The following is a 65,839-nucleotide window of genomic DNA, read 5'->3' as shown; positions in this document are numbered from 1 at the left end:
TACAGGTTGGCTTAAGTGTCTGCAGAACTGTGCTGTTAAGCACCAAAGAAGACTTAGATCGCTCCCCACCTTCCCCCTTCCTGGGAGAGGTGACAGAGGCAGCCAGGTTACTGCGGAAGAGGACTGCAAGCCACTGAACAGAATGAAAAACGTTTATGGAACGTTATTAGCGGAACCTGGGAATGGCAACTGCACAGAAACTCTCGTTCCTCTCCACAACCGCCCCTTTCTTATTGCAGAGCATGCAAAAAGCCAGCGCTCTCATCCTTTCAACTTGGGACCGGGGGTGGGTAGGTGGGGGATAAGTTAACTTCTGAACTCCCGCTGCCCATTTAGACTGGACTGTGACAAGATTAAAGCTAGACAAAGCTGTTCGAAGGCACAGAATGCGACAGAAGAGCCACTGAAGGCTGATGGCACTGGCTTGGCTATATAGAACCCTTGTATATAAAGGAAAAGGCACGTCTGATTCCAGAAAGAACATTGTAAGTTATTTTTAAGAAAATATAAAATAATAATAATAATAATATACAGTCTCCCCGCCCCCCTCCTTTTGCTTTGCACGTTTCGGATTTAGGGCCACTTTACACAAATCAGAGGAATCACAATAGTAAAGCTTTTTCCTAGATCCACTTTGCAGTTGCATCTCTGAATGATTCTCCACGGATAAAGCCACCCGAAATTAAAATTTATTTAAAGTAACAAATGCCCCTAAACCCCAGCATGTCAGGTGTGGATTCCTCTCCTGGACATGCTAATTTCCTAAAGACATGAATCTTCCTCCGCCCTCAATTGGGGGAGCAATCAATAAGGCAATTCTCCAACACACACACCCCAAACTCCATCGGCAGCCTGAAGAGGTAGCCCAGAAGGGGAAAAAACCCACTTGTGACTTGTTTTGAGTCTTTTGTTTTCAGTGTATGTACGGCAAAGGATGCTTCTATCTCAAGTATTCCACCAGGCAGTGTGTGTGTGGGATTAAGCAGTGACCAGCCATGAGAGACCCTCACAACCAGCAAGTCACGGTGCCATTCTGGCATAGGTCATAATCCTGCAGTAGCCATGAAGCAGACACATGTGGCAATTTGGACTGGCATTCTTCAGCCTTAAGGTCCCTAGATGATGTGGGGACTGCAACTTCCATCATCCCTGAGCGCTGGGCTGCGCTTGGCTGAGGATGGTGGGGAGTTAAAGTCCAATATCGTACTGGGGACCCCAAGGTTGAAGAACACTGGTGCAGAAGAATCCCTTTTTGAAACCCCACAGGAAGTTAAAGATGCTTCCGCTCTCTCTCTCTCTCTCTCTCTCCCCCCCCCCGTTGTGCCACATAAGCAGGCAGTGTGAGCAGGCATGGCTAGGAATGAAGACTTCCAGAAACAAGAGCCCTGACCAGGGGTTGGCAAAGTTTTTGTGGCTTGGGCCGATTCACGGTCCCACAGACGCCGTGGTGGGCTGGGGTGCGCGCGTGCACAAATGCTATTTCCGGCGCTCCTTCTGGCACGGAGGAGGCGTTGCACAGCTTCCCAGTGGCTGTAGGAGCTTCCTGCAGCCAATGGGAAGCTGGCCAGCGTTGCGGAAGGCGGTTCCCGCTCTGCTCCGCTCCGGTTTAGCGCGGCGCACAGGAGCCAACTGAGCAGGCAACTGGAGTCCCCGAGTGGGCGGCGGGGGTCCATGGGCCAGTTAAACGACCCCCATAGGCCGCTTGTGGCCCATGGGCCTTAGGTTGCCAAACCCTGGAGTAGACGCTAGGTAAGTAACATCAACTCCAGCTCGGCAACAGGAGAAGCAGGAGAGATGCAGAAGACACAGGTGGAAGTCCATGTACCCCCTGGGCACCACTGGCACAATGCAACCACAGCATGATGCTACTAAAATAGTGGCACTCTTTCCTTTACCAGGCAGTCTCAACTTAACGGCTACTTCCATGAGAAAACTATAAACCTTTAAAAAGCAAGCGTCGTTTTAAAACTCCCCACAAAAGGCACTCATAGTATGTCTTTTTCCTTACAGTGAAACTTTTGCTGCTGCTGCTTTGCTTAAAGATGGGGCACGACAACACATTTCAGATAACTTGCTATAATATTGAGAGGTCAGGTAGGTGGGGTACTGCCTGAGTGGAGGGCGTTTTCTAGGGAATGGGGATGGTTGGATGGATGGATGAAGGGTATTACTTGGGAAAAGCAATGCAAGTCTGGTAAGAGAGCAACCCTGGGGGCTCTGCTAAATATTTGGCATACTGCCGCAGATAAAGCCACTTTGCCTGGAACACCTTGGCTTGTTTTGGACTTCCGTTCTTGCAAACAGATGCACAGAGAGAACCAGTGGCATTCTGCAAGCAGATGCAACGGATGATGCCCCTGGGGCATCTCAAGTTAAGGCACCATTTGCAAAACTTGGGGAGAAAATTAATACTGCATTCTACCAAGGGATCTAGAATTTCCACTATTTCCAAAACATGACCATTGCAATGCATCTAGTTTCTAAAGATCGTTAAGATTGTTGTTGTTTTTTTAAAAAAATACAAATACTTTCACTCTCGAGATAAAAATATATAACCTCCCCCGCCCCCACCAAAAGTGGAAAGAAATAAAGTAGAGGGATTTATAGCAAGAACTACTTCCCTTCCTTAGGGTTATAGCCAATGCCAATCATACTCAAGAGTAGAGCCACTGAAATTCATAAACATGACTAACTTACTTTGAGCAGGACTAGCATTGAACACAACAACCCTTAGTGTTCAAGTTTCACAGTTTTCCTATACTTCTATCACAGGCTGAAAACACCTGGTTTCTGCTTTGTGACCCCTGTGGTAGTAATAAGCTGTACAATATTGCTCTTTAAAAAGAAAAAAGAAAAACACTGCGAAGATTCAGCAAGTAAGACAAATATATCCTTTGGGATGAGCAATTTGCTACACAACACTCCTGATATAATTGAAAACATGACAAAATTCTAGCTATTGGCTACCAATGGATTCTTTTCCTATGCCACACTGAGCCTGAGATTGAACAAACCACACTCAGAATAAAGAAGAAAATGTCCTACGGATTTTAAAAGAAACCAAGTTTCCTTAGCTGCATAAAATCTGTACAAGAAGATGAATAGGCAAATACTTTTGTGCAGACTGACAAGGCAGCAGACCTATAATGATGTCTGCAGTCCACAAGGATGACTGGGACAGACCGCAGAAATGTTCACTGTTTTCTAAACAGTGAACATCTGAAGTTCCATTAATTCCTTAAGGAAAAGCAGTTTGAAAGTGGGTGCTGAAGACAACTGATTGGAAATAAACACCTTCTGGGCATTCTAGAAGACACAACATAGCTCTCTGGCAAAAGGGGAAGCATTAAACAGCGTATTAAAAAGAGATCCTTACTTACCATCTCCGTCAATATAAATTTGAAGCACTGGGACTAAAATAGCAGACCCAGAGAAAAACTAAAATTAAGGGCCAGAGGTTTCTGTATTATTGCTTATCACGTGGTATTTTACTTATCTAGGACATATCCTGCCTCCACCTTCCCAAAGACTGTGTTCAGTCATTTCAGTAACAACATGGTTAACCTGACTTTCATGGAACTCTAAGATCCATCACTGTAAAAGCAGACTTGCTCGGAGTAAACAGCCACTCATACTTTTAAAATCCTTACTTCCTTGGGGCAATCTATCTCTGACCTGACTGTACCCCCAGTCCTTTTGGCACCGGAAAAAAAACTTCTTGCTTTTGAAGCAACACTGGTTTGGAAAAGGTGCCATATAAGCTGATCTTGCAGCAAGATCAATCTGTTTGCCAGATCAAATCCAGCAGAGATACTAGAACGTTTTCAAGAGACAAGTTTTCATTCACTCATGCTGAAATAAAACCCTTTTAAGCCATAACATTTACTACTCACAATTTCACTGGTCTTTCTACAAGTGAGTGAATGCATAGTGTGTACAAAGTGATAATCATACTTGCTTTCACACTGGGGTGCCAGTTTTACAGGTGCAATTCCAAATCTTATAAAACTGACAGAAGGATGTTTCTAGCAGAGGCTCATCAATTTATGTCGATGTGCATCTCTGAGGGTTTGGTCCATACAGACTGAAGCGAAAATCTAATCAAAAGTTTTTCACTGGTATGGAGGAAGAAGCCAAGGTATCGGCATGCCAATGCCTCGCTTTCTATGCTGGCACAGGAAGTTCCTTTTTAATAATGCTCAAAACACGCACACAAAATTTTGGCATGAACTGATTCCTATGGTACAGCTCTGCTCTTTGCAACCCAATATCTGCATGACAAGATATAGTGGCTGAACTAAGAGCGAACTGATAAAAGGGGGTGGGCACCAAGCTTCACAGAACCATAAGCAAGATGGGGAAGTCCTTAATACTTCTGTCTCAATGAAAAGAAAGCTATACCGAACAGCCAAGCTCATAGGGCAAAAAAACCGGATAATTCATCTGTGCTGCAGAACTCACAACATAATCTCATACCGGTTCCTTTTTCCCCTAATACCTTTGATCTAAAGACGGGCTTCCATTCTCCCTCAGCTCAACAAATACTGTAGGCCACACAGGAGATGTCCTTATGTTCTGAAACTGCAGTAGATCATGAAAGCATGACTCCATGCACCAGGGGCGCCTTGCAGACACAGCCACCCGGTCAGCAGCAGCAACAACCACAAGCTTGATTCTGGCAAACTCCTGAGGAAGTGAGATGGCAGTGTCATTTCCTCCACCTCTGCCCAACAGAAACACAGCTCTATCCCAGTCTTGCTAAAACACTGCATGCTAGCATCAAGATCTGATGGCTGGATTAGGGACAGAAGAGACACTGGCTGGTAATTTAGAGCACAGTGTGTATTTTCTGGTGCTACTGGTGTGCAGGGGGAGGTGGCAAAGTGAAACAAAGCTGGAAGACTGAGGTAGAACAAGGCAGAGAAAGGAAGGCAGCTGAGTGGGAAAGCAGGTAGAAATGATGTCACCTGGCCACTGCTCTTGAAAAGCAGTTTAATCAGGACTTGGGGCCATGGCAGTGGCAGCCAAACATAATGGCTGGCTACCAAGTCACGGACCCCTGTGAGCACTCTAAGGCAAAGATGGGTGGCCTAGGCACTGTAGTAAGCATCATTCTCCTGCTGAAGGATGTTAAAGAGACAGGATGCTCGCAAAAGCTGTCACCTTCTTGAAATTCAGTATTTGCTATTTCTCCTTCACTACTTGAAGCAAAAGCAGTTTGCTTCAATAGCCCAAGGGGAGAAAAGATGACTTTGAATTAACAGCTGGGTAAGACGAAGAGGAAAAAGAAAGGGTAAGGCAACTGTGGTACTGCATAGAATGTCAGGCTGGTTCACACTGAAGCCCAGGGATCTGGGGAAATGTTCAAATACTGCTAAGTACAGAAGATCAAAAGGCCCTGTTGCTCCTCAAGAAGCAGCTCCCCAAGCCACCCTCTTTCTTCTTCATTTATCTTGGCCCTCACACATCTTCTGCAGCTTGATGAAACCCAACAACACCCAGTTCCATCTGCTGCATTTCCTATTGATAATGCACCCACATGGGAATGCACAATATTGCAAGGGAGCACTGTGGCCAGAGCACTGAAAAGCAAATGCAAATCTCGGGTGCATGCACAGGACAAGTGATGATTCCCTCTTGAGGGAAGGGCAGCAAAAGCCAAGAGTTGGGCGACTGGCCCCGCAGCTTAACTGAATGCTACCAAAGGCAGTTTAAATAGAACTGGAGAAGTGCAATGCATTAGCTTGAGGTTTTTAAAAATAAACACAAATCCAAGATACCCATCTTCCTTTCCTATTTGGGTATAGTATTCACCTACCAAACAGACAAAAACACAACGGGATACAAAGCTCTAGATCTATCTTGTCCCACAGTACACACTTCCTTGGCTGAGTAAAGACCTCAACCCTTCAAAACACACACCACCATATATGTAACATGCTTGGCACATCATCTGCATGTGTACCAGGTTACTTGGGCCTCGGTTCCATTGCAGGTTTTATTATATGAGATTTTGACTGATTCAAATCAGAAAGTGAGTAGAGCTTGTGCCAAATGTACAGGCCTAGAAGTGACAGCAGCAGGATACATCTTAATTGCTTAACTCCCGCAACAAAATCAGAATAGAACACGTTTCGGGTCATGGACCCTACCACTTGGCGGCGTGGTGGTGGTGGGGAAATAGCTGATGTGCACAGATGCACTTCTCTCCAAAAGGAGAAAAATAAGAATTAAAACCAAACAAAAAAAAAACCAAGGAAAGAAAGTTAAGCAAACAAACAAAAAAAGTACCCAAATTATTGTTTTTTTTAAATGGGGGTTGGAGAGAAGAAAGACAAACCTAAAAGCCAAGCATACAAAAAGCTAAATTTATGTTTTTTTATACTTACAATGTAAAATGCGATATAGCATCTGAACATAGGCTTGAGCACCACCTAACAGCTCAAGGAGTTCCAAGTTAAGGCATCTGAACAAGGACCAAAGACTTTGGTCACAGCAATTTTAACCTCTCATCAAAATGAACATATTTTATAGCTTTATATAATTACAATAATAACAATAATAATAATAATATAGATTTTTTTTCTGCTAAAAAGTATTTCAGTGATCATATACATTTAGAACCAAGGCATGATGGCATCTGGGGCACCTAACAAGGGGGTGGACTTTTATGGGGGTGGGGGGAGAGCAAAACAAAACGAGTCAAACAGCTCAGGGCCATCTCCATCATTTTCCCCAGGTAATCACATCAGGCATCTGAGGGTTGACCTGGACAGCAAGCAGGCCTTATTTTGCAAGCAGTATTCCTGGGAGACCACAATGGGGGTTGGAGGCTGGGTGGTGCAGCTGAGTCCCTAATCTTTCACCTTTCGTGTAATGAAAGATCTCATCCCTTGGACCCATTGCTACCTTGAGTATCCCACGTTTGCACAACACCTCCACCACGCAGTCCGCGGTGCCTCAAAATCCATTGCCGCTGATGTTGATTGACTGGAGGTCTGCCACTTGCATGACGTTGATGCCGCTGCTGGCAAGGCGCGCAATGCTTTCGGAGCAGATTGCCTCCATGGCCACCATGTTGGTCGCAATTAGGGTCGAGGGTGTTGCCCCACTAGTGCCCTCTGCTGAAGCACCAGTGTCCATGGAGACGGCAGAGACGTCCATGGCCACGTTGTTGGGCCCCTTCTTGTTTTGGTGGGTCTTGATGTGCTTGGAGAGGTGGTCGCTCCTCATGAAGCGCTTGGGGCACTCGGGACAGGCAAACTTCTTCTCTCCTGCAGAAAGGAAATGAGGATGAGACTGCGTAGACCCCCCTCCACACTCAAAAGGCCTTTCACCAGCCCCTTCACCAGCAAGCACTTTCACCAGCAAGCACTTGCTTATAGAAAGTGAGCAAGTGCTACTCCAAACCAGTTGGAATCTGGCCCCTACCACCATCCATGCTCTTGTTTACTGTAAGAGACTCACAAAGTGGCCTTTGAAGATGGCTCTAAAGCAGGGGCCAGCAAACTTTTTCAGCAGGGGGCCGGTCCACTGTCCCTCAGACCTTGTGGGGGGGCCGGACTATATTTTGAAAAAATAATAATGAACAAATTCCTATGCCCCACAAATAAACCAGACATGCACTTTAAATAAAAGCTCACATTCTACTCATGTAAAAACATGCTGATTCCCGGACCGCCCTTGGGCTGGATTTAGATGGCGATTGGGCCAGATCCAGCCCCCGGGCCTTAATTTGCCTACCCATGCTCTAAAGCTTCAACTAATGTGGAATGCAAGTGCTTGTGTGTTGACAATGTCTAGCTATACACAGCACCTATTTTAGCAGATGAAATGGTTGCCCATTCCATTCTGTGTCCGTCCAAGTCAAAGTGCTGGTTATTACTTTTATAACCCTAAGATCTGCAGAGAGAGCTTCACTTTTGGGGAACACCCATGTGCAAAGTGAGATGAGCTAGCACACAAGGCCTTCTCTGAAACAGCATCCATTCTGTCTTTCTCAGTGATATCTGCCTTATGCCATCTGCATATGCCTGTTGCTGGGTGTGGGTTTTTTTTCAAAAAATATTTTTCCATAAGTACTTCTAATTACGTTTCCATTATTGCTCAAGTTTATTTGCTGATTTATAGTAACTTTCATCTACCATTATAGGAAACATGTTTTTAGTAGCGTTTATTTTAGCTTTAGCAAATTTTGGAAAGCAACTGTGTTTTTTTCAAACGATATGCAAAGCAGCATCTGAAAAAAAGAAGCTTCTAAACAAATGTGCGTAGTGTAACATTTAAAATGCAATGTTCTGGCATACAGTTACTCCACTAGCTGTAGTTCTTAATGTGTTATATTTCTGCTCTAATTGGACACAGCTGAAATGCGGAGTGAGCAAGGGTACAGATGCTATAAAAATAACATCTCCCCATTTCTTAAACCTGGGCAATATCCAACCAATGTGTTCTGTCAGCACAATGATTTCTGTTTGTGCAACAGAACTTCCCCCAAATCTGCTGTAGGGGATCCCCCAAATCTTCCACAGCAGATTTAGGGAGGGTGCAGTGTATGGGGGGGGAGTAGGAAAGTGGGGGGACTCCCCACTGCACAAGCAGCAATCCTTGTGCTGGCAGGACACACTTGCTAGATACTGTTCCTGTGTTTGTGAGAACATAGCCTGAAGACTCACTATATTTTAGTAAGATCCAATTTATATATTTTAACTGCTGCTGTATCTGTACTGTCCCTGTTATATGTTGTTGTTGTTCAGTCGTTCAGTCGTGTCCGACTCTTCGTGACCCCATGGACCAGAGCACGCCAGGCACGCCTATCCTTCACTGCCTCTCGCAGTTTGGCCAAACTCATGTTAGTAGCTTCGAGAACACTGTCCAACCATCTCATCCTCTGTCATCCCCTTCTCCTTGTGCCCTCCATCTTTCCCAACATCAGGGTCTTTTCTAGGGAATATACCCTGTTATATACCAAACTGTCCCTGTTATATACCAAACTGCAAATTTAAATGTATCCCTGTTGTGTTTCATGACTTCCCTGATTTTGTATGTGAGCTGGAACTGGTCTGTAACCAAAATAATAAATTCATTCATTCATTCATTCATAGCCTGAAGAAGGGTCTTCAATCCACAGCAGAGAGGATGACTATCTGCCCTTTAGCAAGGACTCTGTAGCAGCTGGAGTCCGGAGTTTATAAGAAACACATCACTAGGGAATTCTGGGGTTCCGCTGGATGAGATCAGCCTTGCATTCACAAAGGGTTCCAACATTCCTACAGCACTTGTTCCAATCCTTCCTTTGCCCTGAGCTGATGGGCGCTGCTTGTTCAAACCACACCAGATCCTTGCACTTACCTGTATGTGTCCGTTTGTGTCGCTGCAGTTCATCGCTGCGTGTGAAGCGCTTGCCACAAAACATCCAGGAGCACACAAACGGCCGCTCTCCAGTATGCCACCGAAGGTGGGCACGCAGATGAGATGTCTTCCCATACACTTTCCCGCAGCCTGGGATGTGGCAGATATGCTGCTTCTTTTTCCCTGGATCCCCAGTGCCCCTAAAAATAGTTCCATACATAGCATCCTTTTAATATTTTTGGAAATATTCAGTGTATTTTCACTAGACTTATTTTTAAGTGAATAAATCCCAGTTATATTAATGTGCCTTCTCAGTCTCTTACGTCTTCTGAATCCCTTCCCAATTCTCAGTCTTTACCTTGAGACCAGCATCTTATTACATCCTGCACGTCTCTAAAATGTGTATATGTGTGTGTGTGTGTTTTGTGTATTTCTAACCCTCTTTAAACCAGTAAAATAATATAACAGGGATCCCTCTTTAAAATTAGAGGCTCTACAGCCACACAAATAATAAGGCCAATGAGACCACTTACTATCAGCCTTGCATTCAGATTCTCACATTAGTGGACAGTTATTTTTCAATTCTCTTGAGCAGATTTATAGACCAACCTGTCCTAAGAGATCAGGAAGAGAGTCAATAGCTCCTGTAACTAAGAGGAGACAATTCCCTATCTCAAATACGTGTGCTTTAAATTTTTCTTTGCTGGTTTAAGTGATGGTTATTTCAGCTGCAAGCCACCTTGAGAGGCCTCTAGTGGACTGAAAGGCAAAATGCTGAACAAACATATCTAAGCAGGTGCGCTCTGCTAATATTTTAAACAATGGCCATAAATTATCTCATTCCCACCCCTACCTTTACTTTCCACTAATTGCTTGTGCAAGTTTCATGTCCTGAATACAGGCAGTTTATGTTTAATTTCTACAACAAGGAAGTTGAGTTTCTGTAGCACAGTTAATTATGTTCATTCATTGGATCGGTATAGGCAGATGCTACATTATTTGGCTTTGGAAATGTGATTTATTTATTTTAAGCCCAGATCCATAATTGGGCTGGGAAATGTAGGAAAGAAATGGGACAGCAAAATAAATGCAGGTGGTAATGGAGGAATCATGCTGGATAAGAGGCGAGGAAAGAATCCACGGGTACTGTTGGAAGGCTCACCATTGGTTCCTAGCACCCAGAAAATGAACACCTCATTTCCCATGAGCACCAGTAGAAGCATTATTTGGTTAGTATTGCAATCTGAAGCAAAGGCAACATAAGCCTGATTGTAGCTCCCTGTCACGTAACCCTGGCAAAACTATGGACTACATGGAGCTACAAGATGCACAACTGCACCTGAAGCCACCGACATCCCACCCAGACAGCTCTAAGCACTGAAATCTTGCAGAAGGGTGAATGCGGCTAAGGCTCTCATCACAGAAAATGAACTGGTTGAACAAATCATTCTCTCCCACCCAACCCAGATGGAATCCGGAAACTGTAATTTTGGGAGGGAACAAGGAGGGCTGGCTACCCTCCTGCAGATATTTCTCCACCTCCTCAAAACAATTCCCAGTATTCTTTGAGGATGTATACTTGCTGCTATGAAAGTCCTGGATGCAAAAGGTGACCAAAGAACTCCAAACCAACTCCATCCCTCACTTGCACCACAGCGCACAACACAATAATGGCACATGCTATGCCTGCACAACCTTACCTTCCTTCGTTGTCTTTGCAGTAGGGGCAAGTGCATGCTTCTCTGCGCATTCTTCGCCCTTGCTGTGGCTGAGCGTCTGGGCTGGCCTCTCCTTCTTCAACGGCTGCCCCATCATCAGCTAGCCCGTCGCCACCGGTGCCGTGAAGGCTGAGGTGGGTGTTATGATCACCTGTGGGAAAACATTTTTGCTTTGCATTTCACTATCAAAATGGCAACGGTACACATAACCTACAGAAAAAGGACAATCCAGTTAAAACAGACACCACATTTGGCTTTTCAGTTAGGCTGTCTGGGTAGTTTCTCTCCCTATCCCTCCCCAAAGGAAATGAGAAAATTACTCTTTGGAGTAGTGAGCAAATGGAGAGCTTTCACATTTCCCAATGAGGAACAGTACTTGCATCTCCCACAGGCAACTTCCAAAAAAAATCCCATCCGCATGTTGCCCTAGCCCAGAAGAGAGAGCACACTTCACTTTTCTGGTAACATGGAAAGCTGCCCTTTGTCCAGACTCAGTTTCTTCATCTTAGGACGGAAGCTATACCAACGTGGTCACAGTTAGAGAAAACACCCTGGCTCTAAAGCCTCTATGATTTGGTTTCCTGTACATTCAGACCAAGAATTATTTTATCATTTGAAAACTTGCGTCCAGAAACTTTAATGCAAGTCAATCAGACTAAAATGTATTCTCATCTCTTCTGCTCTACCCATGAGATACTGGATACCCAAGAATTTCTAAATATAGGCTGAATTAAAATGTCATGATCAACAGGCTTATTCCCATAGACCAGGGTGGCTTCACTGTGGCTCTCCATATGTTGTTGGACCACAACTCCCATCATCCATGACCACTGATTATGCTGACTGGATTTGATGAGAGCTGTAGTCCAGTGGCATATGGAGGGCCACAGGTTATCAACCCCTGCTCTATGGGAATGCATCAATGTGAGCCTCAGGGTCATGTGCTCATCCCTCCTAGTCGGGCATAGCTGCAAGGCAGCGATGTGGAAACTTTATGGGTCGTATCCAACACTTCTGTTCCACTGGCAAAATTTGGTTGCACAATGCTGCTTTCCCCTCCTCTCCCCTGCAGCCCCCTATCATAGCTGTCAACTTTCCCCTTTTTTAAGGGAAATTCCCTTATTCCGAATAGGATTCCTCGCAAGAAAAGGGAAAGGTTGACAGCTATGCCCCCTACACACTCTCAAAATCTGCTATAGGGGCTTGGAGGTCCCTCCAGAGCAGATTCTGAGGGCATGTGCAGGGAGGAAGGCAAAGTCCTGCTGTGCCCACAGTGCTTCTCTGTTTTGACTAACTGCAGTTCATAATTAAGCCCAAAACTGTGGTTCATCTTAACTATGGTTTGTTGAAAGCTAGCTACCTTCATTTAAACCACAGCTGAGATTACCCACAGCTTGTTGGGTTCAGAAGACACAAACTGCTGCTGATCCAAAACGAAGTGAACACTTCCTAACTCCTTGTAGCCACCCTGGAGGACAAAGCAGTACTTACTCAGTACTGTTGTCTATGAAAAATATCTGAAGCTACTAAATCCCCACCACTACAGTAGGTTGCACTGGGGCCCAGATTCCAGATTCTTTTGAAGTGTAAAGTTTTTACCTCATGTATTACACATTATAGCTTTGTTCCAAGTTTCTTTGTTTGGGAACTTACAAAGTGCTGGGCTTAACAGAAAGATTTTTTAAAGTATCCGTTTAACGGGAAATGATTGTAGTAGCACCCGGGGAGCTAATCTGCAAAACAGATGCGAACCATCCCAATAATAGAGAGAGAAAAGGCAATAAATACAGCAGGCTGGGAGAGAGAATAGTTTAAGTAGTGCTTCTCCTAAGGAAGATATCAGGGTGTTTTTTTTTTCCTGGGAGCCTGCTAGCTGGCTAATTACTATGATCACAGAAAGCATACATAAAGTTGAAAAATCATCTGTTAACAGCCCATGCACCATATTCTCTCCTCCTCTCTCTCAAAAGCCAATATCCAATTACAAAAACCATAGGAATTATAGCACAACACTGATGAGTTTTCAAATGCAGGCAAGGATATAAAACATTTTGTAAAGGGAGGGGAACCCTGAATGAGTGGGACACTTTCAAGCCTATCAATTTTAGTTTCCATTTTATTGGGCCATTCTTATGCTGTCATCTAATTGCTTCTTCCATAACTCCTCGCTACACTTCCCAAATAGTTTATTTTCCTACAAGCTTCGCTGCTTGATTATTTTCACGCATTGGGGGGAGTGGGGGGGGGAGAGGAATATCACGCAAATCGTAACAGATGCAAAACGCAGCAGGCTGAGCAATCTGTTTTCAGAGGCAATTAGCATATGCCAGTAGTATGGTCCAGCTCACTCATTTCCATCGGACCAAGGCATACATAAAGCCGTTAGGAGTCTGCAATACAAATTGCGCCATTTAAAAGAAGATACACAATCGCTCCTTAAAGCCATTGCTGTCAATCAACCTCAAGAGTGTGGGACAAAAATGCAGCGTTGTCTAAGGTGGGTGTGATTCTCAGGTAATGCTGGGGGGGGGGGCGCACGACTATGCCATAGGGGTTTATCTAGTAAAATGTGCGCACACTCTGGTCCCAGGTTAGACACTCAGCATTTTATACAGTGCTTTGAAGTTTTCAAAGTATTTCACATGAATTATCTTGATAATCTTGAAACAGCACAGGCCAAGGCTACTATATTATTCTACACTGAAAAGGGGTGGAGGGCTGGACACCCTTACAAACAACTGGTGCATTATACGATTGTGAACTAGGCGTTAAGACACACATCGCCACTGCCAGGTATCAACAGCTACCTCTGACAACCCTTTGACAACAGAAAGAGAAGGCTGCTGCCCTCATGTCTGGCATCTGAGCTTACTAGAGGCATCTGGTTGGCCACTGTGAGGAACAGGATGCTGGCCTGCATAGATCTTTGATGTGACCAAGCAAGGAATATTTTTTTATGCCTGGGGGTCTTTTTTTAACTGAACACAAGGCAGTGTTGGAAACATAGAATTGTAGAATTGGAAAGAATCTCCCGAGGGTCATCTAGTCCAACCACCTGCACAAAGCAGGAATCCTGTGCACAGCCATCCCTGGGTGGGCTCAAACCACCAACTTTATGCTTAGTAGCCAGACACACTGACCTATTGCACCAATGGAATTATTTTATCTCTTCACTGCATTTTGGTTGGTCTAAGTAATATGTTCTCGCCTCCCTATTAACAAGCTTATGTGTTGCCCTGAGTAGTCACATGCGGTACAAGGAAGTTCTGACATCGATAACAACGGATAGTTGCGCAAACATGAGACCTGCTAAACCAGTATGTCTGAATTGTAAACTTGACTAAATTACAACTCTCAAGTTTTTGTTTATTAGCTCACCACACTAAAGAAAAATCTGGTTCCAGGTGGAAATTTTAAAATGGTACGATACCAGGACTGTAAGCAAAGAGACATGGAAGAAATGTGAGGAAATGACATATTAAAATAAACGAAGTACTGGTGATGAGGCACAAGATTTACATTAATACACTATTTTAAGAAGAGGCAAGCATATGAAAGCAACACTTATTGCTGTGTAAAACTTTATTCTGTTTACTTTGTGCTTCAAGTTAATGAATAGTAATAATGAGCTTCAAATCTAGTTTGATTCATGTGCCAAGCAAATTGCACTATTAGGTGCTGGGATCCTACAGGAGTTAAAATGTGCCCATTCTTTTTTATTTGCTGTTTCTTGTAGCCATAGAAACATCTGACAAAACTAGTGGAGCTGGTTCTGAGTAAGATTACTTCAGTTTAGTTAATGAACCCTTTTCTGAGGACTACACTGAGATTTGAGTCCTACTGAAGACAGTGACGTTGGCATACACCAGTCTTCAAAATTTGTGCTGGGGTTCTAGCCATTCTAAGTAGGGTTTTCTCGCTCTCAAGAAAACTTATTTGTGTCCAGATGCCTGATTTAATTTGCTTGCAGTTAGGACTATAAAGTTATTCTGCCCTCCAGCGTCTGTTGCTGTACACTTATAAACAAGTTGCAATTTAAGGCTTGTTTGCCTTGCCTTTTGTCCCCACATTACCTTACATTAGAGGCAGGAACCTTTTTCAACTTGAGGGCTGTATTTCCTTGTGGGTACCTTGGGGGGAGTGCATGCCAGTGGTGGGCGGGCAGGGCCAGAATAAAGGATGCATTCCAGCCACAGATGTTTCTACACACCTCTCCATCCAGGCAAGCAAGAGGCATAATCCAGGCAAGCAAAGCACTTAAGGAGGGCTGGTGGCAGATGTGGATTGGAGAGAATCCCAAGTGCCACATACAGAATTGTGGAGGGCCATGCCTGTCAACTTCTCTTGCACCTAATGTTCTCAATCCATGCCTTTGGTGCAGCTGGTAGTTGTTTCTTGGCAAATCTTCACTTATCTCTGGGCAAACTGCTCCTGGATTGTCTCTTTCTTTAATTCTTATTTTGTTGAGAGTTTATCCTGAAGTCAAAACCGGCAATGCCCTCTACCAGCCAAGGGATAAAGTGCAGTCTCTGCACAAGCCCTGGCATGCCCCAACTCCTGTTTCAATTTCCAATCCTCAAAATAAGATACACAAAGAGGGGTAAGGAAAATTCTAGATCCCAATTACGCGACTACCTTCCAGCACTAAAGTAGAAGTCACAGGTGTTCTCTTATCGGGCATTTGCTCTTCTGCTTTTCACTCGGAATGCCTGTGTACATCTGGACAATAATGCACCTCACTTCCTTAAGGTTCCCTATACCAGCTCACAATCCGGGTCCAATTCATCGCAAGCAGCAGAGATGATGGCTGAAGAAAAAATATTACCAAGGCAAGCTTTAAACCGCAGATTAATCAAAGCTTTGGCTGATTCATCTGCAGGAGCAAATCTAAACAAAGTGAGGCTGAAAGTTAAGGGCACACACATTTTTATTTCTAAAGGCTATTTCCCATTACACTGCATCATCATTAAATAGAATGAAGGTGACAATATTATGCCCCCCCCACCCCAACACTATGTGATATTCTTTGCTTATAAAGTTCCCAGTTCCCTTCCTTTTTAACACAGTGGTACCTCAGGTTACATACGCTTCAGGTTACAGACTCTGCTAACCCAGAAATAACACTTCAAGTTAAGAACTTTGCTTCAGGATAAGAACAGAAATCGTGCTTCAGGATAAGAACAGAAACCACTGCATTTCAAAAGGAACCTATATTGAAGTGTTCATAATATGGAAGGCTGTCTTTTAAGAGGTAGATGATAGATCAGTTAATTTTTTTTCCCCCAGGTGACATCGCTACAGAAAAACTCAATTTATAATCAATGAGAATGAGAGAAGCTACCAAATGAAATTACCTTGGGTTACAGTCACTTCATGTTACAGACGCTTCATGGTACAGACTCCGTTAACGCAGAAATAGTACCTTGGGTTAAGAACTTTGCTTCAGGATGAGAACAGAAATTGCACAGCGGTGGCAGCGGGAGGCCCCATTAGCTAAAGTGGTACCTCAGGTTAAGAACAGTTTCAGGTTAAGAATGGCCCTTCAGAACAAATTAAGTTCTTAACCCGAGGTTTTGTTCAGGTCAGTTCATGGACTTTTCAAAACCCTCTGTAGAATTCTGTGACAGCCAGAATACTCTGATGGCAGCAGATTTTCTACACCCATCCACCTTGTATTACCTGCACCATCAAGACAAAATGAGAGTGGATACCACTATTTGCCACCCAGAAACATTTAAAGAATAAAGAAGCTAGGAAGTGCCCACATGGCTATCAATTACAGGCCAACCCTTCCAACAATGTCATAGATAGTTTTTGGCTAGCTAGACCAAAGTAGTAAAAAAGTAAAGGTACCCCTGACCGTTGGGTCCAGTTGCAGATGACTCTGGGGTTGCGTGCAGTAAGGTAAAGGTAAAGAGACCCCTGACCGTTAGGTGCAGTCGTGTCCGACTCTGGGGTTTCGGAGCTCATCTCGCTCTATAGGCCGAGGGAGCTGGCGTACAGCTTCCGGGTCATGTGGCCAGCATGACTAAGCCGCTTCTGGCGAACCAGAGCAGCGCACGGAAACGCCTTTTACCTTCCCACTGGAGTGGTACCTATTTATCTACTGATCAGCAAGCCGTAGGCTCTGTGGTTTAACCCACAGCGATAGAAATCAGATTCAATGCAACTGGAAATGGAGATGGAAGAGAAGTAGGATGCCCTAGGAAAGTCTGAACTCTAACCTCTTAGGGTGAGGTGGGGCTACCGTCAAATCCAAAAAGGGTGTCTCTAGGGCTGCAACTCAAGGCCTTCAAAGGCTACAGCTGCAACTTGGGGAGGTCAGGAACAAGCAACTTCCCTGTCACTGAGGCCACTTCTCTTGTTGGGCAAGCTGAAACCAGCTAATCCTCAAAACCAAGAAGCCTAATTCAGCTCTCCTCTCTCTCTCACGCTATCTTTCCTGCTTATCATCCACTGAGTAGAGAACTGAAAGGAGAAAATGTGGGCACGCTGCAGAGGGCAGTTCTTGCCCAACAATCCTCTGGTCAAAGTTCACAAAGTTGCTAAACACTGATCTCTCTGCTTTATTGCATGCACACACAAAATTAACACTTTCTTCATTCTGCATGAAGTGCTAGACTCGAAGCCTAAAAGTTTGCAGAGTCATCAATAATAAAAATTTGGTAACTTGGGACTAAAAGCCAAAAACCTGTCAACGCTGTATCAAATGACTATGTTCTGAGAACCTCTCCTCCAAATAAAGTGAGTTTTGCTCAACTGCTTTATTTTAGGGTTGGTGCCAGCACACATATTCACAAAGCAGACTGGAGTGTTACAACAAAAGAGGCCAGCATTGCCCCATACTTCAAGTATGAGTTAAGGAAGAATACAAGAGGAAGGATTAAAAAGTGTCAGGTTGTTGTTGTTTTTACCATGTGTTACCAGGATTCCTTTAACTTTTCGTTTAATGCTGTGATCATGCCCAGCCGTTTTGGAAAGTTTGCCATGAGCAAGATTCGGTGCTTGCTGTGTTATATATGAACTCCCCCCCCCCCCCGCCAACTGCCATCCAAGACATCAGGAGAGAAGGTGGGGGGGCAATTCTGTGTCACTGCATAGCTCATGGGTCTCTCTCCTGCACTCCAATCCAAGGGAACCATGTGGCTTCCCATTGATGAACTCCCCCAAAGCACATCCCTTACAGAAAGCATAGAATCACAGCGTTGGAATTGACCCTGAGGATCATCTAGTCCAACCCCCTGCGATGCAGGAATATGCAGCTGTTTCATATGGCGATCGAACCTGCGACCTTGGTGTTATCAGCACTATGCTCTAACCCAGAGGTTTTTAACCTTTTTGAGTCCACAGCTCCCTTAACCAACTGCATTCTTTCTGTGACACCCCTATGGGGCTCAGGAGCCAAGTTATGCCACCCCTTGCCTGCAGAGCTGGCAGCCTCTCACCCTTTTTCGAACACCCTCCCTTGTGGTGTGTTCCCTCAGCCTCCTCTCCCCTCTCCTTGGGAGTCCTCTGGGCAGCTGCTGCTGCCGCCCCTGGTCTCTGAACTGCACCCCCACCCCCCAGAGAGGTGCCTCCCAGAGACACCATTCGTCTGTGGAGCTTATAGTCAGGGCTGCTGCAATAAACAGCTGTGCAAGCCTTTGGGAGGCAGAGATGTGAGAAGGCATCAGAGGAGGGAGGGAAGGAAAGAGGGACAGAGGCCAGTGTTGCCTGCGGCACCCCTGACTATCATTCAAGGCACCCCAGGGTGCCACGGCACACTGGTTAAAAACCACTGGTCTAACCAACTTAGCTATCCAGCTGTGAAGAAATATCTATGCCGAGACAACTTTTTAAAGTCCCGCCCCTTACACAGCAGTTTCACAAATAAATGTCTTCCACTGGACTATCAACATGATCAAATCCCAACACACCCAAATACCACCTATAGTTAAAATGCAGGCGTGGCCCTTCAGCTGTTGTTGGAATGCTTCTGACCACGGGCCATGCTGGCTATAGCTGATGGGAGTTGCAGTCCAACAACATATGGAGGGTCACAGATTCCTAGTCACTTTTGGGTTGAAAGGAAGCAAGCACCCAAACTGGAACACAGTCATGTAATTTGCCTTAGTGTCTTGTTCATGGCCTAACAGCACAATGAATGTTTGTGCAGAGCCACTGAAAGAACAGAGCTGTCTTCGGGCCTAGACATTCTGTGTACTCAAACACTCTTTCCTTATTTAAAAAAACACTTCACTTATTAAATATCTTGTGCACTAAAAGAGGCAAGAGCCCCACATCTCGCCACAGAGACAAAGTAAAGCAAGCAAGTTGAAAGCTGCACTGTTAGCTCCTGAGCAAACAACTTGATTTCAGAAGCTTAACTTTCTAGTTTGCTTTGTCTGACGAACCATGCTAGAAAGCGTTAGGACACAACACGTATGTGTTGTGATCTGCAAAACTTATTTATTTTTTCACAAGCAGCTCATATATATGCTCCCTTTGATATATATTTTTAGTTTTTAAATAAAACATAATAATTGTTCTAAGTCTCACACATGACTACCATGAATTATCCTTTAGAATACATTTGCTCTCTAGCTGAGCAGAATGAATTAAAGATAATTTTCACCTTTTGGCCCACTGTTCTTTAACCGACATCCTTGTCTCTCTTCAAACTTGCCTTTCAGAGAGTTTAATTTCGCAAACTAGCTCAGTGTTGGCTAATCACCATGCTGAATATTAGTAAGCCATACTCAAGGTGGCGTTCTATCACCGGAAGTGGCCTGGATTACACTAAAACAGTAGTTTGACTAGTCTCACCTACATGATGAATCACACCTTAAAATGGCCAAAAGTGACAGGTGGATGGGAGCACAGCTTAGATGTCAGACTTCACAACTAATGTGCTTTCTAGCCATTCTTCTGTGCTGCTCTTAAGCAACTTTACGTTAATGGCCTCTTACTATCTTAAGGTTTCTAGTCTCAGTTCTAATTGATGCAAGCTTGTCCTAATATATCTACTGAACATGTGTTATATAAAAGCCTGAACAGACACCCAGAACACAAACACATGTAGTGCCACCTTTCTTCGTACAAATTCTTCCAACTTTTCCTTTGTCACCAATCACCATGAAGTGTCAGGCCAACATCGAAACATTATGGCAGGGTTTCCCCAAATTTGGGTCTCCAGCTGTTATTGGACTACACAATTCCAATCATCCCTGCTAACTACGGATGATGGGAGTTGTAGTCCAAAAACAACTAGAGACCCAAGTTAAGAAACCCTGCATTAGGGCAATAGGATGCTGGCAACTCCAATGGAAGTCAGAGAAGAGGAAAGCAAATGAACAGCTAAAAGCAGCTATAACATGAAAGACTGGGTCAAAACAAGCATTCAAAGAAACTAAAATAAGGCATGTACTGGAGGCATGACAGCCATGCCCTGTTCCCAACTACCCCATACTCTACCATCAGATTCAGTAGGCTCAAAACGGGCTGTGCACATGCAGGAATGCAGAAAAGTGGCAATGTGGCACTGGGCATTGAATTCAGCTTTGTAGGGAGCTGAGCTTCCCCCCCTTTTTATAAAGAAGGTGTTTTAATATACCCCTTGGGGCTGTGAAGATATGTTTGAAGTGTGTGGGCAATGCCTGCTGAAATCTCAGCAGCCAGAGGAACTGCTCAATAAGGCTTCCTGTGGTCCGAAGGCAGAACTTTACTGCCCTGGAAACATCCTTGCCCACAATTTGCAAAATGAGAAACTGTTAATCAAAAATAAATTAAGTAAATATGCCATTTTTGTGGGCTACAGAACTTCACTTTTCTTGGTGCGGAGTTCAGACTGCCTCAACGTATTTTTGAGGGCACAATATTCTTATAACAATCTGAATATGATGTAGTCTTCTCAGCATGAAAATCTGATACACCACAATGTGAGAGAAACAGGATGTTACACTAAACCATGACTACTAATGAGGGACACATTTGCAAACAAGCAGCTATGTGGAAAGATGCCAAGAACAAAAACCTCACCTGCAGTTCTGCACGTTACAAAAACAGTTTTCCCCAAACCAGCTTAATTACCCTTTGTGAAAGAAAGAGAAGCTAAACTAGGCAACACTTAAAAATCATTCTCTGGTTCTCCAACTCACTGGAGAAACTTCTTTTCAAGTGCACTACTTAATGTTTAAACATGCACCATTCCCAGAAACCAATGCAAAATAGGAGCAAGAACAAACAAGACAGGCTTTCCAAACAGAATTACTTTTTCCGAGCAGTATTAGATCTCTTTCAAAACAAGGCTGCACATTTTGAGTGCCAACAGCTAGTTTTAGAGTACCTTTACACAAATCTATGGTATTGTTTTTAATCTACTGTCTTAAAAGTACAGGCTGTTTGCAACAGAATCATGCTTCTTGCTCACCAGTGGCCCTTTGTAACAAATGGCAGCCTTTGTGCCATTCTGAATGTTACACATTTCAACAGTGATATCATAGCCATACTAAATCCTTCCTTTGTCTTTCTAAATATACATTCAAACTAACCCCACACTGTATAGCTGTGTAAAAATCTCCTTTATCTTATCTATTTACTTACAGCATTTGTACCGGATGCCCTGCCCACAGGCTTACAATAAAAAGTGACACTAAAGGGAAGGGGGACATGGAGGGAAGAGGAAAATCTAAACCTGAACTAAAGCACCAATTATTAAACGGTTGTTCCTATGATGACCAGTTGTCATAGTTCAGAGGCAGGAGGTGCCTGATGGAGCTTGTCTCTCACCCCAGAACTGATGGAGTGAGCAGGGAGGCCTGATGGAGTTGGCCTGTCCAATATGGTTCTAGGGCTGATGGGAACTGTAGTTTTAAATATCCAGAGGGCACCCAGTTGGCAAAGGCTGCTGTATGCAATGCCCTGTCTGTGCTGGACTGGTTGTGAATCTGAATGGTTAATGTCACCACGTAGTGGGGTCAGCAATGAGCCAGCTGTTCCTAGTTCAAATCTCAGCTCACACAACTATCCTTTGCCCAATTGCCTAAGAGACTTGTAGGAGAAAGAGATGGAAACTGCACGGCTCAAGACCAACACTTAGCAGTGGTATCCCAACTTTTTTTCAAAGAGGGCCAGATTTGATAAAGTGAAGGGCTGTGAGGGCCAACCAAAGTTGTTGACCTTTTTTTAGGATTTTAGTTGTTGAGTTTTTTTTAGGATTTTACCCCAGGAAATAAACTGCCACAGGAGCCGGATTAAACCGACTGGTGGCCAGGCCCTCCAGCTGTTTTTGGACTACAACTCCCATAATCTCTAGCTAACAGGACCAGTGGCCAGGGATTATGGGAATTGTAGTCCCAAAACTGCTGAAGGGCCAAGTTTGGCCATCACTAGGGTTTCTTTTGTCTACAACCAAAAGGGCTAAAACACTTTCTTTTCCTTTTTAATGAATGCAAATAAAATCTAAGGGTTGTATTTGCAGATAATGTGACACAAAAACCCAGAGTTATTACCCACAACCTGACACCTATCATATGTAACAGGTAGGCTGAGACTGGGCTGCACTGCAACCAAGTGTTATACCCACATCTGCAATCATGAGAGCAATGCAAACTACCAGCTACATCTTAGCAAAAGCAACCTCCCTTGACTTCTGTGCATGTTTCAGAGCAAGGGTATGGAACCTTTGGCCCTCCAGATGTTACTGGGCTCCAGCTCCAATCAGCACTAGCCAGAATGGCTAACAGTCAGTGGCGATGTAAGTTGGGAGTCCAGAAACATCTGCAGATGCAATGATTCCGCATCCCTGTTTAAGCATTACAGATCCTGGGAGTAGCCATGGCCAAGAACAATGAGCTGCTGGTTCACACATTATTTTACTTCTATGATTGCAGACATAGGTCAGACATCTACAACAACAAAGAGCGTCACAGTGACATGTAGCCTATCCTTGGAATATCTGATTATCAAGGTATGGTGAAGAACAATCTTTTTTCGGTAAAAGCAGCACTCACCTCCAACCGTCCCCCTCGAGCTCCTCCTCACAAAGAGGATAACTTTTTGGATTAAGCTACTTTAAGTCCACAAGTTTTTCCACTTATAATCAATAGCAACCGAGGTGTGTGAATAACAGCTGAGTAGCACTAAGGCAGACACCCCCAAACTCTGCCCTCCAGCTGTTTTGGGACTACAACTCCCATCATCCCTAGCTAACAAGACTAGTGGTCAGGGATGATGGGAATTGTAGTCCCAAAACAGCTGGAGGGCCGCATTTGGGGGTGCCTGCACTAAAGGATACAGGAGATTATATCCCCCTCTCAGCAGCCCATACCTCAGATTTTAGAAAAGGTAAATTATGTTAGGAACTCTAAATACTAAGCTTCACTGTAACATGCGGTTTAGCCGTGTCAACAGCACACAATTTATTCATTTTAAAAGATACAATTCTTCTGTTTCCAAGTCCCAGAGATCTCATCCTAAAGTTAATGTAATAAATACCTATTATCTTATGCTTTCTGATTTTCTGAATTTATTTAGGTTCCAATTCCACATCACAAGAGTGAATGTAACACAACTAGGCTACTACCCTGGACCACTTATTTGGGAGTTTGTTGTGGTTCAGTCGTGTCCGACTCTTCGTTATTTGGGAGTTACTCTGAGCTTATTTGCATTTGTGACTCAACGCAGCATGTTTATTCTTTTCCCTCACCCCTCCTCTTCAGCTTCTGGAATTTCTCTTATTCCTCTTCTATATGTGCAATCCTGAATTCCCAAGCCACAAGGGTTTTACTTGCACATTCTTTGCCATCCACTGATATCACTGAGCAAGGGGGGAGTTAACAATGCATAAAGCATCCTCAGTGAACTTTGGAAACAGTGATCTCAGAAAGCGGGAACACAAGTGACTGGATCCCTCACCAGTGGCTGTATTGATAAAACCTGTGTTATACGGTTACATTACATGAACAAATGAAGGGAAATTCCACATTTAAATGACTGATTGTACACAGGGAGCCTCAAAAAGAATAAATAAATCACAGCTTGGTTAATGCAACCAGATGGAGCGCCAATCACTTATGGCATCAATATCTCCCCATGCCCTCAGACCCTCCAAACATGGCAAGCCTAAGACATTCAGCCATCTCTGTAGATCTTGGGGGCAAGGGTTTGCTTTAGGACATTTTCTGCAGCTGGGTGGAAGTTGTTTCCCTGTAGCACTACTTAATCACGGGGTCGGGGTGTGTGTGTGTGTGTGTGTGTGTGTGTGTGTGTTTGAATGCTGCAGCTTTGTGGATCCAGCCAAACTTGAGGGTCTTTTCCATCACTCCACCAGGAAGGAGGGAAGTGACTGGATGGAAAAGATCTAGGTGTTGGGTTCAGATTTGGTATTTACACATTTTGCAGCTACATGAGATCATACTACACAAAAGCAGCTTCTGTGGAGAAATAAATAAGAGAAGCATTTTTTACACTCCTCCACAACTCCATTATTTAAAAAATGGTTGCTGGGAGTGTGCCAGATGTGCTTTGCCACTTAGCTGGTCACTCCAGAAATGGCCAGCTCTCTACATAGTCGTAAGCATTATAAAGTATATTTATAGGCAGGCAGCCATCATAGCATCAACAGCCATCTAAATCTACCTAAAATATTACTGGGGAAACCCAGCCAGATGGTCAGGGTATAAAGAATAAATTATTATTGTTGTTGTTGTTGTTGTTGTTGAAAGAAAATGAGAAGTAATAATTAGTCTTCTGCATGGAAGATCCCAACATAAATTTATGATGTTATTATAACTGGCATTAGTGCCATAGTATACTGCAAGATATGGACATTCTACATACTGTATTTACATTTTTAAAACTTTCTGAAACAGTGGCCCTCAAATATGACACAACCCTCAACTTGGCATACCATAAAAATACAGCAAAGTCTTGAAAATTCTGATACACTGAATTGGACATTTTCAGAACTGGAAATGCAACTGTACGTTTTGTAGTTTGCATCCCCATTTGCAATCTTCAACATGTTTGCACTGACACTTCCAATGCATTTCCACTACCAATGAAGGGCAGAAACTTGCCCTTCTAAAATAGAAACTGATCTCAACCCCGACCATATGCCTTGCTAAAATCTCCCACTTACCTGTGGCATTTGTTATAGTGAGTGGAAGCCCCTGCAGCTGATGAAGCTGGATCCCAGATCCCAGGGCCCCCAGATTAATGGTCTGAAGGCCTGGCACAGAGGAAAGCTGAGCGGCATTTACAGTGACGGTGCCACTGGGCAGAGAGGCAGAAGCGATGGGGGTCAGCGTCGTGTTGGTGCTCCCTGTCTGCCCCAGGGAGACTCCTTGTACGGGAGCCAAGGCGATTGTCTGAGCTTGCGGGTTCTGAACCTGAAGATTCTGCAGCTGAATCGTCTGCCAGCTCACCTGCCCGTTTGGCCCCATAGTGGGTGTTCGAATAAAGATTGGACCAGCATTGGGGAGAGCCTGGATCTGCAGGTTCTGCAAGGCATCTTGGGTAGTAAAAGTCTGGCCAGCTTGCCCTCCTTGAACAAGCTGAGGCTGTACCAGGATCTGCTGCTGCTGCTGCTGCTGGTTTTGATCAGCATCTTTCTGCTGCCCTTGCTGGACTGTCACTCCAGCCAACTGCAGAGCATCAGTATTTTGAGCACTTCCTGTCCTCTGAGGCGCCTGCACCTGAACGTTTGTTCCCAGAGTGCCACTGGTAGAAAAATTCATGATGCTCAAATTACCTGTTGTGGTAGTGGTATTGTAGCTGTTGGCATTGGTAAAGAAAGCGGCAGAATTGGCCTGGGACACAGCCGTGCTGGAGGAACTGACAGAGGCGCCAGATGTTGCTGGTTGAGAGCCACTCTCGCTAGAGCCAGAGGTGCTTAGAGTAACCGACTGAGAAGTGGGTGCCAAACTGGCTGCAATGCTATTGACAGGCAACAAAGTGATATTGCCATTCAAAGCCAGTGGCACATTAGTGACATACTGAGTCTGCCCTGACAGGGCATTTACTCCCTGAATGGGGACAGCCTGCTGCAGAAGATTTGGCATGGCAGCCAGGATATTGCCTGTCCCCGACTGATTTGCAATGAGCTGCTGGTTCGTCCCAGGGATGATCTGCAATTGGCCATTGGCATCCTGTTGGACGCTGACTTGGGTAGGGGTGGTGGCAAACTGCAACTGCTGCCCATCCACAGTTTGAAACTGGGGAATCACCCGGTACTGAATACTGGGTATCATTCCTGGCAAGCCCGTGAGGACTTGCTGGCCCTGCATGTTGGGGGTGGTAGTAACCACATACTGCCCGGTGGTAGCAGGCCGGTTTTTGGATGACGAATCATTCTCCTCATTGCTTGTGTTCCCTTGGTCTTTGGGGGAGTCAGAAGTCCCAGAGGGAGTAGAAATTAGTTGCCAACCATTTGCATTCTGGGAGATATGAGTTGCAGCAGCAAGGTCCAGTTCATTTGAGCCTCCTTGTTGTCCCTGTGATCCATCAGCATTCTCATTGGGAGATTCAATCCTGCTGCATGTTGCAGCCAGCAGAGCCAGAGGGGAAGGCTGGGACTCCTATCAGGAAACACAAGACAGAGAGAGGAGGAGTCAGGCACTTGCCTCACTTTCCGGGGGTTTGTACAAAACAATGAAAAGCTAAGGAGCATAAAAGCAAGACAGCCTATTGGAAGCTGTTGAACCACCCACTACAAGCAGCAGAGACTGCAAACATTGGATTCACAAGCACAGTACAGATCAGCTGGGGGGGGGGGAGAACAGCTTTCACCTCCAAGAAGATTTCTAACAAATACATCCTTCACCATGGTGTGACTTTCAATCACAAACAGGCTTCAAAACCCACAGGAGGTAGTGATGGCCACCAACCTAGATGGCTTTAGAAGAGGATTGGGCAGATTCATGGAGGATAGGACCATCAAAGGCTACCAGCCAAGAGGCAGCAATACTTCTAAATACCAGATGCTGGAAGCCATCTTCCTTGAGCTCAAATCCTGCTTGCTGGTCTCCCACAGGCATCTGATCAGCCACTGAACCCACAAACCAAAGGCACCCTGGGCAAGACAGCTGCACAGTCCAACAATTCTTAAATGAGGAAATTCAAATTATAAAGCTCACAGGGGCACTGCTAGAATTTGGAGGAGCAGCCTTTAATTAACCCACCATCTTCTATGACTGTTGCGTCTAACAAAATAGATGCAAACATTGCTCTATTCCCCCCCACTCAGTCTCCAAGCACAAAAGGCTGCAAGAATTCTAACATTTTAGAGCATGTTCATGAGGAATCTCATCCAATGAAACTGAAAACGAGAATGTTTCATCATAATATTCATCAAAGCTCCCCGCATACACACAGAAACAGTTGTCTATTTTAGAACCCACACTTACCTGGCCCTCACAGTTCCGTCCATCATTACTGCAGCTTTCTTCTACCTTCTCAGTTTTGACAATAACCATTTCTTCTGAAATATCATGGTCTGCATGGGAATTGGGGGTGCAGGAAGGAAAAAAGAAAAGAATGAAGACAGAATGGTCAAACACATACTACAAAGCAAGCAGCTCTACCAGGAGCAGGAAGGACAGAGTTTGAAACTACAGATTTAAAAAATAGGGACTTTGAGCTTTCTATGTAGTTACTGTTAAGTAATTCACTTCACTGCAGACAACTCAAAAGTATTATGGTTATGCACCCGATGTTCTATTGGATAATGGAAAATAAAAGTACCTTGCCTTTGGAAAATATGCTGAAAAGCATCTAGCACACTGAAGAGCTATCGTTAAGTTAAGATCTGGGGGCAGGGGAGCAGAAGGTAGAGTGTGTGTTGTGGGGCAGATGTTAGAGAAAACAGAGAGCACCAGTGTAGTGAACAGTGCTGGGATTGGACCAGGAAGACCCATACTCCAATTCCTGCTTAGCTACAAAGTTTATGAGCGTCCCTGAGCAAGTCTCAGCTTGACATACCTCACAGAACTGTTCAGAGGATGAGAAGGAATGATATCACGAGCTCCTTCAAAAAAGGGCAGGGTACAAATGCAACAACAATGTCTCAGTTAGCCTTTAAAGGGCCCCAACCAACATACCATTAGGGGGTGATATGCATCATGTATCAATGAAAAATTAAGTCAGATGGCGGTGGCAGGGTAGTGGGAGGAGCTGCTGCTGTCACATATGTGAAAATAAGACGGCCTCTCCTCACTGAACCAAGCTGTTGTTAATCATAATTGTTGCTGTACAAACTCACAACCACCACATAAAGCAGGCTAGGCAAAGAAATGTTGACTCAAGGATCGTCATATCCAAAGCCTCCCTCCTCTCTTGCACCACAAGGATCACTTCCTCCTCACTACTGGTACAGAAGCAATTTTTCAAGCTCTAGAGACACACATTAAATAAATGCATATCTGGCAAACACCTCAGGCTGAAAGCCATGTGGAAAACAATCTTCTTAGCAGATCCAATAGACTTTGTGCTCCCACATATACAACATGTTACAGGTGGGTAGCCGTGTTGGTCTGCCATAGTCAAAACAAAATAAAAAATTCTTTCCAGTAGCACCTTAGAGACCAACTAAGTTTGTTCTTGGTATGAGCTTTCATGTGCATGCACACTTCTTCAGATACACTGAAACAGAAGTCACCAGATCCTTAAAATATACAACTTGAACAGCTTTCCCGCTGTTTCAGTATTTAAAACTCACGTTGGGAATACCACCCAGTATTCTCACAGTGCCCTTTACATCTGCATATTGGGGTTGGGTCCTTTTTGCCCCCAAGGGGAATTATCAAGCCTATTTTTAACACCCTTCCCCACAACATGTCACTAAAATTTTAATTTTCAGTGGCATGCTGCTATAAGAAAAATGGTATTGCCCTTGCTGAAGCACACTTCTTTATTTGGTAGTGATTTATCAATATACCCTGGACCCCCTGAAGCCATTTTTTTAAAATATCATGTCTGGACCTGGGGAAGCAGCTGCATGAGTCAGTCCCAAGTGGCGCAGGAGTTATGCAAACTTCAGACTTGCAGTTGACCCAACAAGGAGCTCTGCACTGCTCTAAGCCTTGCATACTCTTAAGTGTATAGCAAAGCTGGCCAAGCAAAGTTTCAAGTCCTAATCAACGAAGAGTTCCAAGTGAATAGAAACTTATTTTAAGGCCCAAAACAGGGTATATGGAAAAGACAGCACAGGAGAAATTATCTGGGAAATCCAAGCGTGCGTGGGTGTGTTTCAAAAAAGAACCAGCAGTAAGTTACTGAAGACTGCCTTCCTATATTTAGGAGATGTGTGTCTGGCATATGGGCCTAGGCCTCTCTTGAGTTTCTGTCAACCAAATCGTAGAGTTGGAAGGGACCACGAGGCTCTCCAGCCCAAATCCCATTGCAATGCAGGAATCTTTCGCCCAACGTGGGGCTCAAACCCACGACCCGCATGCTCCACCTCGGAAGAAAAGTGCTTAGCCCAGCTATACTTATTCCCGCCGGCCTCCCCCCCCCCCCGCCCCACCACCACTCCATGCGGGCAACGTCGTGAGGGGAACCCACGCGCGAGGGAAAGCAACTCTGCACATGCTCAGGAACGCTCCGCCGCTCCTTTACTAACCTCGGTTATTCTGATAATTAGTTATGCAGTTAAGGAAACCTATTTCCCCTTTCCTTTAAGCACAAACCCCAAGAGACAACCGCCTGCTTCTGCCTCTCGGCTTTGGGCCGCACGGCGACGGAGGCTCCTCCGGTGGTGGAGGAGCGGCGGCGGCTGCTGCTGCTGCTACGGCGGAGGCTGCTCCTTCCTTCCCGCCGGGAAATTCCCACCCCCAGCCGTATTCCTGCCCCCACCTGGTCCCGCCCTGGACAACCCCCCCCCCGGCACACCCCCGCCCCGCGCGCTGGGCCCTGCCCCTCCCCTGGTTCCCTGAGGCGACTTGCCCTCCTCCTCCTCCGCTTCCTCCACCCCCCAATCCACTAGCCCCGCTCCCCTTTCCGCGGGCCCCTCCCCGAAGGGCTTCCCCTGCCCTCGGCCGCTCCCGGCTTGCCCTCCCCTCAGCCGGGCTCGTTACCCCTCCCCCGCCCGGGTCCCTCCGCCCGGGGGGCTGGGCGGGGCGGGGCGCGGGAGAGGGGAGGGAAGGCGGCGCCCCCCGCCCGCCCGCCCGCGATGGTCCCGTCCTTACCGCTCATGTTGGCCGAAGGGGGGAGGCGAACCCAAGTGGCGCCAGAGGGGTGGGCGGGGCGGGGGGCAGCGAAGTCGGTGACGAGGCAGCCTAACCCCACCGGTGACCGCCAAAGGGTTGGCGAGGGGAGGGAGCTTGCGCCGACACGGCCCCGAACTCGAGGGCACGCCTCCCGCCGCGGCGCCCAATCACGGAGCCAGGAGGGGACGGCGGGAGGTGTGGGTTAGCCTTGAGTGACGTGACGTCCGGCCATTAGGGCGGAAACGAGGCGGGGTTTTGGCGCCCGCGCGCGGGGCGGGAGGGGGAAGTGAGAGAGGAGCAGGAGCAATTTACGAAAAGCTCCGCGGCGGTAGGCCTTTCGGGAAACGCCTCTAGGTGAGGCCCCACCCAATGGTGGGAGGCGGGGCTTGGCCGAAAGCTCTTCTGAACAAGCTGTTCCGAGTGGGGCGGGCAGGAGGCAAAACTAATAACAGGCGGCGCCGACGCCCAATCGCGGAAGGGGGGATTCTGAGGCTTGAACGGGCGTGATGAAATTGTGCTGCTTAACTCGTGATTGAATTGCCTGTAATCCAATCACGGCTGAGGCTCTCCCCTCCGCCCACAAGACCGTTTCGCAAAGTGGGTTTGGGGTGGCCGGGGATAATGCGGGAAATGACACGGAATGTAGCCAATCAGCTTCCGCAGAGAGAATGGTGAGGGAAAGACGCGTTTCAGAGTGATGGAACGCTTAGCCAAACAGCGCCAAGAAAAGACAGGAGAAAAACTGTCTGCCCCAATGAGGAAGAGGGACCTCCTTAAATTGGCCAATGGGCGAGGCGGTCCCTGCGGTGTGTGGTTGTTTTTTAAGGAAAAGGTGACGGATGTTGGCGCCATTTTAGCTCAGGCGCAGAGGGCGACGTCCCGCCTTTTTCCTCCATTTAATGAAGCGGTTATGTAACAAGAAGTGACGCGCGTGGGTTTTTATCTTCCTGGGAATTGGCGAAAAGGTCTCACATCCGGTCATAACTTTAGTGGCTGGCAGAGACGGTTAAGGTTTTTTTGCGCTAATTGCCAGCGAAAAGAAGATGGAGACCCGGGGAGGAGGTGGTGTTCTTTTCTCACGTGTTCCGCATAACACGCTTTTTAAAGCAGCAGCCACAGAAATTAAAAACGGCGCCCTTTAGAAAAGGAGCGGGCCACTCTGCACGAGCTCAGAGGCACGTGAGTTTAAGGGCCAGGGTTTCTAGGCGGATCTGTTTCTTCTGTACTGTATTATTTTTGTTACCAAAACCGATAGTTAAAGGTGTTCGTTTTCCTCAAAGCCTCTTTTTCTCCTGGTTTCATACCTGTGCTGGTCTACACTGAAACCCCACTGTTGTCAGTGGAAGCTGCATTTCAGTTCCACACATGTTTACCCAAATACCTAGTTACAGGTGCTGCTTAATATCTGTCATGCAATTGTAAGAAATCAATCTTGTAGTGTGGCAGCACCTAAACTTTGGAACTCGCTGCTGGTTGACATCAGGCAGGAACCTTCACTGTACCCATTTCAGCACTTCTAAAAGTATTTTTGGTTAGACAAACCCACCTTGCAGGGGATTGGACTAGATCAGGCATGTCCAACAGGTAGATCGTGATCTACCAGTAGATCACTGGACGTCTGTGGTAGATCACCAGTAGATCAATGGCTCCCCCAAAGAAGCTAAAAAACTTCAGCTCCCCTAAAAAAAGCTGAACATCTTTGCCCAGCACCCCTAAAATGACCTGAACCACCAAAAATAGGGATTTCTTCCTAAAAAAGCTCAATGTCACTTTCCTCTTCACTAAAGAAGCTCAACAACTTTCACATGAACCCCCCCCCCAAAAAAAAACAGGGCTTTTCTTACTTAAAAAAAAGCTCAACAACTTTGACCTGAACCCCCAGGGGGGTAGATCAAACTCTTAGAAGTTGGCCACCCCTGGACTAGATAATTGTCATTCCAGCTCTACAACTGCTTCTACACAGATGTCTGTTTTGATCTCATTTTAGTTTATCACTGATTTTAGTTTTGAATAGTTGTTTTTAACTGTTTTACCAAGAATTCATTTGAGGTTTACAATAGAGTCATATCCAATCAGAGCCACCTTGTGCAATAATTTCCTTTTGGTCATAACTTTGGCTAATGCAAACTGGTCAGTGTAGGGTGAAAAGGTCAGCAAAATGAAATCCACCTAAGCAAGTGTTTAGATAACCAGACTCTTAAGGATTAAACAGAGTTTTCCATATAATAGGAACAGTATCTTCCCATAAAGCGAAACAAAATAGAAAATTCTTTTCAGTAGCACCTTCGAGACCAACTGTGTTTGTTCTTGGTATGAGCTTTCGTGTGCATGCACACTTCTTCAGATACACATAAATTCTTCAGATTCCCATAAAGCTTTAGTTGTTGGTCAGATAAGTCATGTCTGAATCCTGTATCTGTTATCTCAGCTTAAGAATGTAAGAAAACTGCTGCTGGACCAAAACAAAGACCCACCCTGTTCTCAGTGGCCAGCCAGGAGTCTATAGGAAGCCCAAGAGCAGGACCTGAGTGAAATAGGACCCTTTCTGAAGAAGTGTGCATGCACACGAAAGCTCATACCAAGAACAAACTTAGTTGGTCTCTAAGGTGCTACTGGAAGGATTTTTTTTTTTTTTTTACTATGGCAGACCAACACTACCTACCTGTAACTGGAACCCTTTCTACTTGTAATTCCCAGCAATTTTTATCCAGATTGCCTCTGGCACTAGACATAGAGCCATCATGATGAGTTCTCATTGATAGCTTTATCCTCCATGAATTTGTTTGATCCTTTTTTAAAGCCATCCGAGCTGGTGGCCACAGCATCTCATGGAAGCAAGCTCTAACTATGCACTGTGAAAAAGTACCTCCTTTTGTCTGTCCTATATCCATACCATGCATAGTCTTACAGACTTCTATCATGTTCCACCCCCTGTTGTTTTCCAAACTAAAAAGTTGCAAGCTTTCCTCATAGGGAAGTTGCTCCAGCATCCCCTGCCCCCTTTTCTAAACCTGGTAATTCCTTCTTTCTTCCTCCAAATTGAAAGGAGGACCTGACCAAGTGTCCTGCATTAATCTGTAGCTGGGATTTCCCTGGTTGGACCCACTTTGCCTTCCTCTTCCATTCCAGGGATGAATAAATCATTTCACATGGACTTAGAGAAACCTTGTATAACACAAGGTCAAATATTTTCATCCCTGGGTAAGTTAAGGGAGGAAATGTTGAGCTAAGAAATAAGTATCCATGCAGCCCTTCATTCGTACCCGTGTGAACCAAATATAAAAAGATGGTGTTAATGTAAAAACAAAATAAAAGTGAGGCTCTGGTGGCCTGCAGCAAAAAGAAATATAAGCAGGATAGTCACTGCTTCATAAACTTTATAACACAGATGAAGTGAAATTATTTTTCCCCGTTGTAGGTGTTGGAAGCTTCAGGAAAGACGCAAAGGATAGGACAAAATTCTGCTATTTCAGTGTTGCACTGGATATCCTCTTGGAGAAAGCCCAAAATGCAGCGTGAGAGCAGCTGCTGTCTATGTTAACCAGCAGCTGGAAAATTCTGGCTCTACCAAGTATGACCTCACGCCCCATTCCCATCCGAGGGAATTGTTTTCATTTCACTTCTGGAGATCAGAGGGCAACCAAAATAACAGTGTTTCTTAGTCAACCATTCACGTTTTGAAGAGAAGGAAAAGCCTCTAGACAGAAATGCAGAGGATGCAGAACCCGTAAAAGCAAAGAAACAGCAGCTACAAAAAAACAATATGGAAACTTCTGCTGCTGCCTAGTTTCATATCTAAGTGCTTTGAAGTGTTGCAAGGGGCAGGGCTATAGCTGCCGATCCAGAGATATCATCGAAAAGCTCTGCAGCAGGAACTGGAGCCACTGGACAAGTGGATATAAGCAGATCTGCTTGAGCTGCAGGCCAGCGTGATATTCAGGATCTGCTTTACCCTGTTGGTTTCCTGGGTTGGAGGGCCCTGCGGCGCAGCTGTACTCTCCCCAGTTTGTCATGTTAAGATTACCCAGCCCTCCATCATGTATAAGCAAAGCAGTGGAGTCAAGTCAGTCAAGCTCCCAATACACAACCAGAAGAAAGGCTTCTGTCTCACACAGTGACAGCCCCTACCTCCTGGCATTGTCACCCTTCTTGCTTCATCCCTGAACACCCCCTGGACATCTTCCTGACTAGGTGACTGCCTGGAAAATGCCACCTGTCAATCAGCACCCACCTGGGCCATGGATCTTGAAAGTCACTGATTACCAAAATACCCATATTCTGGTACTGTGTTTTATTTCAGTTTTTATCTACATACAGTACTTGCTATTTCTCCCCATCTTCCTTATTACTCTTGTAAACAAAATCTGCTCTTATTCCCTTATGGGGTACACAAGAGCCCTTGTAGAGTCCTTTGCAGGTTCTCCATCGGTAGGAGTAAATAACAGAGGCCAACCAGAGAATATTTAGAAGCAAAGCAGCTAGTAAGCTCGATCTTTATTAAAGCTGTTGCAACAGGGTGTTTTCCCCACCCACAGGAGAGCAGGGAAAAGACCCAGAACAAAGGAGTGCCTGCCCTTCTAAAGAAATTTGAAATGCCCACGCTGCCATTCAAGACCACCCCCAGAAACATCACGCATACATCACAGAAGGGGTGTAACCCAAGACCACCACCCCTGATACATCATACCTACATCACAAAAAGGCGGTCTCCAACAAATTTCAACATAAATCTGAGAAGTTTGTTTTCCCCTACCTGCCAGTTTATATGATAATGCCTTATCTGATTGCCATTCCTGGGTAACCTGGCCATTCCTTTAAGATGGTAAATACTTAGTTCCTGAATCTCTTACGCATATTGATAGTGTGCTCAGCTTAACAGATACTTGCAGGACTGTATTTACAGGGAGGTGTAATTCCCAAGGAGAATTGGGAAGCTTTTCCTATTGTCTTCTCTCCTTGCAGAGAAATACTTGGTCAGCTGGGAGTCAAAATGGTGCTGCTTCAGACATGTGGCCCATACATTCATGTACATGTTTGCTTGGTACACTTATGAACAATTATTACATATATATAAGACCTTAATATTCTTACAACATTACCTATACTTTTGAATAAACTGATAGTTTGGATTCTCAGGGTGTATAGTACTGGTTTCTGGACACACTCAAGAGCTGGTTCTCCTCCCACATTCTTTAGACATCTCGGGCTATGTAACTGTTGGGAGAGCAGGAGGGGAAGTAGACTGGAGTTGCTAAGCAGGAGATTTGGAATTCAGCTGTCTGTTAACCTACCGTAACCCCTTGCTGTGTGAGAGAGACACATAAGCAGGTAGTGGCAGTAGCAAGAATATGATGAGCTATCCAGTGCCGTTAAGCTACCTTGCAGGGTTGGTGCTGGAGCAGGGGTCACCTACCATTACAGCGCAAACACAATGAGCACTCAAGTTGGTTGGCCAGCTGGCATCCCATTACCATGAAACACTGGTTTAGTAACTGATCTTGCTAAACTTGTGTCTGGCAGGCTTTAAAATGGAAGATTTCTTGGAAAGGGACTTAATTGCTTTTCTTTATTAGCTTACTTTATTAGCTTACTTTATTAGACTCCCAGCTTCTGGTAAGATTGCGGTTTTAAAAAGATTTGGTAGAATGCTTGTGCCAACAACAGCATTGAAGGCAACACCCCACCCCACCCGCTTTTCCAGACATTGCATGGGGAAGGGGGAGTTCAACTTCTTGTTTGGGGAAGGAGATTGCCAAGATGGTTTCTAACACTTCAGTACTACTGCCACAAGAACTATTGAACCAGTTGCTGCATAATCCCAGGCTGAGGCCTAGAAGCAGGTGTGCTTTAGTCCCAGAGCTTCTTTTGGGTACAGAAAGGAATATAGCATCATGCAAGAACTGGAAAGGAAAATGAGGATCTAGAAATTGGAAAGGCCTTAATAAATAATATTTCTTCTGCTTTTGCCTCGTCAAAATGGCAAAGACTTCTGCACTTCAAGCGCCTAAAATGATGAATGTACACCCTAGGTCCAATACCTGGTATGGCTGCCTATGGCCATAGCTTAGACTGGCCTGGATCTCGATCAAAGTAACTTCTATCCAAGTTTCACTGTCTGCAACTAGATTTTTGCTTGTCTCATAAGAGCCCCACTGGATCAGACCAAATGCCAGTCAAGTCTAGCATACCTTCCTCAGATGAAAATAGGGACATTCTATTCTCCATCAGTAATACTGATGGCATCCTGTTCTTATGGTGGCCAACCAGATATGTACGTCAGTGGTTCCCAAACTCCCCCCTCCCCACAGGCCACCTGAAAATTGCTGAGGGTCTTGATGGACCACTTAATGGTTTTCCTGCTCGTCGTAGCAATTGCAATGTGCTCTGCTAGACGTTACATGATTTTTAATTGTCTTTTAGCAGACATGTTGCAAACCACACAAATGAAGCTCATGAAACACCAGCAGACCACAGTTTGAGAACCCTTCACCAATGGGAAGCCTGCAAAGCAGAACATGAGCACAACAGCACCCTCCCAGCTTGGGATCTCCCAGCAACTGGTATCCAGCAATATAGCAAGCAGCAGAAGGCATGAGAACAGATCATTCAAGCATCATCTGAGCAGTGGGGGCTGCTGATCTCTGGGTCAGATCTTGTAATTCTGCTGTAGAACTGCCCCATTGACAATTCCAGTTTGGGAATGAGATACTTAAAGAACATTTTGTCATCTAGCTTGTGGTTAAGTAGCTCTTTGATTAGTCTGGAGCTGATGAGTCATAATTACAACTAATTGCCTGTTTACTGAAAATGCATATTTTACTCATCATTTCTTCAGCAACTAGTTCTCACTGGGGAGGCGGTTCAGAAACTTAACTGATTTCAGCTATCTTCCTCTGTTATTATTGCATTAAATAAATATACAGGTAATATACAGGTAATTGAGGAAAGGAAGGATGCCGTCTGTGTAAAAGAAATGGGAATCAGCGGACCACATCAAGTTCACTTTCATAGAGGTGAGAGGGAGATTAACACATGTATCTATTTTTATTTAAGTTGTACTGTATACCAGCTTTGTATTTCAAGAAATCACAAAGCAATTTACATCTCAACAAAAACCAAAGTAGATTACATATATAAAAATACAAATTCTACACAGCAGGTGGCAATAATAACAAAAAAAAACAGCATTATACATTTTAAGTAACAAAACTGAGCAATACATCTCTAAACATTGAGCTGTATCCAACATTTTCTGTCCACTAACATGGATAGGTGAGTTATAATGTTCTGCTAGTGGAAACTTGTTGTGCAACAGATTGCACAATTTATTGTGCAACAAAGTTACCAGCAAACTGCTTATGCAGTCTGTTGCACAACACCATTCTGCTGGTGCAAAAATCCACAGAACACGTTTACCATTAAGTGACTTTAATGTAGCACTACATTGGATACAACCCAGTATTCATGAGTAAGTAAAATAAACGCAAAAGTGAATCGTACCAAATAAAGAAGCAAAAGCCTACAACATAATTACAATATATAGCTTTTAAATGGGAGAAATGGGAGTGCCTGATCACCTCATCCGTCTCCTGAGAAATCTGTATGTGGGACAAGAAGCTACAGTTAGAACTGGATATGGAATAACTGATTGGTTCAAAATTGGGAAAGGAGTACGACAAGGCTGTATATTGTCTCCCTGCTTATTTAACTTATATGCAGAATTCATCATGCGAAAGGCTGGGCTGGATGAATCCCAAACCGGAATTAAGATTGCCGGAAAAAATATCAACAACCTCAGATATGCTGATGATACAACCTTGATGGCAGAAAGTGAGGAGGAATTGAAGAACCTTTTAATGAGGGTGAAAGAGGAAAGCGCAAAATATGGTCTGAAGCTCAACATCAAAAAAACTAAGATCATGGCCACTGGTCCCATCACCTCCTGGCAAATAGAAGGGGAAGAAATGGAGGCAGTGAGAGATTTCACTTTCTTGGGTTCCATGATCACTGCAGATGGTGACAGCAGTCACGAAATTAGAAGACGCCTGCTTCTTGGGAGAAAAGCAATGATAAACCTAGACAGCATCTTAAAAAGCAAAGACATCACCTTGCCAACAAAGGTCCGTATAGTTAAAGCTATGGTTTTCCCAGTAGTAATGTACGGAAGTGAGAGCTGGACCATCAAGAAGGCTGATCGCCGAAGAATTGATGCTTTTGAACTATGGTGCTGGAGGAGACTCTTGAGAGTCCCATGGACTGCAAGAAGATCAAACCTATCCATTCTCAAGGAAATCGGCCCTGAGTGCTCACTAGAAGGACAGATCCTGAAGTTGAGGCTCCAGTACTTTGGCCACCTCATGAGAAGAGAAGACTCCCTGGAAAAGACACTGATGTTGGGAAAGATGGAGGGCACAAGGAGAAGGGGACGACAAAGGATGAGATGGTTGGACAGTATTCTCGAAGCTACTAACATGAGTTTGGCCAAACTGCGGGAGGCGGTGAAGGATAGGCGTGCCTGGCGTGCTCTGGTCCATGGGGTCACGAAGAGTCGGACACGACTGAACGACTGAACAACAACAACAAAAGCTTTTAAAAGTCCCTGAATATTGCAAAAAAGCACCTTCACATTTAATAATACAAATCAGGAATTCAAGAACCATAGTGCCACACCCACTCATTAAACAATCACCTTTCACCCACTCAAATTTTATTCACTTATTTATCGCTCCTCTCAATTCTCACTTCAGCAAACCTCTCAAAGATTCAACAGCCAATGAGCATGTCCAAATCCAACAGGTGAAAAGCCAAAAACTCAACTCTCACCTAGGGAGAGCCCTTCCTCCTTCAACCCACTGTCATCCCAGGAGGATTTAGGCATGGCCAGCAACAAACTTGTGGGTCACAAGCTCACGAGGAGCATCCCAGTTGATCAGCAATAAAGCATTCTCTCTTCAAAGAACAATAGTGCCCCAAGGGGAAAAAAAGACATTGGCAAAGGACAAATCCTAGCAGGACTAATCTTCACGGCATTTAAAATCCTTTAATCTTGTCTATGACTAGAGAGCGGCTGTGGTTGTACTAACTCAGAAGCTACTTGTGAAAATCCATGGAAAATGCAGAACTGCATTTATTTAATTGTCAATAAACGTAATTGCAACTTGAATTAGCCTATTATTTTTGCTTAAATGGTAACATGTGGGTGTCTATACCGGTTCTGGATCTCACCGCATACAACTCCAGCATCTTCCCAGCTCCTGAATCCAACCCAGATTTTCTTCTTTCACAGTGTGGTTAAAACAAAATAGAAAATTCTTTCCAGTAGCACCTTAGAGACCAACTGAGTTTGTTCTTGGTATGAGCTTTCATGTGCATGCACACTTCTTCAGATGAAAGCTCATACCAAGAACAAACTCAGTTGGTCTCTAAGGTGCTACTGGAAAGAATTTTCTATTTTGTTTTGACTATGGCAGACCAACACGGCTACCCACCTGTAACAGTGTGGTTATGCAGGGTCATTAAATAAGAATAAACAATGTGACGTATGTGGGGTGGTGGTGGTGGTAAGCGAATACCCCACTAAAAATTATGAGAACGGCTTCAGAATTTAATACTTATTTCATTTATTCATCTCAGGACTGGTACACAACTTTTCCTTTTTTAAAAAAATAATAATGAAGACTGAAAATATACTTTAAATTCTTAGTTACGGTTTTACTTCATAGCAATCGCCACTCTGTGAGATAGGTCACTGATATTCCCATTTCACATATATGTGAGGTTGAGAACCCATTGTGGTGTAGCGGTTAGAGTGTTGGACTAGGAGGATTCAAATCCCTGCTCAGCCGTGGAACTCGCTGGGTGTTCTTAGGACCAGTCGCAGTCTCTCTGCCTAGCCTACCTCAAAGGGTTGTTGAGGGGATTAAAATGGGGAGACAACCGTGTCACGCACCACCTTGAGCTCGGAGGAAAGGTAGGCTAGGAATGCAATAAACAAACAAAAGATGAGCATACCTAATAAATACCAAAGACAGAACTCATCCCGTGACAAGCCTAGCATGAGGATCTTTATCAGAAAAATGTCACCTGGGCAGGTTGGGGGTGGGTGAGGGAGTAATGCCGACCTCAAGCCCCTCTGCCTATGGTATTCCATGCCTTAACTATTAACAGTGTTATAAAAATTAGGTTCAACCCCAGAAGGGAGTCCATGAATCCGGGGGAGAGCCTTAGTAGGGCTCCCCTCCTCTCAGGAGCACTTATTAATAAATAGAGACGATACAGAATCTCCCAAGGCAAGGCGATAGCCCTTTATTTGTTACTGCTGCAGCAGGGTGTCTTGCAAGCAAAAGACCATGAACAAAGGCGCGCAAGCTCCTATATAGACTTTTGAAATTGCCCCCCTCCAGCTCAAGACCACCCCTCCATACATTAGAATTACATCATAAATTGGGAGGGTCTGGTAGCAGTGATCTGAGCATCCTGGACCCTGCCCCCATGTCTCCTCTCGCCCTCCACCAAAAACCCATCAAGTGAAACAAAAGATATTTACATTTCCCTATATCCCAGCCAAGTTAATCACACCTTTTTGTCTGACACTCAGATATCAGGATGCCAGAGATTATCACTCAGGCAGAGGGCTGCTGAGTAGCTGGAGGGGCAACCCCCCCCCTTTGTTCCTGAGACAAAGAAATACTTGGTCAGTTGAGAGTCAAAATGGAGTGAGGCCTGTCTGTGCTGTTTTTCCAGACATGTGGCCTTATTTGTTTTGGTACATTAATAACAATTATTATATATAAATAAAATACCTTAAAATTCTTACAACAACAGCAATGATGTGGGATGAATCCGGGGCTTTTTTCAGCCGGAACTTGCTCCTTTCCAGCACCTCTTAGGTGGGTGCCATTGCCATTATAGGAGAGCAAGGGAGGCGTTCATGGTGAGTTCTGTCACCTCTTGTTCTAGAAAAAAATAGCACTGGATCAATCAATGGAAAAGCAGCTCTCACTTCTCTCTGTGAAGTTTTAAAGAGTTTGTTGCCTAGGGCAGCACAATAGCCCCCCTTCCCGTGATCCATGCAATCAGTGACCATTGTCAGGTATCCTGGAAGACAGGATTTCTGCTGCAGACCACCTCCTCTGCTGTAGACCACCTCCTTCTGTGATGTATGTATGATGTTTTAGGGGGGTGGTCTTGGGCTACAAGGTGGGCAATTTCAAAAGTCTATATAAGGGCTTGTGCACCATTGTTCAGGGTTCTCCCTCTTGCGTGTGGTGAGTGGGGACCGTGTTGCAACGGTTTAATAAAGATCAGGCTTACTAGCCGTTTCGCTTCTGAATATACAGTTGTACCTTGGAAGTGGAACGGAATCCGTTCCAGAAGTCCGTTCGACTTCCAAAACGTTTGGAAACCAGAGCACGGCTTCTGATTGCAGCCAAGCGGAAGTCGCGTTGGGCGTTCGGCTTCCAAAAATAGTTCACAAACCGGAACACTCACTTCCTGGTTTGTGGCATTCGGGAGCCAAAATGTTCGAGAACTAAGCTGTTTGAAAACCAAGGTACGACTGTACTCTGGTTGGCCTCTGTTGTTTTCTCCTACTGATAGGGGAGCCACTATATGGGCTCTTGGATACCCCCTATGGGGAAGGAGCAGTTTTTTTCTTATAACACATGCATTGACTGAGCCAAAGGGGAGCAGCATCACGTCCACTGACCCCATCCCTGACCACCATGCATTCAGCAGAAGGTGAGATTCTATATGTGCACACCTGTCCATTCACAGAGTCCCCTGTTTTTGCCACCTTCCACTGTGTAGAGATGGGACAAGGCAGTGGACAAAGTCTATTCCACCTCCATGCATGATGACGGAATTGGAGAAGAAGACTAAGCGGCCTGCTTTTGAGGTGACACTTTTACCCGGATCTTTCAGATACGAACCCAGCTTCCTGCCTCTCCTCGGATCCTAGAGAAATAAATTCTAAATTCTCCCCAGTCCAAGGGAACACAGACCAAGCTGCTGGCTTCTCCCTTTGAAGCGTCTGTAATTTAAACCAGCAGTTCAGATCTGCTAAGGAAGAAAACAAACCCATGCCAAAGCGGAGCCAGCCCACAGAGAGGAGGACGGCCTCGTTTAGGGGTTGAGCTTTCTCCATAAACTACCCTGGTGTGCCCTGAGTTGCGCTTAGGAACATCCCTCTGGGGTGTGGCTTGTTTGCCTGATCTGCTCCAACTTGCCCAGAGAGAGGCTTGCAGATGCAGGCTGGCAGCTACTGGGTGGCCTAGGAGCTATTTTAGGGAGGCTGTTTTGTTAATGTTACCTTTCAGAACGAGGGAAGGGCGTAGACAGCACGCCAACCCCGGCAAAATGCAGGCATAGAATGTGCTTGGCAGCCAAACTCGGATTCCTATCTGACAGGCATAGGCTTGTGTTTGTCCCCATCCACTAGACTAAAGTTACCAGATCAACAATTTGAAATAAGGGAAGTTAGCGAGAGGCGCCGTGACCCACCATAGCATTGCAGGAGAGGTTCTCTAGGCAGCAGTCCTAACCCCACTTCCCTGGGAGTTAGTCTCCTTGAATTCAGTGGAATTTACTTCTGAGTAGGGCACGTACCCTTAAATCCAACTGGGAATCACCGGAGTTCGGCCTGGAACAATTCCTTAAGGGCTGCAAGCTAACAGAGGCATGTGAAAAGTCACAGGCTTTTTCATTTTGTGTGGCATAACTTTTCCGCTCGCCTTAATCACGCATACAACAGACCAACCCGCTTGTACTGGCTCCTGGGCCAAGTGAAACAAAGCTTGCCTCTGGCCCCTTACTCCAAGCAAAATAGAAAATTCTTTCCAGTAGCACCTTAGAGACCAACTGAGTTTGTTCTTGGTATGAGCTTTCATGTATCTGAAGAAGTGTGCATGCACACGAAAGCTCATACCAAGAACAAACTCAGTTGATCTCTAAGGTGCTACTGGAAAGAATTTTCTATTTTGTTTCGACTATGGCAGACCAACACGGCTACCCACCTGTAACCCTTACTCCAAGGTCTACATTTCTGAAACAAAGACCCAGCTTACCCTACTAGCAACGGTGGGTTAGCAGTCAGGGGGTGGAGATACATTTGGGCTGGTGGAAGAGAGCACAGCCAAACCCCCAGGTCCAAAGCATGGGGTGGGGAAGGGGCTTGTGCTGGGCTGGCAGGGGAGCTTGATACACTCAATTTCATCTCACTGGTAGAGAATGTTTTTTCACACTGTAGGTACCAGGTTCAATCCCTGGCATCTTCAAGTAGGGCTGAGATGGACGTACATTGTGCTTTTCAGAACTGTTAACGTTTGGAACCAATGCTGTTTTTAACACAGTAGCCCACTTACCGTATTTTCCAGTCTATAAGACGCCCCCATGTATAAGACACCCCTATTTGGGGGGGGGGCTCCGATTTAAGAAAATAGGGGGGGAAGATACTATCTGTGTATAAGACGAGCCCAGATTCTGAACGTTATTTTAGAGTAAAAGAACGTAGTCTTCTACATGGAAAGGTACGGTAATTGTTTTTTTTTTTAAAAAAAAAATATTTACACTGGCATGTTTTTAGTTCTTGTTGTTGTTCTTCAGTTGTTCAGTCATGTCCGAATCTTCGTGACATCATGGACCAGAGCACGCCAGGCATGCCTATCCTTCACTGCCTCTCGCAGTTTGGCCAAACTCATGTTAGTAGCTTCGAGAACACTGTCCAGCCATCTCATCCTCTGTCGTCCCCTTCTCCTTGTGCCCTCCATCTTTCCCAACATCAGGGTCATTTCTAGGGAGTCTTCTCTTCTCATGAGGTGGCCAAAGTACTGGAGCCTCAACTTCAGGATCTGTCCTTCTAGTGAGCACTCAGGGCTGATTTCTTTAAGAATGGATAGGTTTGATCTTCTTGCAGTCCATGGGACTTTCAAGAGTCTCCTCCTCTTTAGTTCCTACCTGTTTTTAATTCAGGTTGTCAGGCACCTTGGGTCCTGCACGGGGAGAAAGGCAGGATGTAAATAAAACAAAAAACAAAAGCACATACTGAAAATGCAGGTTTTTCAGTCCTGTCCCCCCCTTTAAACACTGGTTTGAAAATTGTGGGGGAATGCACTGATGCAGTTTGGAAAGGATGGGGAAGCATCTAAGAGGAAGTCGATGTATAAACACCCTGCAAGCAAATCAGGATGAATGCTCAGTAAACAGGCCATCAATGGTGCTTTAGCCGAAGGCTTACAGGAATGACCCATGTTGTTTTGGAGGGAGTAATTATCAAAAAGAGAAGTGCTGGGGTTCAGCCCGCATGGACTCAGGTGCACCCTGACTGCTTTCAGGTGGGCTTCACTCCTGCTGCTCCCAGTTCAGGCAGGGCATTTGGCTGAGCCAGGCAGAGACCTGCAGGGGCGTAGCAAGGTAAATTGGTACTCGGGGGCAAAAAATTTTTTTGTCATTCCCCCCCCCCCCCCCAGGCATGGGAAGGTCAGGTGGTACCTGGTGCGGAAAATTTCTTGTCAACCCCCCCCCCCCAAATGGTTTTACATTATTTCATATTTTCTTACAAAGGAATAATAACAAGTAATAATAATAAAAAAACTTATTTATATCCCACCCTCCCTGGCCAAAGTCGGGCTCAGGGTGGCTAACATCAGATACATAACATTGGTATAAGATCAAACAATAATTAAATTACCTCCGAAAAACATCTCAAAATCAAATTAAAGTCTAATTAGAGGGCTTTCCACAGGGTTAGGGTTGGGAACAGTAAGTGCTCCACTGAACTGAAATTCCAGCCTTTATGACATAGGAAAACAGCCAAGTGAACAGCTATTTTGGTGGAGGAAGGTCAAGATATTAACCGATATGCATGAAATTTCATATATAGCTATATAATCCCTAGCATAGTAAGATAAGACCTTTGGAGCAGGCATTAAAAAAAAAAAATCCAAAAAATTTTTTCTTCACGATTTGTCACCCCCTCCATTATGGAACCCAGGGCGGCCCCCCCTTTGCTACGCCCCTGGAGACCCGGACCAGGTAGATAATGTGCCCCCCCTTTTTTTACCCTGGGGATCTCCGAAGTCTTATAAATAAGTAAGTATATAATTTTCACAAACGTCGTGCTGACAAATAATTTTATTTCAAGGCTTGAACCGTATCTGCATATAAAGACAAATTGGAAAATATAGACATACAATAGTGCTTTTTAAAAATACATAGGGAAAAGGATTATTTTAAGTATTTACATTTAAATAATGGTGAGCGATTGTGAATATGCTGACCGAGGACCCCTTTGGAATCGGAGGCCCGGGCCAAGTGGCCCATAAGACACCCCCCCCCTCCCGGTTTGGGCCTGCTGATGGGCCCCAGGGCATCCCCTCTTCTGGAGGTGTGATATTTTGTGAGTTGGCCGTTTTACTGCGGTTTGTTGCTCAGGAGGAGCCCCTGACATGAACCACTCTGGCAACTTTCTCGAACACTGGCGCCTCGCTTTATAGCTCTCTCAGCCACTCCTCTCCCCTGTTAATCAGCAGCAGGAAGGGCAGGCAAGAGAACGGATCCAGCGGTCTTATCTTCCCCCAGCACAGGACCAGGGTGTGGCATGGACTTCCCCCGTCTGCGGAGGCTGGGGACATGCCCTCCCCCTGGTCTGAAGAGAAGGAACCAGGGAGGCTGGCTCGGAGAGAGGCATCCTGCCCACCAGCTGTTAAGTAGTGGGTGGACACAGCAGACGACACAGTGATTTCCAAGCAGCTCTTGTTTATTCTCAGGCTGGAACAGGAGTGAGCTGAAGGCTCAGCAGCCTGCTTATATAGAACTCAGCTACAAAGCAACAGTAACAACTTTCTGTAGTTACCCAATCCCTGAACGTCACTTTTCAATCCCTCATTTGCATGTGCGGACCTGAGTGAAAACTGCAGCAATATACACACACCCCTAGTAGCCATGTGCTGTTCCTTCTTCTGCGCTCTGAAAAATGATGAGGCCCGCTCACGCTCCCTGCTGGATTTCAGAATCTTAAGCGCTGTTTCTCTGCCCGAACATCAGGCTCTCTGCCCTTGAAGCTCGGGTGCTTGAGCCGGAAAGGGGAATGCAAGCACCCAGCACAAAAACACTCCAGGCATGCTCAGAGGAGCTGGCTTTCTTAGTGTAACTTTTTAAATTAATTATTACATTTTCCAAGGCTGCTCCTATGATTGGAAAAGAGGTGTGGTGGTTTTCCAGGAGAACTCCTTCTTTGCATACCTCAGCTTCAGTTGCAGAGCGGGAAGCCAGGCAGGCTTTGGAAAGGTGGCAGGAGGGCTCTTGGACACTGTCAGAGCATCGCACATCCTTCCTGAAGCTGGACAGAAGCTTCCAGGGCTTTGGGAAGGAGGTGCCAGGGGAATGTTTAGGGGACTAGCCTAGTTCCCCTAGTCCACTGCCTGCACGCCACTGTTTTAAAGGATGGTATGCAAAGTGGAGGGGCGCGGGGTGCTGTGGTCTAAACCACTGAGCCTAGGGCTTGCCGATTGGAAGGTCGGCGGTTCGAATCCCCGCGACCAGATGAGCTCCCATTGCTCAGTCCCTGCTCCTGCCAACCTAGCAGTTCGAAAGCACGAAGTGCAAGTAGATAAATAGGTACCGCTCTGGCAGGAAGGTAAACAGTGTTTCCGTGCACTGCTCTGGTTCGCCAGAAGCGGCTTAGTCTTGCTGGCCACAAGACCCAGAAGCTGTCTGCGGACAAACACCGGCTCCCTCGGCCTATAAAGCGAGATGAGCACCGCAACCCCAGAGTGGTCTGCGACTGGACCTAACGGTCAGGGGTACCTTTACCTTTATGCAAAGTGGAGTGGATTGTATGGTGGCACGAGACACTCCGTGAGGTTTAGTTACCAACAGGGTTATAAAGTACACCCTAAGGCAAAGGCATGGTAGCCAATATGGTAGCCTGGAAATGTTTTGAATTACCACTTCTATTTGCCCCATTCAGCATGACCAATAATCAGGGATGTCTGGAGGGCAACATGCCCTGAAGCAGGCTTCAGGTTTTCAGGACCTACCTTGCTTTTTTGCTAGAAACCACCAAGTCCGACAACTGGAGCCAGGCTCCTTGGCCACACCCCTCACACAACAATGGAACTGTAGAACTGCTCCAGCCAACATCTTCAAGAAAAGAGGTCTTTCCACTTTGAATGGCAGACTTATTATTATTATTATTATTATTATTATTATTATTATTATTAATCTCCCCTTATTTCCATTTTGCAGCTTCCGAGCAAAAAATTCTTTTATCTAACTCGCTCCCAAATCTCTATTCTCTGGATGCCGGCCATTGCTGTTCCTCCCCCAATTCCATGTCCTCTCCAAAACAGTAATCATTGTTTGTGACCATGGAATGCCAGGTGGCCTGATTTGTTCTGCCCCGCAAATGCTCACACAAAGCTAGTATCTAGTTGACGCCACTACAGAGTTCCTGGTCTGGAGCATCCGTGTGTTGGTGGGGATCTCTCTGCATGGGGAGTGATGGCAGGGGAAGCAACTTCAATGCAAAAAGGATGAGTTTCCCGCTTTGATCTCTCGCCAGAGTTGTAAAGCATCCTCCACTCCCCCTGTCATTTTTTGTGTGGCTCTGTTAAGTCTCAACTTAGTTTTGTAGCCACAAACATGCCGGCAATATCAGGGAAAGTTGCCCTGGGACTGAACTACATGTGATGGCCTTGGCAGACCTGTTGTGTGTCTGCATCAGTTAACGCTCAGTGATGAGGGGGTTTCGTTTAAAGAACAGAAGGGGGGACATTGAGTTCTTGAGTTGGTGGGGCGGGGACCTGAAGTGACCTGGCTCCCTTATTTATTTATTTTTTTTGCAGTAGTGCCATCAGGGCAGGAGTTTGGAGCAGACATCCAAGGCAGAATAACAGGAGGGCCCCCAAACACAGCAGAGCTGGCTTAACATACTGTGAGGAAGTACAGTGGTACCTCTGGTTACGAACGGGATCCGTTCCGGAGCCCCGTTCGTAACCCGTGACGTCCGTATCATGAAGTGCCGCGTCTGCGCATGTGCGCAACGCGATCCGCCGCTTCTGCGCATGACGTCATTTGACGTGTCTGCGCATGCGCGAACCACCGAACCCGGAAATAATGCCTTTCGTTATTTCCGGGTCGCCGCGGTGCGTAAACCCGAACATACGCATCCCGCTGTGTACGTAACATGAGGTATGACTGTACACAATACCATCTAAAGAGGGTGGCCCTACAAGATAATTAAAAACAGGGGTTATCACTGTTCCCACAGGCACCAGGGTATTCATGAGCACCTCCTATGGCACCCGCAAAATGTTTCAGTAAATACCCTCTCAAAAATCCACAATGCCATACCCCACAACATTTCTCCAATGAAAATTGGGACATCCTATTCAATCATCATCATCATAATTACCCTGCCCATCTGACTGGGCTGCCCAAGCCACTCCGGGCAGCTTCCAACATATATAAAAACACCATAAAACATTAAGCATTGAGAAACTTACCTACACAGGGCTGCCTTCAGATGTCTTCTAAAGGCTGTATAGCTAGTTATCTCCCTGGCTCAGGGGTCGCATAACTCCAGTGTGGTGTAGTGGTTAAGAGTGGTAGACTCGTAATCTGGTGAACCGGGTTCGCGTCTCCGCTCCTCCACATGCAGCTGCTGGGTGACCTTGGGCTAGTCACACTTCTCTGAAGTCTCTCAGCCCCACTCACCTCACAGAGTGTTTGTTGTGGGGGAGGAAGGGAAAGGAGAATGTTAGCCGCTTTGAGACTCCTTCGGGTAGTGATAAAGCGGGATATCAAATCCAAACTCTTCTTCTTCTTCTTCCATACCCTCCAACTTTTCTCCAGTGAAAACAGGGGAAAGTGGGGCATTCTGGGATCCAAGCAGAAACCGGGACGGCTTCTGTAAACCCTGGAAAATAGGGGCACTTGGAGGGTCTGCAATGCACGAGAGACCGTTTGGTCTTCCTGTTCAGTTTCTGTTAGCTTAGCAGGGACTCGGTCTCTCCTACATTGAACATGCTCCCTTAAACATGGCCACATTCCACTGGGTGCCATGACTGGACACCCACCTTCTGAACATATGAGAGGCACAAAGAGCTTCTCTCTGTGAGCAAGCGTGGTGGTAGCTGATGTCGCTGCTCTTCTCTGCATTGGCTGATGGGGGAACATGACCATACAGTGTTGTGGCCTTGTCACTTCTTTGGCTCTTTTTAGATGTGGCATTCATTTTGTGTTATGCCACAACCTCCTCCACAGAAGCCATTCCGTGACTTGCTCCCATGGCACACACCTCAAATTATATATTGTAAGGTTGGTGACCAGTGGTCTGAAAGGTCACTACTGGTATGGCTTTCAAAAGCTACAGGGGAGCCACAATTTGGACAAAATTGCAGGACGATGCTTGTAGATTTACCGGTAATTACAAGTCCCCTCCTGTCATAATTTGAACACTGGACAGGTGGGTGAGAGCTTCTGAAGAAATGCAGTCCATTAGGGCAAACAGGGCACTGCCCCATAACCTCAAACAGCCTCCACATGCCTGCCCTCTTATTTACCAGTCCAGAGGAAGAATCTGTCTTGCTTCACCCTTAGGCTGTGTCCATACCACACCTTTACAGCACGTTCAAAACGCGTTCTTTCCTTCAGATAATTCCGGGGACTGTAGTTTGCTGCTGGGAATTGTAGCTTTGCGAGGAGTAAACTACAGCATCCAGAATGCTTTGAGGGGGAAGAATGAGCTTTGAATGTATAGGGAATACGCAGTCTCAGCCTCATTGTACCCATTGTCCTCTAAACATCAAAGCTGAGAACACCAAGTTCATACCACACGGGTAATGTAGGTTGCAATCCTAATTGTGCTTACTGGCGAGGAAGCCCCAGCGGATTCAATAACACTTAGCTGTGTGTAGTCGTGATTAGCATTTCACTGTTACTTATACATGCACTTTAAGAAAAATAAAAATAATAGCAGTACACCAATTCTCCTATGCTATTAACATCTCCTAAAAATAGCAGCTGCAAGACGCCCTCATTCGCCAGCTGAACACACCCCTCAGTTAAACCCTCCCTCCTAAAAGGGGGAGCCAACACATTTCCAAATAGTTGTTAAATAGATACGTCATTCTTCAGGTAGCCACATGCCCGCATTCTAATTTCCACATATAGGCAATAGATTGCTGTTAATTCAGCGTCTAAAAAGCGTGTGTGTGTGGTTATATTCTATATTAAGTAGCGGGTGGACATAGCAGACGACACAGTGATTCTCCAAGCAGCTCTCTTTATTCTGAGGCTGGAACAGAACTGAACTGAAGGGCTCAGCAGCCTGTTTATATAGTACTCAGTAACATGCAACAGTAACAACTCCCTCTAGCTACCCAATCCGTGAACGGCACTCTCAATCCTTCATTTGCATCTGGACCTGAGTGAGAGCTGCAACCACGGTGGGCAGAGTGAAACTATATACACAACACCCCTAGTGGCCTAGGGTGAGAACTTTTAATACATAACATACCACTGTATTCCGCTCTGGTCAGACCTCACCTGGAATACTGTGTCCAGTTCTGGGCACCACAGTTCAAGAAGGATACTGACAAGCTGGAACGTGTCCAGAGGAGGGCAACCAAAATGGTCAAAGGCCTGGAAACGATGCCTTATGAGGAACGGCTTAGGGAGCTGGGTATGTTTAGCCTGGAGAAGAGAAGGTTAAGGGGTGATATGATAGCCATGTTCAAATATATAAAAGGATGTCATATGGAGGAGGGAGAAAGGTTGTTTTCTGCTGCTCCAGGGAAGCAGACACGGGGCAATGGATTCAAACTACAAGAAAGAAGATTCCACCTGAACATTAGGAAGAACTTCCTGATAGTAAGAGCTGTTCGACAGTGGAATTTGCTGCCAAGGAGTGTGGTGGAGTCTCCTTCTTTGGAGGTCTTTAAGCGGAGGCTTGACAGCCATCTGTCAGGAATGCTTTGATGGTGTTTCCTGCTTGGCAGGGGGTTGGACTGGATGCCTCTTGGGGTCTCTTCCAACTCTATGATTCTATGATTTTATATGCTCAGTTGTGGGGCGTCAAAACATACATACATAGATACATGGCTTTTTCCAGCTGAAACTCACCGGAACTCAGTCCTGGCACCTCTCAGGTGGGTGCCATTGCCATTCTTAGAGAGGGGAGGCATTCAGGGTGAGTTCCAGCAGCTCTTTTTCTAGAAAAATAGCACTACACACATATTAGTTGCCCTACAAGATGCACACTATAGAATATACTCACATTTCCCCCCCCCTTGTTAACTGCATTATGAAATAATCTAATGACCATGGGTAGGCAAACTTAGGCCCAGGGGCCGGATCCGGCCCAATCGCCTTCTAAATCCGGCCCGCGGATGGTCTAGGAATCAGCGTGTTTTTACATGAATAGAATGTGCCCTTTTATTAATAATAATAATAATAATAATAATAATATTTGTACCCCGCCCATCTGGCTGGATTTCCCCAGCCACTCTGGGCGGCTTCCAACAAAAATCAGATACAAAAATGTCACACATTAAAAACTTCCCTGAAAAGGGCTGCCTTCAGGTTTTTTCTGAATGTCGGGTAATTGTTTATCTCCTTGACCTGTGATGGGAGGGCGTTCCACAGTGCGGGCGCCACTACCGAGAAGGCCCTCTGCCTGGTTCCCTGTAGCTTTGCTTCTCGCAGTGAGGGAACCGCCAGAAGGCCCTCGGCACTAGATCTCAGTGTCCGGGCTGAACAATGGGGGTGGAGAAGCTCCTTCAGGTATACAGGACCGAGGCCGTATGAATCTCTGGGTTATTTGTAGGGCCTGCCGGGTGTTTTTACAGGAGTAGAATGTGTGCTTTTATTTAAAATGCATCTCTGGGTTATTTGTGGGGCATAGGAATTAACCCCCCCCCCAAAAAAAATATATAGTCCAGCCCCCCCCAAGGTCTGAGGGACATTGGACCGGCCCCCTGCTGAAAAAGTTTGCTGGCCCCTTATCTAATCTGTGTTCTACAGGAATAATAATCCAGAGCTGAAGCAGACCTTGTGAAAACTAATTTCCCCCTCCCACATTGGTAAAGAGTAAATTCAATTAACTGTGGGTGTAGCCATGAAAACATGCAATTTAAATGTTTGGTCACACCTTGAAACCGAGCAAATGGGTCAGCTGAGCCTGCAATTATTTTCGTCCAATGGGAGGAAGGCTTAGTGGCTGGCGCCCTAGGAAGGGACGCAGAAGATTTGTCTCCTGCACTGAAGTACTGGATGGCCTGGGGCTTTCCTCCTCCTCCTCAGCTTATGCTTCTCACTACTTTTATGTTTGTCACTTCAGCTCTGCTTTCGCGAAGCTATAAAGTGAACAGGCTGCAGATTCATGAAGCTTAATCCAAACAGCTCTGTTGAAGACAGATCTGAGTTAATGGTTATCCACAGTTACCTTTCCTCTGCTCTTTCCGGTCCACGATTTAAAGCGCTGTATCCGACTGCCTCACCCTTCTCTCTCTCTCTGGAACTTTCCCCACAAAAACCCACTCTCTACAGCTCAATCGGAGTTCACATCAATCCACGGAAAACCCGAATAGACGTTTGCTCCGATTCAGCTTTAAAGAGCAAATTTTCGCCGGGAACGCTCGGGGCACAAAACCACTCGCTCGGACATGGTAAAGTGCTGGCCTCTGCCTGGAAAGAGGGGCAAATGGTTAGTGTGAATAAGCCTCCTCTCCTAGGCATGGAATGATTTGCTGCCACCTCAGGTATTGTACGCTGCTATCACAGGCTGGCCCCTTCTGGTGCCTGGCATTTGGATATGGCTAATGCTCCCTTCCAGAACAGGTTGAATGTGAGGGAGCCTGCAGGAAGAAAGCATCATGGCCGAACCATATTTATAGCGTGTCCTTCATACAAAAATCACAGGGCAGAAATACATAAAAACGAAGCAAAATGGTAGTACTATTAAAACATGCATAGTAAACATGAATTCCATACAAATCAGCAGCAGGATATACCTCACCCTTCCCCTATGCATCCATGCCTCTTTGTCATTTGCATTTATCCTTGTTGTTCCTATTGTTTTGTTAGCTGCCTTGAAGCACTGCCTAGCCTGTCTAGATGTGAATGTGAATTTCTATAAAGAACAGTTAACAGTTAAATTTTGTTGCCTGACCTTTGGGAGACTTAAGCCCAGGCATATAAAGGAGGTGGGAGTTGAATGGCAATGAGATGCAAAAATTACATCCAGTGATCATCAGAGCTTAAAGATATGTTAAACGGGTCCACCTTTGACCTTTTATGTTGGCTGATAATGGATGGTTGTTTACATGATTGTATTATCACTTGTAAGGGGTCAGGTCACTGCCTGCCAGTTGGCCAAACTGCGGGAGGCAGTGAAAGATAGGTGTGCCTGGCGTGCTCTGGTCCATGGGGTCACGAAGAGTTGGACACGACTGAACGACTGAACAACAACAACAACAACAACAACAACAAGGGGTCAGTTACAGGTGGGTAGCCGTGTTGGTCTGCCATAGTCGAAACAAAATAGAAAATTCTTTCCAGTAGCACCTTAGAGACCAACTGAGTTTGTTCTTGGTATGAGCTTTCGTGTGCATGCACACTTCTTCAGATACACTGAAACAGAAGCCACCAGATCCTTAAATATAGTGAGGGAGTGGGGAGCACAGCGCCACCCGCAACTGGAGTGTTTATGCCAGGAAGATCCAACCCTTTTGGGTCCAGGGTCACATTTGGGAATCAAAGAAACTGTCATGCGTGGTCATAACCAGGATTTATGATGGCGGGGGATGACACCCACCTGCCATCATCCTCTGTCTGGCTCTGCCTAGCAGATTCGGAATGAAATGTCTCATTGACAGTTGTTTTAAATTGCTTTCTTTTGACCCCAAGTGCTCAGAATAATCTGTCAAAATCTTTCCACAATTTCTACTTTAGTTAAGTATTTTTATTTACTCACTTGATTTAGTGGGGGCAGCTGCCCCCCATTCCCCCCCCCCCCGGCTATCCCCATGCTGTCATGGACAGCACAGAACACATGTTTCAAAGAAGAAAATCTGGCGATGCTCAGAACCCCACCTGCTCCCCCCCAAAACCCAGGCAAAACACCTCTACCCAACAAATAAAACACAGACAAAAAAAAAGGTAGGTAGTACCCGACAAGAAACAGAGTTCCCCAAACAAGCAACCAAAAAGGGAAAATCGCTCATTTAGAAAAAAGAAAAAAAAGTTGAGCAGGAAAGCAAACATATAGTAGCCAACCCCTAGGGGCTGAAGTCTCACTCCTCCCATAAAATGTTTGAGGTGGCTGCCCCCCAAAGTTGATGGGTGTGTGTGTGTGCTGTGTCTTGCAATCAATTATACGAGGCAGGGCTTACCTGCCCCCCCTTCCCATATTTTAATAAATAAGTTGGCACCTCTGAAAGCAGATATCTCTAGGCACCAATTAGGGGGCACCTGCGGATGCCATTGTGCCCACAGGAACCATACCGGGGACCCTCAATTCAAGTTGTGCCTCTGTCTCACCTGTCTTTGTGTAAATAAACTCAAATGTTACAAAATGCCCATAAGCCTTCCATGAGTGAACTCCTTCCAAGGGGAACCGAACCTGGATGAATGTGACAACCCTGCAACTTCTCGGGGCTTGGAGATGTAGGGTGCACATGACTATATGCCAAAGGTTTCTTCCGAAATCTGTGGGACTTAAAAGCGCTTAATACGAGCTATGAAGGAATTGTGTTTCTGCTATGAACAGATTTGGCTAGAGGCTCGTGTTTTCCTTCAAAGCTGAGAGGGAGGGGTGCCTCCCCCTCTTCTCCCCCTGTTAATTTGAGAAGGGCACGTGCGCATATATATTTGCATTGTTTGATCTCTAGTGTCATCCATATTTTATTTTTTTTACTGTTATCCGCTTCATCTCAGAAAATCCTCCCCCCTCGGACCAAAGAGTTTTGGAAGAACTCTTTGAAAGCTGCTTCTTGCATGAGCTCCCAGACACTCCTCCCCAAAGCTGGCAGGGGGATCAATGAGCTTCTCAGCCCTGCCAGATCGATGGTTGCATTCATGTGTCGGTGCCGGGACAGAGGCCCGCTTGCACTCGGCTCACAGAGTGGCGCCACAGATGAATCCTCCTTCAGAGCCGTCTGCGCACAGCCAGTGTTTATGAAAGAAGGGAGGGGGGGAGTCTCCTGGAAATAGTGCAGAAAATGAATTTGGCGCAAGAGGATGCGCCACCGTGCTCAATCCCTGGCTCACACACAAATTGGGCAGTGCGGTGCTACCCTCCAAATTGCCAGGGCAACCCATAAATTCATTGGCAGGAAGAGAATTGAGCACCTGCCTCTGCCTCCCCGACTTTCCAAAATGCTGACCAAGTTCAGGAGAGAAACGAACCAACCATAGGAAAGGCAGGTCAACCGAGCAGCGATATTCCTCATGCGACAAAATGGCAGCTGTCGTACAATAGCCTGGTTGTGCGAAATGGCTGTCACAGGTACGCCCTCCTGGGCATAGTTTTCTTATCAGGGCAAACATATTTGCTTTAATTGTCCTAAAGATCTAAGAAGAGTCCAGCCGGCTGGAATAAAACTTATTCTGTTTTCTACCAGTGGGCCACCAGACAAGGGTTTCTGGACAGCTTAGAAGCAGGATATAAAGGCAGCTGGTTCCCCTGTTATTTGTCTCTTGTGCCTGGTATTCTTCTCTTGAGCATGGAGGTTCTACACCATGAGGCCAGTTGCTGTAGCATAGCGATTGGAAATAAAGGTAAAGGTAAGGTCTCCAGTCATGTCCGACTCTGGGGTTACAGCGCTCATCCCACGTTACTGGCCGAGGGAGCCGGCGTACAGCTTCGGGGTCATGTGGCCAGCATGATTAAGCTGCTTCTTGCAAACCAGAGCAGCGCACAAAAACGCCATTTACCTTCCCGCCGGAGCGGTCCCTATTTATCTACTTGCACTTTGACGTGCTTTCAAACTGCTAGGTGGGCAGGAGCAGGGACCGAGCAACGGGAGCTCACCCTGTTGCAGGGATTCGAACTGCCGACCTTCTGATCAGGAAGTCTTAGGCACAGTGGTTTAAGCCACTGAGCCACCTGGGTCCCTATTGGAAATAGCGATTGGAAATAGCTGGGTCCAAATCTGGACTCAGCATCCATGAAGCACACTCAGGAAGTCATTATTTGCCTGGGCCACCATGCCATGCTTCATCCTCTTCCTGTTAAACAGAGAGAAGGAATCTGTTACCTTCCAGCTGTTGTTAAACTCCAACTCCTATCTGCCCCGGCCAGCATGGCCAATGGTCAGGCATGGGAGGTTGGACGGCCATCTGTCATGTATGATCTAGCTTAGATTCCTGTATTGCAGGGGGTAGGATCCTGAGGACCCCTTCCTACAAGTCGATCTTGAATTTGTAGTCTAGCAACATCCAGGTTCCCACTCCCTGTTCTTAATGTCCGGGACTGCCTCTAAAAGGGTTTGTTCTGCCAGATTCCACAATGTCACAGAAGACTATATATATATATATATATATATATATATATATATATATATATATATGAGAATTTATTAAAAAAATTAAAACAACAAGTACAAAATACAACAAAACAATACATAACACTACAAAACTACAAAAAACCAAAATAACAAAATTAAACACAAAAATACAAAAATCTTAACAAACACTTATTAAACTATCCTTATCATATTCCTCACATTGTTTAGGGACCTCCTCACATCCTCTCTTCTGCATTCATTTCTTTAGTAATTTTATAACATTATAAAATCATCGTTCTCATCTAATCTTAATCCATATACACATTATAAACTCGTCGTTCTCATCTATTCTTATTCCTTATGAAAAATGAGTATAAAATATTTCTATCTACTTCTAATATCCTATCTTAATCTAACTAATAACATTACTGTAGCCTTATATGTCCTCTGATTTCAATTTCAAATATCAATCTTTTCACGTCGTTTCAAATAGTCTTTAAATTTCTTCCAATCCTCCTGCACCGTTTCTTCCCTCTGGTCTCGGAGTTTCGCGGTCAGTTCTGCGAGTTCCATGTATTCAATCATCTTCATTTGCCAGTCTTCCACTGTTGGTAGTTCTTCAGTTTTCCAGTTTTTAGCTATTAAAATCCTAGCAGCTGTTGTGGCATACATAAAGAATGTTCTATCTTTGTTGGAGATTTCATAGTTGGTCATGCCCAGCAGAAAGACCTCTGGTTTCTTACTAAATGTGTTTTTCAACACCTTTTTAAGCTCATTATAAATCTTTTCCCAGAAGTCCTTTACCTTTGGGCACATCCACCACATATGAAAGAAGGTACCTTCTACTTGCTTACACTTCCAGCATTTATTACACAAACCATGATACATCTTAGCTAACTTAACTGGAGTTAAATACCATCTATAAATCATTTTCATGATGTTTTCCCTTAACATATCACAGAAGACTATTGGCACTTATAGAATAGCCTCTTGAAATGTAACTTTCTATATGGAAAGCTTTCCTATATGGAAAGGATGAATCCCAAACCGGAATTAAGATTGCCGGAAAAAATATCAACAACCTCAGATATGCTGATGATACTACCTTGATGGCAGAAAGTGAAGAGGAATTAAAGAACCTTTTAATGAGGGTGAAAGAGGAGAGCGCAAAATATGGTCTGAAGCTCAACATCAAAAAAACTAAGATCATGGCCACTGGTCCCATCACCTCCTGGCAAATAGAATGGGAAGAAATGGAGGCAGTGAGAGATTTCACTTTCTTGGGTTCCACGATCACTGCAGATGGTGACAGCAGTCACGAAATTAGAAGACGCCTGCTTATTGGGAGAAAAGCAATGACAAACCTAGACAGCATCTTAAAAAGCAAAGACATCACCTTGCCGACAAAGGTCCGTATAGTTAAAGCTATGGTTTTCCCAGTAGTAATGTACGGAAGTGAGAGCTGGACCATCAAGAAGGCTGATCGCCAAAGAATTGGTGCTTTTGAATTATGGTGCTGGAGGAGACTCTTGAGAGTCCCATGGACTGCAAGAAGATCAAACCTATCCATTCTCAAAGAAATCAGCCCTGAGTGCTCAATAGAAGGACAGATCCTGAAGTTGAGGCTCCAGTACTTGGGCCACCTCATGAGAAGAGAAGACTCCCTAGAAAAGACCCTGATGTTGGGAAAGATGGAGGGCACAAGAAGAAGGGGACGACAGAGGATGAGATGGTTGGACAGTGTTCTTGAAGCGACTGGCATGAGTTTGGCCAAACTGCGAGAGGCAGTGAAGGATAGGCGTGATTTGCGTGCTCTGGTCCATGGGGTCACGAAGAGTCGGACACGACTGAACGACTGAACAACAACAACATATGGAAAGCTTCTGGTGTAAGTCCAGTAGACTGTTGTGGGTGTTTTGCTTTTAACCATTTGACACTCCATTAAAAAAAAAAATCTGCCACCAAAGGGCAGCATAATCATTGCTATTTTGAAGAGAGTAATGAACGCAGTCTAATGAGTTTCTGAAAACTGTATTTTGTTATGCGCCACATCGATGACAGCCTTGCCTTCAGATCAGTAAAAGTTGGCAACCAGGCACCAACCTGAGTCCTAAACGTGGGGCTGGAGGCAAATAACATTTGACTCACACTGCGTTGGGCAGAGGAAACAGCAGTGCAGTTGAAACAAAAACAAAAGCAAGGTCTGGTGGGGAAAATAATATTTTCTAGCCATAGCCCATGGTTTCGGTGACATCTACTGGTCAGGTTTAAAACTGGCTCTGAACAATTGAACGTACAGTATCTGTACCGATTCCTTTTTGTTTATACATTGTGGAACTTGAGTCAAGAAAAATAAAGGGGTGGGGGGAAAGAAACAGAGAATGCCTGAAACAGAAGGTCAGCATTTGTTTTTGTTTTTAGTAAGACATTTTTTGGGAACAGTTTATTAAAGCAACCAAGAGGAAATAAGCTGAACACTTCTGGAAATAAAGTGATGCAAGACAAGCCAGCAGTTTGCTTCCCTGCCCTTCAGGAGCACCCACTTTAGACAAATGTTTTTTTCTTCCTTTCCTTAGCCGACGCGGCGCCTCAAGGACAAAACCAAGAGGTTGGAGAAAGAGGGAACCAAAAGTAGTTTCAGGCACAAATAAAAAGGCACAAACGTTTTAAGGATAAACTGGAAAAGGTTCTCGGGAGAAGGTGATCTTCTCCCGCTTAAAACCATCCGCACCAACTCTTCATAGTTAATCCAGCCAGGGCCATCTTAAGCCTATCTGGTGCCATGGTGCAGGGATCCCTTCGGCGTCCCCCACGCCCACCTTTCCCTCTGGATAAAGGTGGGCGTTCCGTGTGGATCCCTTCCACGGGGACCCCTCGGGCTCCTTCCCGGCTGCCCCGCGCCCTCCTCCAGTCCTGTGCAGCGGCAGGCAAGAGAAGCGCTCTGGCGACCAATTGCGGCACCGAGAGGAGGGGTGGCCGCCGGAGATCCTGGGCAGGGCACGCACACCAGCCGAAGAGGGACAGACAGAGGGAGGGAGGGCTGATCGCTGCGTGCCCGGCTCACCACCACCGATCGCCTCCTCCTGCCTTCTCCCTGGCGGCGGGCAGGCTGCCGCCCCTATCGAGCCACCGACATGGCCCCCGGACCTCTTCCCTGGCGCCCTCCAGAATGGGGTGCCGTGGTTCCCCGCACCACTAGCCTCTATGGCTAAGACGCCCCTGAATGCAGCCATTACTGTCTTCATGGCCAGCCACAAGCATCTCTACTTCTTCCTTGGTCATCTTTTTTTTTTCCTTATCAAGTATCAAAGGTTTGTTCCAATAATGAACAAGGACATGTGTCTGATAAATGTTACAAACCTCTAGTCATCTTCTGTTTCTCCCCTCCCTCCTTCACCCATTTAAGTTTGGAAACTGAAAAACTAGGTGGTTTGTTGCTGCTTGGGACAATGGAACTCCCAGGGCTTTTGGTCACAGATGGGTGTACACAAAACACAGGCAGAATGGTCAGTCCACTTCCACTTTATCTGTCTGGACGAGCCATTCCTGGTCTGGTTGGCACCATCATGGGATTGGATGGAGATCTCATCATAGGTGGCCCTGGCATCATTGGCATATGTGTCCTCCCATGGGCGGCCTCAATACTGGAGCAGGGCCGACTGGCATCATTCCCGGGGGTGGTGGGCCCATCATTGGCATTATTGGAGGGCCACCCATGTGGGGTGCTGGCATCATACCAGGCCGTGGAGGACCCGGGATATTAGGTGGTGGTGGTATCATAGCTCCTCCTGGAGGTGGCGCAGAGAATGGAGTAGGTGGAATTTTGCCTTGCTGAAATGCAGCCGTTGTTTTGTCAGTCAGGCTCTGTGCTTGTTCTTCCATCCATTTTTGATAGTACAGGTGAAACTCGAAAAATTAGAATATTGTGGAAAAGTCCATTTATGTAAGCAATTGTTTTCATTAGCTACTGGAGTTTAATATATGCAATAGACTCATGACATGCAAAGTGAGATATGTCAAGCCTTTGTTTGCTATAATTGTGATGGTTATGGCACGCAGCTGATGTAAACCCCAAAGTTGAAATTGTTAATTTGGGGTTCTCATCAGCTGTACGCCATAATCATCACAATTATAACAAATAAAGGCTTGACATATCTCGCTTTACATGTCATGAGTCTATCTCATATAGTAGTTTCACCTTTTAAGTTGAATTACTGAAAGAAATGAACCTTACCACAATATTCTAATTTTTCGAGTTTCACCTGTAGTCTTTCACATTTTCTTTATGTTTCCTACCACTGCAATGGGTTTTCCTCACAGATGGAGAGTCATGGGTCAGGTAAGTATCACAGTAATCACAATAAAACTTGGGCATGTTGCTCGCTAGCGATGCACTACCGGCCACGCAAAATCTTCCTTGGTCATCTTCTCCCCATGGGTGACAAGCACATGGCGTATCTCCGCTCCCATGACTGTCCTGTTGCCCTCCTTGTCGAAGACACCTTCAGCCCCTCCACATAATCCTCAAAGCAGCCTTGATCCTTGTTCTTGGCAATGGTTTGCATCACAGGCAGGAACTGCTCAAAGCTCAGGGTCTTCACATTCATCGCTCTTAGGGTTCCCCAGAACTTTCATGACTTCAGCATTGGTAGGATTCTGGCCCAGGGCTCTCATGACATCGCCACACTGGCTGTACAGGATCTTGCCATCTCCAGTTCTGTAAGCCTCCTTGAGCTCAGCGGTCTGATATTCCGAGAAGTCACACATGAGTCCGGCTGCTCGCAGTTCGTCTCGCCTGGTGCTCTCACGCTTCCCAGACAGTGTGGTGTGGTGGTTAAGAGCAGTAGACTCGTAATCTGGTGAACCGGGTTCGCGCCTCCGCTCCTCCACATGCAGCTGCTGGGTGACCTTGGGCCAGTCACACTTCTCTGAAGTCTCTCAGCCCCACTCACCTCACAGAGTGTTTGTTGTGGGGGAGGAAGGGAAAGGAGAATGTTAGCCGCTTTGAGACTCCTTCGGGTAGTGATAAAGCGAGATATCAATCAAACTCTTCTTCTTCCGCCCTGAACGTGTGCAAAATCTTTCTGCTGGTTGGGCTCTGAGGTCAGCAAGCAGGCACTTGCCCTGGATGGGCTGTCGTGTAGCAAAAATGGATCGACCGACGGTCAGCATTTGTGTAGTTGCAGAGAACGAATAACACAGCAGCACAGCGCAGAGATAACACCTTCCGTTTGACATCCTGACGTCGCTGAACACCCGGCTCCACGTTCGGCCTGAATAGTGGGGTGCCCTCAAGAAAAGATTGAGGGGGCCCAGAGAGCCTCAGCTCCCTGGAGCTGGTGCCTGTGAGCCCCCTTCACTTCCCTCTTTGAAATCACCCCCACTGCTTTACAGCAGTTCAACACAGCCTACATTTTAAGAGACATTTCCTGTGACGGTCATGTATATTGGTTACCCAACCGAACAGCTTTTCCAACCCTGACCAATAAGGCACAATTCCCCTGTGACCTGAACTAAGCACCCCTCCATTATTTTTGGGGCTACATATGAAGTGGCATTGGGAACAGGCGCATGGCGGCTGCAAGCCTAGACGCACCTGAGAATAGGGCCCGTGGGGCAAAATGGGACTTACTGCTGAGTTAGCAAGGGTGGGATCAGGCCGCACAGCTTAACTATTTGGTCTAGTAAATAGAGATTTGGGTTCAAACCCCACCTCTGCCCTGGGCCTGTTAAGCGCTCTTGGGTAAATCATAGCTCCTCGGTTCCCCATCTGCGAAATGGGAATAATGGTGATCCACCTCAGAGAGAAGATAAAAGCGATAAAGACCGCCAAGTATTAAAAGTTCTATATACAGTACAGCAGGCACGTCCAACAGGTAGATCGTGATCTACCAGTAGATCACTGGACATCTGTGGTAGATCACTGGTACATCAATGGCTTCCCCCAAAGAAGCTCAACAACCTTGCCCCCCTAAAAAAAGCTCAATATTGTTGCCCTGCACCCCCCAAAAACGGGGCTTTCCTCCTCTTAACAACTTTGACCTGAACCCCAAAATACAGGGCTTTCTTTCCTAAAAAAAAAAAATTAACAACTTTGATCTGAACCCCCAAAAAGGGGGTAGATCACTGCCAGTTTTTAACTCTGTGAGTAGATGAGTCTCCTGGGAGTTGGCCACCCCTGCAGTACAGTATAAATGGCTAGAAAGGATAGAATTATCCCAACTTTATCCTGCCAATATTTGCAATTGGAGAATGGCTTGAAAAGTAAGCCTTTGCTGCCACCTAGTGTACAAATCCTAGAGCATACAAGACAAGAACAACTATACTTTACTTATCTGAAGAAGTGTGCATGCACACGAAAGCTCATACCAAGAACAAACTTAGTTGGTCTCTAAGGTGCTACTGGAAGGATTTTTATACCTTGCAAACTTTAGAACGTTATAATCAAACTGCTCCTCGTTGTGATAAGTGCAGCTTGCAGGGGAGAAAGTCCCAGGTACTGTATTATGAATCCCAAACCGGAATTAAGATTGCCGGAAAAAATATCAACAACCTCAGATATGCTGATGATACTACCTTGATGGCAGAAAGTGAGGAGGAATTAAAGAACCTTTTAATGAGGGTGAAAGAGGAAAGCGCAAGATATGGTCTGAAGCTCAACATCAAAAAAACTAAGATCATGGCCACTGGTCCCATCACCTCCTGGCAAACAGAAGGGGAAGAAATGGAGGCAGTGAGAGATTTCACTTTCTTGGGTTCCATGATCACTGCAGATGGTGACAGCAGTCACGAAATTAGAAGACGCCTGCTTCTTGGGAGAAAAGCAATGAAAAACCTAGACAGCATCTTAAAAAGCAAAGACATCACCTTGCCGACAAAGGTCCGTATAGTTAAAGCTATGGTCTTCCCAGTAGTAATGTACGGAAGTGAGAGCTGGACCATCAAGAAGGCTGATCGCCGAAGAATTAATGCTTTTGAATTATGGTGCTGGAGGAGACTCTTGAGAGTCCCATGGACAGCAAGAAGATCAAACCTATCCATTCTCAAAGAAATCAGCCCTGAGTGCTCACTAGAAGGACAGATCCTGAAGTTGAGGCTCCAGTACTTTGGCCACCTCATGAGAAGAGAAGACTCCCTAGAAAAGACCCTGATGTTGGGAAAGATGGAGGGCACAAGGAGAAGGGGACGACAGAGGATGAGATGGTTGGACAGTGTTCTCGAAGCTACTAACATGAGTTTGGCCAAACTGCGAGAGGCAGTGAAGGATAGGCGTGCCTGGCGTGCTGTGGTCCATGGGGTCACGAAGAGTCGGACACGACTGAACGACTGAACAACAACAACAACTGTATTACAATGATTCCTGGAGGGTTGTTGCAGTGCCTAGGAAGACACCCCAACCCACTTGCAGACAGCTCAACTACAGTATGTCAGGGATGGAAAGCACATTTTGCCCTTACAGCAGTGCAGTGATCTACCGGTATTTACCCCACCCCACCCCAAACAAACCGATACCAGTCAATATGAGTGTCTGCACCCCACTATATTTGAAGCACATTTCGGCTGTGAGCACACTATATCTTTAAAACCCACTCAAAACCCATTCTTTCCTGCAAAGAATTCTGGGTGCTGTAGTTTGCTAATGGCTGCTGGGGTGAACTACAGTGCCCAGAATTCTTTGAGGGAAAGAATGGGTTTCTGGTGTTCTTTAAAGGTATATTGTGTGTAGGCAGTTTAAGGCTTCTCTCAAAGGGGTAAACTACAGTTCCCAGGATCTGGGGTGTGTGCTTTAAATGTATGGTATGGCACCAGAGTCAAGTCTGCTTCCTTTTACGTGGCAGCACCCCCAGATTCTGATTCTTGGTTTGCCAAAAAGTGGTGGCATGTTGCGGAAACTAGGTTTAGATAACAACCTCCTTACTAGTACTACATTCGATACCAGCATCAACATACCTTTGCTTTACAGAGCAACATGAATTTTAAAAAGATGCATGTTCGGTTGCCCCTAGGAGCTTCCAGTCTAAATTTTGCCATGAGGGAGGTAGCAGAGGCAGAGTGGGGAGATGGACAGTCAATAGGAGATATACTGTGCACCTCTCAGTTCAATAACTGGTTGAAAAGGCCTCATGCAGACCAACTTCAGGACAATGCATGTGCCATACAGCAAACACTGGATTGCTTTTAGGGTTGCCATCTGACTGTACAAAAACAGGCCCGGCCTGTGCTTCTGCTTTTAACAGCAGCTTGATGGGGGGGGGGATAAAAATCCACAGGCAAAGCTTTTCACAGCCTGGAAAGAAATTTTATTGCCATATATATAGCCATTCAGCAACTTTGAGGCAAGGAAGACGCCATTGGTAAAAGCCACACATTATTTCAAGCAATCAGAAAGGTGACCTGGAATCCTCTTATGTGGGTCAGAGCGTATTGGAGCAAAGATGTTTGCTGGGCTAATATTTATGCCTCGCCTTGCAGTTTAGCGTGGGCTAAATCGTGTCTGTTCTCCAAGAAGCTCAATTCCCGACAGCAACAAGTTAACATCACAGGCTTCTCTTGGCCTCAGATGGTGACCAGAGAAAACAGACTGAGGTTTCTCTAGGATGTAAAGATGATCTAATAGGATTAATCCCACAGGCTTGGGGGTTATGTCACTGCTCAGCAATTGGAAGGAATTCCAAGCCGAGGCCAGAAAGATTAGGCCGCGGGGCAGATTTAGGGGAGAAATTAAGTGGCCCTCGGCCGTCTCTTGAGTTGTCCTCAGAAGTGGAATATGTGGAGCTTGTCATGGAGGAAATCAGGATGCTGAGCAGGGAGTTTCTCATGTCAGGACCTTGCTGAAGCTTTGCACTTTTTAAAGAAACTAGAGACCATCCAGAGAAACTATGGGATGCAGAGCAAATGGGGTAGCTAGCTTTATTTGCTGGTTTTTATGAACAGGGTGGCCAGGTGCCCCACTTTGTGTAGGAAAGTCCTCTGTGTTGATGGGCAGTCGGAGGTGTACTCCTCTGTTTGAACACACCCTCTGTCTAGCTTGGTCTAGCTTCGAGAACACTGTCCAACCATCTCATCCTCTGCCGTCTGC

At 45.6% G+C, this 65,839-nt stretch overlaps 3 protein-coding genes across 5 annotated transcripts; all 3 read right to left on the bottom strand.

The window, feature by feature from the left end:
• Nucleotides 1-6,354: 6,354 nt before the first annotated feature.
• SP1 (Sp1 transcription factor) lies at nt 6,355-30,359 on the bottom strand. Of its 3 annotated transcripts, none has more exons than XM_033138485.1 (6): nt 30,233-30,359; nt 27,455-27,543; nt 25,189-26,626; nt 11,052-11,220; nt 9,352-9,551; nt 6,355-7,274 (listed from the first exon to the last, which is right to left on the bottom strand). In XM_033138485.1, exons 1-6 carry the CDS (start codon nt 30,237-30,239, stop codon nt 6,961-6,963), a joined length of 2,217 nt encoding a protein of 738 aa, XP_032994376.1. In that variant the 5' UTR covers nt 30,240-30,359; the 3' UTR covers nt 6,355-6,960. The 3 variants fall into 3 exon arrangements, with proteins under 3 accessions (XP_032994376.1, XP_032994378.1, XP_032994377.1); XM_033138487.1 differs by lacking the exon at nt 30,233-30,359 and adding an exon at nt 29,735-29,804; XM_033138486.1 differs by lacking the exon at nt 30,233-30,359 and adding an exon at nt 29,668-29,710.
• A 22,503-nt stretch (nt 30,360-52,862) lies between these two features.
• On the bottom strand, nt 52,863-61,527 carry LOC117043023 (myosin light polypeptide 6-like). The gene is given in 5 exon segments (XM_033142646.1): nt 52,863-52,939; nt 59,961-60,033; nt 61,159-61,260; nt 61,263-61,365; nt 61,367-61,527. Coding segments are annotated over 5 exon segments (516 nt in total).
• Nucleotides 60,350-61,165, bottom strand: LOC117040624 (U1 small nuclear ribonucleoprotein C-like). The gene is made up of 2 exons (XM_033138484.1): nt 61,028-61,165; nt 60,350-60,657 (listed from the first exon to the last, which is right to left on the bottom strand). Exons 1-2 carry the CDS (start codon nt 61,133-61,135, stop codon nt 60,367-60,369), a joined length of 399 nt encoding a protein of 132 aa, XP_032994375.1. The 5' UTR covers nt 61,136-61,165; the 3' UTR covers nt 60,350-60,366.
• Nucleotides 61,528-65,839: the final 4,312 nt, after the last annotated feature.

Source organism: Lacerta agilis, chromosome 2, assembly GCF_009819535.1.
Source record: "Lacerta agilis isolate rLacAgi1 chromosome 2, rLacAgi1.pri, whole genome shotgun sequence".
In the NCBI taxonomy this organism is placed as follows: domain Eukaryota; kingdom Metazoa; phylum Chordata; class Lepidosauria; order Squamata; family Lacertidae; genus Lacerta; species Lacerta agilis.
This window is presented reverse-complemented; position numbering and strand designations above follow the sequence as displayed.

What these genes read in the sequence shown, in the direction of transcription:
- SP1 (XM_033138485.1), bottom strand. An exon ending in TGCAAAGACAACGAAGGAAG is followed by an intron (nt 9,552 to 11,051) that starts GTAAGGTTGTGC and finishes AACTATTTTTAG; the next exon opens with GGGCACTGGGGATCCAGGGA. An exon ending in ACACAAACGGACACATACAG is followed by an intron (nt 7,275 to 9,351) that starts GTAAGTGCAAGG and finishes TCCTTTCTGCAG; the next exon opens with GAGAGAAGAAGTTTGCCTGT.
- LOC117040624 (XM_033138484.1), bottom strand. Translation starts at nt 61,135, where the DNA reads ATGCCCAAGTTTTATTGTGATTACTGTGATACTTACCTGACCCATGAC. An exon ending in ATAAAGAAAATGTGAAAGAC is followed by an intron (nt 60,658 to 61,027) that starts TACAGGTGAAAC and finishes GAGTTTCACCTG; the next exon opens with TACTATCAAAAATGGATGGA.